The 72,089-nt window shown below is 31.5% G+C and overlaps 3 protein-coding genes across 9 annotated transcripts; 1 reads left to right on the top strand and 2 right to left on the bottom strand.

The window, feature by feature from the left end:
- Nucleotides 1-4,139: 4,139 nt before the first annotated feature.
- Nucleotides 4,140-32,358, top strand: LOC124532168 (pyrokinin-1 receptor-like). 2 transcript variants are annotated; one of them, XM_047106898.1, is made up of 5 exons: nucleotides 4,140-4,940; nucleotides 6,688-6,794; nucleotides 13,144-13,251; nucleotides 24,574-24,765; nucleotides 31,790-32,358. In XM_047106898.1, the coding sequence occupies exons 1-5, from the start codon at nucleotides 4,148-4,150 to the stop codon at nucleotides 31,997-31,999; spliced, it is 1,410 nt and encodes a 469-aa protein (XP_046962854.1). In that variant the 5' UTR covers nucleotides 4,140-4,147; the 3' UTR covers nucleotides 32,000-32,358. The 2 variants fall into 2 exon arrangements, with proteins under 2 accessions (XP_046962854.1, XP_046962855.1); XM_047106899.1 differs by having other exon boundaries at nucleotides 24,574-24,770; nucleotides 31,790-31,952.
- A 20,746-nt stretch (nucleotides 32,359-53,104) lies between these two features.
- LOC124531874 (neuromedin-U receptor 2-like) lies at nucleotides 53,105-57,770 on the bottom strand. The gene is made up of 4 exons (XM_047106437.1): nucleotides 56,434-57,770; nucleotides 56,046-56,143; nucleotides 54,705-54,812; nucleotides 53,105-54,033 (listed from the first exon to the last, which is right to left on the bottom strand). Exons 1-4 carry the CDS (start codon nucleotides 57,182-57,184, stop codon nucleotides 53,935-53,937), a joined length of 1,056 nt encoding a protein of 351 aa, XP_046962393.1. The 5' UTR covers nucleotides 57,185-57,770; the 3' UTR covers nucleotides 53,105-53,934.
- A 212-nt stretch (nucleotides 57,771-57,982) lies between these two features.
- Nucleotides 57,983-71,234, bottom strand: LOC124531875 (acyl-CoA Delta-9 desaturase-like). Of its 6 annotated transcripts, none has more exons than XM_047106439.1 (6): nucleotides 71,192-71,234; nucleotides 70,881-70,981; nucleotides 64,164-64,380; nucleotides 63,714-63,844; nucleotides 59,231-59,436; nucleotides 57,983-58,649 (listed from the first exon to the last, which is right to left on the bottom strand). In XM_047106439.1, exons 3-6 carry the CDS (start codon nucleotides 64,375-64,377, stop codon nucleotides 58,169-58,171), a joined length of 1,032 nt encoding a protein of 343 aa, XP_046962395.1. In that variant the 5' UTR covers nucleotides 64,378-64,380; nucleotides 70,881-70,981; nucleotides 71,192-71,234; the 3' UTR covers nucleotides 57,983-58,168. The 6 variants fall into 6 exon arrangements, with proteins under 6 accessions (XP_046962395.1, XP_046962394.1, XP_046962396.1 ...); XM_047106438.1 differs by having other exon boundaries at nucleotides 64,164-64,383; nucleotides 71,192-71,233; XM_047106440.1 differs by lacking the exon at nucleotides 71,192-71,234 and adding an exon at nucleotides 71,170-71,188 and having other exon boundaries at nucleotides 64,164-64,383.
- Nucleotides 71,235-72,089: the final 855 nt, after the last annotated feature.

The raw sequence follows: 72,089 nt of genomic DNA, 5'->3' as shown, positions 1-72,089 counted from the left end.
TTTGTTCATCAGAATAATAAGTAATTGTGAAATGTAGAATAACGTTTTTTTAATGTTTTGAAGCGGCAACAAACTCGTATAGCGCTTTATATATATTTTAATGTAACTTATTGTTAAGATATCGGTGTTAATAATTTAATTTCAGTTTTTTTTAATGGAAGTAAAATGCATAGATGCAAACATGGACGTTTGTTTGTGACAAAAAGTTCCTACTGCGCTTTCATTAGGCAGAACGCGATTGTAAAACTCTTTAAATTGAATCTAATTAGAGAGCTTTAATGAAATTTCGAGACTATAAGTATTTAGACAATTTTGCCTATAGAAAAACAGTAATTGTTTAAGTAACACATTTAATGTAATAATTTATAAAAAAAAATTAAGACAGTTATAACGTGTTTTGTTTTGTTTGACAAATTAACCTACATAAAAATACGTATTAATTCCGTATTATAAACATTTATATGCTAAAAGATTTGTATCTTGTTTTGTTATTTGTATATAATCAAATATTTATGTAGCACTATTGAAAAACGTTTGGTGCCGCCAATTTCTAATCTGTTATAGCATTTGGCACACAAAATGGTGTTCTAGTATATTCAGTATAAAATTGAATATAATCGCATAAAATACCATATGCTGTAGGAACAGGAAATAGCTAAAATTATTTCAATAATGTTCAAACGTTCATAACCAACAGCTGTTTTAAAAACGTTAAATAACAGTGTGCGTTATTTTAATAACAAACATATTTTAAACCATTTGTATATAGAATAACAAATAGAACTGCGAAAATGAAGTATAAATATATTTTTTATTATTAGGTTGCCGTTAAATTCTATAAGTATTTATATACCAATTTGATCATTTTAACAACTTTATTTTGTGCCAATCAACAACAATAATGACGAATACTAATATCTATGAATTTGTATTGTGTTGGAGAAAAGAACAATTGTTGTTTTTGCAATGAATAACTTCCATTGGTGTATTTATATCAATAGGTTACGTGACTACTATTTGCTGTCAGCCTATTGGAATGAAATAGAGAATATTTTACTCGAATTTCTAGAATCTAGAGCTAGCTGTAATACAACATTGTTTCAATATTTTTTTTTATTCACTCACGGTTACGCGTCACCTTTTCGCACAGATATATTGTTGATGAACAAACGTACATTTTTAGGTTTTATTTTTAGTAGGCGCAGAAGTTTCATCACAATTATAAGTAACATTAATTTTGTAGAAAAAATGCATAAAATCAACAATTATCTATCGACAGTTCGATCTGCGAAGAAAAAACGCAGACGTATAATTTAATCCAAAAATATATCTACATACAGTGGACTCTCGGTAATCCGGCCCTTGGCTAGTTCTGCACCCCCTGGAATCCGACATACCTCATCATAGAATTTTTACAATCTTCGCTAATGCTGGTAAAGCATGATTGTGTGCTCACAATAAATGTAAATACAATTTGTAACCTGCTGGTTACAAATTGTATTTACACACTGCATGCGAAAACGATGCGGCTATATTTAATTATGATTGGTACTTCAGAGTAAAATATAGATACTTATTATTGGATATGTAATCTCTCGGATTACAAGTTATTGTTTTGTAAAAATCCGGGAGTCCACTGTATTTTATAATGGCAATAGCCTGAAAGCGATGGAAATATACCAAAGTACGTTGTCGTCTAAATTTTTGTCGGTAGTGGTAAATTATTATCGACGATCAAGCCCTTTCCAACCAACGTTATTCATTATTTTTCGCAAAAATGTTGGATCAATCGCCATTTTCGTTTTTCGCTTTTTAATCCCGGTTGATATTAGACAACCGATACGACTTAGGAACTGTAAAAAAACCTACACATTCTTAAAGGCCGGTAACATACCTGCAAGCCCTCCGGTATTGCATAAGTCCATAGCGGTTACATTCACTGATTGAAAAGTTGATGGCGTCTTTTAGGGAATATTTAGTATTTTTTATAGTATACACTTTGTCTTAAAAATAATTAAACTAAATAATTCTGAGTACTTGCCCTGCTAGTATTGTTTAATATGTAATAGGATTTTAGCTTCACAATTATTATTATTTTTTATAAGTAATTTAGTTACTTTCATATAATGAGAGTATGAACGACACAGTTACGAAATAAGGATATCGTGTAATATGTATAATTTGCATTTATAAAACAGGAATAGATACGTAAATACAGTATACAATACAAGTGGCTAAGTGAACTAAAGAATTACCAAAAAAACGCGACTACATAATGCACTTATGTTTTAAAAGTAGTGTGAAGCTTCAAAATCGATCATTCACTGTCGTAGCACGTTTCAGTAAGCAACGAAACAGTATTCCTAAAGATATATTCTCAATTTATTTCCCATTGTTGAACGATTGACTGGTATGTGTAGCTTGTGTATTTTAAAGCTGTTGTATTTAAATATAGTTTACTAAAGAAAATATATACTTCCTTTTGTCTCGCAATAACATTAATGAAATAACTTACCATGGGCCTGCTTCGGGGAGTCGAAGGTACTCGTAATTAAGAAAAATAGGGTTGAATTATTTACAAGTTTTATTTAGAATTAGCGTAAAAACCGGGGGAGTGCTGTAGAATGTATTGGCGTAATTACGGGATAGGCTTTTTGTTTGTATTTTGTTTGATTGAGGTTACATTAATTATGTGCTAGAAACTGGATGATTTCCGACATAAGCTGTATAATGTATTTCTAGAAGAATAAAATTGGTCGTTGTAGTGAGTGATTCATAATAAGTTTACAAAAATATTTAAAAATGTATAGTGTTCTGCTGGATCTCTTATAACTCTTGTATTCTTAGAATACTAAATAAAAAAATACAATTTTTTAATCCAGAGATTTATGTTTTAATAATTCAAAAATCTAGAACGCAGTAGTTTTTGTAATACACTTAAATAATTCACAATCGTTTTTTTTGTATAATTCATGCAAAACTTAGAGCTCAATGAATATTACCGATTTACGTGGAACATTTCAAGGAATTAGGTAATGGCCTGAGTTTCATCACGGAATTAGAGCCGTTTGGAAGTTGTAATTATAATTCGTTCTAAAATAATAATGGCTGGGACGCCAAAGGCTCTTAAATTTATATTAATGAAATGATATCAGCCTTTAAATTTATCTATTGTTTATGATGTAACTTCAAATAAATTATCAGTTTTTTGGCATGTGACTTTGGCGAAATAATCTGTGCCCTCTTGTCACAAATAAAAGCCATAGAAAAGGTGTTTCTTAAGAGAAACTACAAGACTAAGAAACTACAAACTAAAAGAATAAGGTCTTTATTAATATTGCCTAGGTATCGTCTAACTAAAATTCTTTTTTCCTATCTATGGAATTAATGTATCTTACACTTTTAGTAGCCAATAAATAACGAGGGAAAATTTTAACACGCTGGGCGGATGGAGATGTGTAAAATTTACACAGTTAAAATTTATATGGAGGCCAAAAATAGAACCTAATAACCGGTATTATAAAGTACAGAGACTCCTAATGTCAACACTTGTCAAATTCAAATATAGAATTACATATTCACGCATGAGTTAGGGACTCTCATACTTACAAGAAGTGTGCAGGTATCTAAAAATACATATTATAATGTTTTATTTAAAAAATATATTAAGTTACCATCGAGGGGGGCGTATTTGTGAGCGGATAGATCTTTAACAATTAATAATAATATTTGTTTCTCGGGATTATTGTAATTTTTAACATTATCAAAATTGATGTGTTAGGTCTCCAAATATTGTTTATAAATATTAAATGTTATGAATAAATACTGACGGCGAAGACATTACTTGACGCTACGCTTGAAATAAAATATTTATTTATATCGCTTTGCGTATAAAAATATAATCTAGAGGTAAAAACGAAATGGTTTGTACGAAGTAAAAAATAATGCTGTTTTCTCATCTCTGAATGACAAGAGCTTTGGATGTATGTAATATTAAATTATAAAGAAAAAAATAAATGTAACATTGGTACTATATCAGTGACATATATTCCGTATATTTTCGCTAAATTTTCTATAATTTTTATACCTATTTTTAAACGTTGTTGTTTGATGTCTTTTTATTTTGTTTCAGGTAGATTTCAATTATATGAAAATGGAGTATGATGACGAAGAAATATATTTCCTGAACGGAACGAATGGAACTGACCAAACTTCCAGTTTCTCGGAGCCCGAATCTCTCAATGTGATCATTCCCCTCACAATTATTTACATCGTTATTTTTATTGCCGGCGTTTTAGGAAACATAAGCACTTGTGTTGTGATCGGCAGGAATCGATCCATGCATACAGCCACGAACTTCTACCTGTTCAGTTTAGCAATCTCCGATCTACTTCTTTTGCTGTGTGGTTTGCCTCTAGAAGTATACCGCTTATGGAGGCCACTCTCTTACCCTCTCGGCGAAGTGGTATGCATAACATTTGGACTCATATCCGAAACATCTGCGAACGCAACAGTATTAACAATAACCGCGTTTACGGTGGAGAGATACATTGCAATATGTCGTCCATTTATATCACACACGATGTCTAAATCATCCAGAGCAGTGCGTTACATAATACTCATTTGTATTTGTGCCCTTTGTGCGGCTGTGCCTCAAGCCATGCAATTCGGTGTAGTGACATATAGTGAGAAAGGACAAAATATTAGTGCGTGCACCGTCAAAGGTCATGGGGTGCACCAAGTGTTTGTTACGTCAAGTTTTGTGTTTTTCGTAGTACCGATGTCGTTGATCACAGTGCTGTACGCGCTGATTGGTGTCAAACTTCGTTCGTCACATATCCTTCATGTTGTAAAAAAACCATCGGATGAAAGTAAACGCTTTAATGGAGCGCCGCGGTTTAGAAACGGTGCCTCGCAGAGAAAGGTCATTAGAATGTTAGGTAAGTACTTTGTGTTTTTTTTAATATATTGTGTATAGTAATAGTATATACAAAGGTAACAAAAAACAACTTATATTTTATTGCAGGTTACTTGCTGTAATTTAACTTGGTGGTAGGGATCTGTGCAAGTAGGTCTGAGTAGATACAAACCACTCATCATACCGCCAAACAGCAACGCACTTAGTATTTCTCCGGTTTGATAGGTCCACTGTCACTACTGGCATAAGGACATAACATCTTGGCGCATGTTTTTATGAGGAATTATTAATATTTGTAAACAGTAAGAATATCTCTGACCACTTACCATCAGGTGGCCCAGTTATGAGTCCGCACTCTTAAGTGCCATAAAAAAGGTACGCCATTCTCTTTTTTTTTCTGATTATTTATTGAGGTATTTATATAATTCTTGTTTTCGTTAGTCCATCTAATTACCGAAATCTAACAAGGACACTTTATTTTATTCTCGTGAAAAAGAAGTCAATGTGATTTTGTAAATTTATCTTATATTTTATTAATTTATGTACCTTATATTTTATTTAATACGTACCGGTTTTTTTCGGCAAAGGTCGGATTCGAGTTGATTTCTTTTTCGTTTTTAATATAAATGAATATGTTTCGAATAGAATACTAAACTTATTTTACATATCCTCATATAGCTTTGACATTGACTAAATCAAAATCTTTTAATGGAATTAATAATATACCTTGATAGTATTTAAAATTTTATTTGAGTGTGTAAGGAGTAAACAGTCAAAAGTATGTATTATAAAAATGTTGCAAGATTTTTATTATCCCTTATTTTTGTCACAATTTTAACAGACTGCTGAACTTTTATGTTCACTAATAAACATTGTGTAGTGACTATAACTAGTCGATATGTATCGTAGAGTTAATCTGTAAGAACTAATTCAATTACGAACTCATCGCGTAACGATAGAGGAATGTTCGAAAGTATTATTGACATTAAACATAAAAATTACAACATTTAATACACACATCAAAATAATATTTCAGGATAGAGAAAATATAAGTGTGTTCTTATATAAACTGTTCATCTTTAGTTACATTCTAAACAAGCATACCTTGTTTTGAAACCATACAACAACAACAACAGCCTGTAAATTCCCACTGCTGGGCTAAAGGCCTCCTCTCCCTTAGAGGAGAAGGCTTGGAACATATTCCACCACGCTGTTCCAATGCGGGTTGGTGCAATACACATGTGGCAGAATTTCTAAGAAATTTGTCACATGCAGGTTTCCTCACGATGGTTTCCTTCACCGTCGAGTACGAGACGAATTATAAAGACAAATTAAGCACATGAATCAGCGGTGCTTGCCTGGGTTTGAACCCGCAATCATCGGTTAAGAGGCACGCGTTCTATCCACTGGGCCATCTCGACTCTTTAAAATCATAAGTTTGTTGATTTCTAAAGATACATTATTATCAGAACACCTCCATACCATCTATAGAGCACACATTTAAATTTCATCAGCCTCTTATGTATTTACGCCCTTAGAGGAGGAAATTCAAAAAAGAACCTACCTGCCAAATTTTATGTTCGTTGTTATAGTATCTAAGATTTTGAAGATGCATTTCGGTTTTATATACATATATAGATAAGAAGTTAATTACAATAGTTGACTCCTATTGTATTTTTACTGCTTTAGAAACTGCAAAACTTGATATTCAACAGTCATTTTAATGTAATGTTTTGTGTTCTCCCTAAAAAAATTATGTTTTCTTGCAGTTGCTGTGGCGCTGTCATTTTTTCTCTGCTGGGCACCTTTCCACGTGCAAAGGCTGATTGCGATTTATGGAAAAAATTTAGAGCATCCTACTGATACATTTTATAAGGTATGGATTGTATTTTCTTTATAAAACACAATATTATAAAAATGACTTATGTCAAACAATAACTTGATATTTATCCGATACGATATATTTTTCGTGTCTTGATGGTGTTTTCTTGCACAAATAATAACAACAATTGAACGATTTATTTAGGAATTCACATAAAACAAACCCTTTAATATTCACTTTGTAATTTATGTATTAAATTTCGCTTTTATTTTAATTATTTTTGTTGTTTTTGTTAAAGCTATTAATTTCGGGATATTTACCATGTTTTTTTATTTTTGTTCGGTGGAGCTCGATATTTCGACCTTATCTGCGAATGTCTTGTTCACGAGATTGACGTTTGCGGGTAGATGTTGATAATGTTAGAAGTGTTCAGAAGTGTTCCCTGACAAGGTAGTCCGACTACCTTGTCAGGGCGTCACGGTAGCATGCGTAAGCGATCCCGTGGCGTCCGCCGAATGACGGATAGGGTACCGCTGGGTTTTAGTGGGTAAACCGGGGTATAATGTCTTTTCGTACCATTCGGGGTATGTAGTGGCGTTCTGTCGAGAGTATCTGAGTATTATGAAACTCGACCCAACGGTTCGATCCGGCTTCCAGAAGATGTTTCGCGATTGCCGATTTCTTGGTATCATTGTTTTTTACCGCCTTGATGTGTTCGTTGATAGGGACAAGACACCGAACGCTTCGTCTGCCCAACATAGGATTTACCACAACTACAATCGATTTTAAAAACTCCGGGTTTTTCCAGGGGAAAAGCTATCTTTAGGCGAACGCAACATTTGCACTATCTTCTTGAAAGGAGTGAAGATAGTCTTCACCGCATATTTGCTCAGGGTTCTAGCTATCTTATCTATATGTCTAAACTTCAGTCTCGTGAACAAGACATTCGTAGATAATGACGAAATATCGAGCTGCACCGAACAAAAATAAAAAACATAAATATCCCTAACTTAATAACTTTAATAATAAAAATAACCATGTTAATTTAAAGTCTTATGTTGTTTTTGTTATTTCTTTATTATGCCGTTTACTGCTTCCTTTGTTTAGTGTAGCGACTAGACGTGGAGAAGCTAAGCCTGACAGTTCTTGTCTCAGCCAGGGGTTTAAAAGATACCCCAGCGTCTCCAAATTGTGTCGAGGAGGCCATCACAGAGGTTTAAGTGGCTGGGAATCACACAAAACTAATTTTCTCCTAGATCACGGTTATATGACAAATAAAGCAGTCAACGGCTTATAAGGCTGATGTTATTATATCGAGGTGATCTTGTATATGTATGTAGAGGAAACATCGTCCCAGGAAATAGGGATAAATATATTTCCTACATTTTTACATTCATTTGTATTATTACTCAAATTAGTCTTTATTGTATAATTAGTTTTATTTCGTATTATCGCTTACTTACTCACAAGTCACATTCCCTCATATTTGATAACGTTATTCAATTTTTGACACGGTTATTTCTGCCGGAGTAGTATTATCAAATGTTACATTAAATTTAAGCGTTTTCTCTACATATACAACCCGTTACTACATTTTACAATTTGTATCAGTGATTTCTGAGAAAAAACAAGTTATATAAATAAACATATAGGAATCTAAGGAGTCATATGGTATATAAATATATACATTACAGTAAGGTTTGGTATGCCACTTTTCCATTATTAACTATCAGCTCCGGCTTGGCTTGCGGGTCTAATTTATTAATAAAGAAAATAATATAATATTAACATAATTTAATAAATACAAATTTACTACAAATTCGGATGGTAATTAATTCTTACCTCAAAAGTAATATTGAATATATAGTGTTTTTCAAAGCGGTAATCGCCTTCAATTAAAGTATCGTTTGAACATAAATCTAATAGATACGTATTATAATGATGTTATATTTTTAATTTAAATAACAATATCTACAAAGTACTTAAAATACAATTTGAAAATTATTTTAATTGAATGTTCATTTGTAATTATCTACCTAACTAGTTATAAATGTAAAAACCAACGTCTGGAACGGCATTAAAACTCGTTTTCGGAAGACAATGAATAATTAAAGGCTGCTGCTGCACCAATAGTATTTCATATAATTATAAATATTATTGTAGATAAATTAATAAGCCGTGACAAGACATTGGCTAAACTTTAAACTTAACAATGAATACACAGTCCATCCCACTCTTTGCAGGTGACCTTGTCATACTAACACATCCAAATCCGAAACTATATTAGGTACAACCTATCGCCCCAGATTACTTCAATCATTAATATTTTATACGGCACAAATGTATAGGCAGTATGATCACTTACGTGGCTCTGCATGTCGTATGATGACATTAAGAAAAAGAAGAGTTCTGTACAAGACTGACGCAGAAAACCTATCAAAAGCCACCGTCTGAGTTGAGGCTCTTAATACGGGGACAAAGTGATATCTTGGTTGCTGAAGTAATACATTTCTATTTTTTCTTGCTTATTGGTAGAAAGATAAATTACACTTATATAATTATTATAATTCTCATAGTTTTTTGTCAATAATTTCGTTATTTACATGATTAAGGTAGACAAAACACCCCTTTAACAATATCTAAAAATGGTGGATAAACGAAAACTATATCAAATCAAATTTGGGTCTTGGATATGATATCGGTAAAACTCACCTGGTAAAATTAAATAAATATGTCATAAATATATTAAAGTCAAATCTTGTTATGGACTATAGAAATACATATATGGATACTTAGCAGACTTATTTAGTTATAGCATTCCAAATTATACTTGAAGTGTTAAATAGTAGACTGACAGAACGGTCAGACAGATTAATGAACTTTAAAAAAACAACGCTCCAACGTTAATTCTTAGAGCAAGCCCTAGTCAATCCAATGGATTGCAGGTGCAATACGATTGGGCTATTTTCATATGTCAAAGAATTTGGGACTATCGCCATTCTGACTGTTATTGTTTATTTCCATAAAAATAACGGATAGTACTTGTAGAGCTATACAGTAGGAAACAAATATACCTTAAGATCATACAGTAAAAGTAAATAAAGATTACGACTCTATTACAATCTAGCCAGCCAGCTACAACAGCAGCAGGTCACTAGGGCAATATGAGCAGCTTAGGGCTACATAGTTTAGGCTCTTTACACTCACCGATACCCGACTTATCAAGCCCGGGAACTGCTCGGCGTTTCTCTCTCTGTACTACGCAATAAACTCATCACCAGCACTTCTTAGCATTCCATAGATAGACATCTATGGAATGCTAAGAAATTCCTCTAATAATAAATAAATAAATAAATATGAGACAACATCACATACATTACTCTGATCCCAATGTAAGTAGCTGAAGCACTTGTGTTATGGAAATCAGAAGTAACGACGGTACCACAAACACCCAGACCCAAGACAACATAGAAAACTAATGGTAATCTACATCGACTCGGCCGGGAATCGAACCCGGGACCTCAGACTGGCGTACCCATGAAAACCGGTGTACACACCACTCGACCATGGAGGTCGTCGAATAATGATATTTATATTATCGAAACTACGTAACCTCTTACGGAATAATATTTTAAATTATATGAATAATTATACTTAATATTTACTTATTTTATTTAGAAATGTAGAGATAGTCCTACATACATGTATATAAATGAATAATACGGATTGCAACAGAGTAATTTTAAATTTCCTTTCTTATAAAGGAAAAGGAAGTTGCTTTTCTATCTCTCATGTATATTCTTAACACAATATTATTTACTAACGACCCACCCCGGCCTCGCACGGGCGCAATGCTGATACCAAATGTACTACAGAATGTCTTTATAGCTATAAAGCGTTCTCAGCCTTTCTAGTCAGTTGAGAGCCATATTGATCTTTGAAATGGATAAGAATTAATGCTGTATTTCTTAAAATATGCTATTATTTCTCGTAAAAAGAAAAGGATAAAACATGATTATTGTGAGTTATCAATAAAATATACAAATACCATACAGTTTTTTTAGACATGGTTAAGGGTTACCATACTGTTGTAAAATAAATATTTTAATCTAAGAGGAAAAAAACATTGTTTACAACATCGCAATTTATTTGCACTTTATTATGAATGTAGTATTATAAATATACGCTTGAATTACTCTATATTTATATAATAAAAACCGCATCAAAATCCGTCACGTAGTTTTAAAGATCTAAGCATGCAGACAGCGGATAGCGACATTCTTGTATACTTTGCAGTGATTTGAAGTATACATCAGTGTTTTTTAACTGATTTTAAACCGTGTTCCAGTGTCTCCCCCAGCTAATAGTCTAGGGCATAGTCATACTGCTCAACTTCATACAGGCACACGATTGTTTTTTAAATGCTTCACCGCGAGTGTGCAAGGCGCTTATGGCGATTCGCTTCTTTCATAGTCATGTCGCGTAACGTGACAAAGATGATATTTTAAGATAATATTTTTAAAAAACATTTAAAATCAACAATTAATATATATAAAGTTTAGGGTATATGTCCAAATTACGAAAAGGTACGAACGCCGAGGAAATATCAGCACTGTCAAAAATATGCTGTCAGAGCTGATGGATCGCCTCCTGGCATGGGCGGAGGAGACTGGCCTTCAGCTTACACATTACGGGTACTATTTTATTACACACAGACACATAATTTCATCATAACAAACCCATAGAACGTTTTCTGTAGTGATATGATTTTACATATTGAAGATTTTACCAAGATATATGACTCTTTTTAACTTAAATTGTTTTCTTACAGTATATCACATTAAATATTTAAATATAAGCAATGTAGCAATTAGGTTATTGTGATAAATACATTCTTTGACGCAACATTAAATACAGTTTTCTATTTTATTAAGTTATACGAGTTAAATGTATAAAATATAGGTCGTATAGTATTATAGATGTAGCAGAGTTATTATATGGCCGTGTTGAATGATATTACAAACTGAAATAACTAAAATTGTCCCTTTACATTAATTTAATACGAGACGATCGAGAAAATTCCCTACAATAGTAAAGTTATAAATGATAAAGTTCAACTTAAATTGGCCCATCTCAGTAGGTCTCACTCATCAGATGTTCTACCTCTCAACCAACAATATGTAGTGATCTAGACTTCCGATTTGAAGACTGAGTAATACAAGTAACTACAGGTTACTACAGGTTACTCGTAGTATAACCTACAAGATATGTAACATCTTAACGGCTCATTTTAGATTTTGGAAATGCAATTTTTTTTTTACAACGTCAATGTCTATCGATGTCTATGGTGGTGATGAATTAGCATTAGGTGATCCATTTACTTTCTAAAGAATACATCATATTTATCTTCTTTTAATCAATTAGAAGAATATCGTCCACTTGAATTTCATATTTATAAACATAACATTGTACGTAATTTTATTAAATTTATTGATTGCTGTTAGGATTGAACCTTATAGAACGAAGTTCATTCAATCGTTTCATTCATCAACGAGATGTGCTTAAAAGTCAATTGCGAAAAATACAATCTTGTTCACGACGTGTGCTATTGTAACGAAGAGAGAGCCATAGTTACAAAGACAATTGATATGACAAGACACGGACAGATAATAAACATTCTATTACATATTCATTCATGCACTACTTATAGAAGTTTTGGCATGGTAACAACCATTCAGTGAGAATGAAAGTGAGACAAAAGTATATTTAACAACCCCATGGTATGCCTCTATAAATATATTTGTATATAAGTGTATCGATATATCTTTTTCCAAGCTTAGTAAAACCTGAATGAGACAATTTATTATTTTTTTATGTGTAACTACAGGCACAAGGGAACATCTTAGTTCCCAAGGTTGGTGGCACATTGACTATGTAAGGAATAGTTAACATTTCTTACAGCGTCATTGTCTTTGGGGTGATGGTGACCACTTACCATCAGGTGGCCCATATGCTCGTCCGCCAACCTATACCATAAAAAAAACAACCAATCATTTGTTAACCGTTGATGATCTGAGATATATTCGATCTAAATATAAAATAAGCTATTTATCTCAAATTATTCTAGACGACAACATTCCTACGATAGCAATCGTAAAAAAATTGTACTACAGATACTTTAGAGTATTACCATTGCAGACATACAGTTCACATAATCGTACCAATAAAATAAAAATAAAAAACTTTAAATAATTAATATAAAAACAATCGCTAGATAATTAAAATGTATAAGCAATATATATTAAATAATGTAGTAAATTATCAAATTAAGGACCAGTTATCACACTTGAATATTTATTTCAGTAATTCATCCGTCTGTTATAAAACACGTTTTTGTTAACAGGTATACATTGTACTCACCTACCTGTCTGGAGTTCTCTATTTCCTCTCCACGGCGATTAACCCGTTCCTATACAACATCATGTCGAATAAGTTCAGGAACGCGTTCAAGGTAAGTTGATAAAATAAGTGCAGTATAATCAGTCAATGTTTATTTATTTATTTTCGAACGTTGTTTTAGCATTGCAAAAACCGAGATTACGATTTAATTTATTCGCTAGCTGTTACGTTTTTTGGATGGGTTTTAGTGTTTTTTTTATTATTCAATAGACACCGAGGGCGATCCAATTGAGGTATTAAGCAGTGAATCCAATATGAAGAGTAGAATGGGGGTTATAAAAACGACCTTTAAATTAGAATTACAGTAAGAAATTAAAAATACTGTAACATTTACCATTTTACGGGGTATATATGTATGTGCCATACAAACAAATATACATATCAACACTCTCTAGGGATATTTTGAATTTACTAAATTATTTCAAAATTTATTAAAGATAACATGCAACATGTTTATATTTTTATAAAGCCCATTTATCTGACTATACCTACTCCAAAAAAAAACCTTATTATTTTGCATCAACAATTTTATATTTAAATAAAGAAAAAACTAAAAATAAAGGTAAAACTAACAATTAATGTTTGTCTCATGCAAATGTTGAAAATATTGAAAAGTTCTTGTTTTTAACAGTTATATGACAAAACTATAAATTAGGTATATAGGTAGTGTGTAAAACCCTCTATGACATACATATATAACGGTCGTGCAAAAATGCAAACAGCCTTACAGTTTGGTCACTCACAAGCAACTGGTCCTCTGGCTGGAGCCTCTGAACCAATTGCAATGCCGTAACATTCGCTTCTCTTTTCGCGGCATCTTGCAAATATCGGTCATATCGTTGTGTGGTTATGCGCTTCCCACCTGGATGTCCTTCAGTCTCTTCACCAGTAGCACGGTAGCGTTACCATAACCTGGATATAACGTTTTGTCTTGTTCCAATCTCCTCAGCAATACTCCGTTGAGTATCTCCAGCTTGGAGCATGCCTACTGCCTCTAGCATTTCTGCATGATGCACACAATAGGTTTAACTTGAAAATAATCGATAACTTGTTATAAAACTTAAATTTTCCACAAAAAATGTCTTAGTATTACTGTAGGTAAACGAAACTTTCGGACTTCGCTACCTTTATGTCACGTAAATTTATTATTTTTTTTAATTCAAATTTAGAATCATCCAAAACGTTTTACAAAATAGTCTTTCATTAAAAGATTTTAAAACTGGCTAGGATTTTTTTAGTTTAAGAACTGTGTACAAAATATCGCTACACGGTGTTGATGTGTATATGTCTTGATTTATGATAATATAACAAAACGTGAAATAAGTTAAATGTTGTTGATATCGGAGGCGGAGAGACATACTCAAATAAATTACAAAGCTAAGCTGGTTAGTAATTATCACCAGTATAATTTTCTAGCAATAGGAAGCATTCAATTAGTTTTAAAGTATTAGTAGCTGAAATTCAATAATATTATATACTAGGCACCCTTGTTAAATAAAAAATAAAAACGTTTCTACGGACGTTGATGACTCATATCGATACATTTAGTAGAAATATATATTATGTATGTATAATAGTGTATGCAAAGTGCATTTAGGCAGAATAGAGAACTGGCTTTGATTTTTCTTGTGTTCAAGGCACCTTTTAAAACCATCAGCATTTAGCATCTCTACAGACTCTAAGATGGCGGGAAACGAACCACAAGGAAAAGCATTACCATTAAATTAATAGGCTTGGCGGCAGGCAGGCGACCTGTTATCCGCTTACTTTTTCCTGCAGTTTTATAGAATAAGGGAGACCAGTGAAAGATTAATTTTATTTAAAAAATCATCAACCATATTTTCTCCTATAATAAAATAAAACATCAATCCATCACGGCATTTTTAAGTTTCGGTAGGTATAATTTAATATCATTAAAGATATATCAAATTATCTTTTGTTACTGATTCTCAATGACACAGCCGCAATCTATCTTAATTTAATTGAGGACTATCAATCTGGCTTATTTTCGGGCTCCAAAACGATGACCACATATTTATCATATTGTCGCTCAAAATTCTAGTGAATTCTAGCTAGTGATTTCTCATTTATTTTTGCCAAAAACTGAGTAAGCTTTCGTGTTAAGAAATTCTCGACTGCAAATAAAGTAGCAGAGTTGGTAAACCATTGGCAATATTTAAACTCTCGTTTTACGGAAAGAATTTAAAGCTACTCATCGTAAATATAAACTCTCTGGTCGTGTAGTAAACTTAGCTGGAGTGACGTGTCCTAGTCTGTAGGATGTACTGATAAAATTTTAGTACACAAATTACCTGTTCAATTTTCATACGAGAACATTTTATAAAAAATCTATTAACGTGACGAAGATCACCTGAAATGTCTTCGTAAATCTCGGAACATAGATCAGAATATAGTTTAAAAAAAGTCGCTTAATATTGGTAGGTATATTTATGTTATTTTTAAGTCATATTTGCTATAACTATGTACCTACTTGTACATAAATATAATTGTAACATCGTCCGTAATTAACAATTTATCAAATTGAATTTAAGTAATAAGTTGTTAGAAAGAAATCGCTTGTAAGCGATCAAATTACTCGATGTACCAAACATGTAGGAATATCAATAAATTCGATTAATATAATATAAATGTCAATTAATATCTAAGAGATAAAATAATAATTTAATCACCTTCATTTTTTAGTACGTAGTATGTAAATATCCATGAATGTTTAAAAAACGTGAAAATACATAAAATTCTAGCAAAACATTATAATTATAACATCAGGAAGATACTATCTATAATTAATTATTAAAATAAATTATAATACAAAAAATATATACACGAACGAAGTCATCTTTAAATGAAGATAATAACGTGAGAATAAATAAACATTATATTTGTATAAAAATATACGTCAAATTTAAGTATTTCTCAAGAGAACAACGAACAAGGAACGAAGGTTATGAAAGCCTATTTGAGCCCTGCATCTGAACTCTTTTCCGTGCTATGGCATTATAAGAGTACCCGTTTGCTTGCGCATTTGTGCAATTATATGTCTTGCGTAGTTAGCTGGTCTTCCATGGGATTGGTTGTCCCCGAATTCGGTCTGGACAACAACAGCCTGTAAATTCCCACTGTTGGGTAAAGGCCTCTTCTCCCTTTGAGGAGAAGGTTTGGAACACCACGCTGTTCCAATGCGGGTTGGTGGAATACACATGTGGCAGAATTTCTATGAAATTTGTCACATGCAGGTTTCCTCACGATGTTTTCCTTCACCGCTGAGCACGAGACGAATTATAAAGACAAATTAAGAACATGAATCAGCGGTGCTTGCCTGGGTTGAACCACTGAGCCATCTCGACATTTACTTATTCAAGATACGATTATGACATTCTACCCTCTCAGAACTTACGAGGAATATCTAGGAGGAATATCTATTTTAAAGCGTTATTTAATCATTTTATGTAATTGTATCGAAAAGTCTTACTTATTAAGAGATTTATACAAATTCATTAGCATATTGTGAACAATAACCATTTTAGCTTATCTTAACTGCCGACCGACGGACTGACCTTCTCCACTCTTTACGACCGCCTTAGTAACACATAACATTAGAATAATCTCTACCAAGAATTAAAGATTATCGCCATGTATTAATATCAATGCTAAGACCAATCGTGTGGATTCATCTGCAATTAGATGTGTACGATGATTGGCCTGCTGGGAGGAGTTTAAAATACAATGCTTTGAAATGTTTTAAAATACAAGTTAGTCTGTAGTTAGGTTTATACAATATTAAGCAGTAATTCATCTACTTACATCGCTTATACTGGTCACAGGCATCGAGCCTGTTTTATGTTTATAAAATAATGTCTACCCATTTTTTATGTATATGTAATTAAATTTAATTCGGTGGCATTTTTTATGAGTAAATGTTAGTGGATGTTTATGTTAAGTTGTACCTAGATTGTTTGTAAAACAGAAAAATCTTTAAGGTGGGAAACTAGATTATTCTTGATTTGGTTCTATTAAACGTCGCCGTCTCCCGTATTCCTCCTGGCGACCCGCTCCAGTTTACATTCAAGCTACAATTTTTTGATAAAAAATGGAAGCGTGCGCTTATGAATTAAATATTTGGTAGATATATTTATTTTTGACATTTATTACCTTATAAAAGTATGTCATAAATAAAATTGTATGAATATTTTTTAAATTGCTTTGAGTCGAAATTTCAGTTTGGATCAATAAAATTCCACGCTGACTGAATTATAGGAGATATATCAAAACAATGTATTAGAAAAAGACATACAAGTCTGTAAAAAACCTTTAGGAAAGGTCAGAATAGTAGGTGTGTATGTCTAAGGTATAAAGATTTATAACTATTTTTATGTATAACACTTTAATAAAAAACAAATACATAATACATTACTTGCGAAGTCATTTTTTCTAATTAATTATTTGGTAATACTTATTCAAATAAATATGTTACTTATTTTGGGTATATGATATAGATTAAAATATTCTCATTCGCTTTATTTATATTTAAAATATTTTACCGATTCCAAATTAGGTAAGTTCAAACAAAAAAGGCTAAGAAACGGGTAACTGTTAAGGCTGTAACGATAAGGCTTTTTCCCCAAATTTTAATCCTTAAGCCGGGGACAAATTTTGATCTATGTTTCATGATAAAATTACGTCTCGAAACAATTTTTGTATTATTATATGTATGTATTAGTAAGTTGCACCCGAGCGAAAACGGGCGCAATGAGTAGTTCTTATTTATGTTTTCAATTAAAAACCTCTTTAGCTTAAAAAAGTATATTAATGAAAAACATTCGCCAATCAGAGTGTACTCAGTGCTAACAAGCTTTACTGCGCCTAACGATTATTTATTGGATTTATTCCGTAGAAATTTGGAGATATGATATAACATTTTACAAACATAGCACCTAGAATTAAATACAGACTACATATCTATTTCTGTACTACGTGTATATAATTATACATCAAAGTTTGAAACTTCCATTTTACTTGGATTCGCTCTGCGACACGCTGTTAGGAAAGTTAGACATTTAACGGACGTTGACATAATATGCGCGTTTAATATATTATGTATTGAAATAAAAAAAATACAATAATGTGTCTTGTAATAAAAAAAATTAATAAACAAAATATTGTATGTAAAACTATTAAAATGTTTAATGTTAAAACATTATGCGCTGTACTTCAATTTGTCCTTAGTAAATTATTACTCATTGTTCACTATATGTATTTATTGTTATTGTTTATAGAATAGCTCCTGTAATATATTCGTAATAGGTAATTTGCTAGAAGTACGCATTAAAGTAGTTGAACAATAAAAGCGCATTTTTTATCTGCTTATCTGAAATATACACACGGTTGGTGATTCGCAATTTTTTTTACACCAGTAATATATTTTTTTATGTATATATAATGTACATTGGTGTCTAATATCTATAATTATTAGTTATAAACGGGTTCTATTTTTTTATGTTATTTCGTGAAGGTCACAACTTGTGTAGTTTGAACGTTAATATAATTACTAATAAGTATCTTTCTGGATACCCGTCTCATTTTCTTATGGGTAGAATAAGGACATACATAGAAAAAACATTTCAAGGACAAAGATACAAAGAAAATGATATTTTTATTCAGGCTTACATTTCCCAGGCGCGTACAGAACGATTTTTCCGAGTTTTCATCACAATCGGATCAATGGTTTAGCAACATATACGAGACAAACATCCAAATATTTATATAGATTGTTTAGTTTTTCACGGTTTGGATATCACTAGTAATCTAAAATTGATTGGTAGTATCTCGTGTTTATTTGCACACGATATTTAGTGTGCAAATAAACTTTGGATGAAATTAGAAAAATGAAAAACTATTATTTCTATAAAAGTTTATAGCACTGATTTTCTGTAAAAGCCTACTATTAAATCAACAAGAATAAGCATCCAACGTAAACAAAAACAATTTAATAAATACAAAGCTTACTTCCGCTACGACATTTATTGCGTTTTATTGCATTTTGTGTTATTTAGTTACACGGAATGACAGAGAAGTTTTTAATGGAACAAAAATGTCTTTCTCGGCGTGTTATTTCGCTTAGTAATTATTATTAGTAAGTACGTTGTGAGGTTTATTCGGTAAATTAGTGATTGATGTATTTTTTAAAGGAGTTAAAGTGCGTATATTTATAAGACTAGTTTTCAGCCAGTCCTTCACTCGTTTGTAGGGGGTCGTTCTGGGAGATTGATTGCGATCGGTTAAATATTTAAAAAAGTAGTCTCGATTTTAAATAATATTTAACTTAACTAGTTTAATAAAAAATAAAATTTACTTGGTGGTAGGGCTTTGTGCAAGCCCGTCTGGGTAGGTACCACCCACTCATCAGTTATTCTACAAACTGCCAAATAACAGTACTCAGTATTGTTGTGTTCCGGTTTGAAGGGTGAGTGAGCCAGTGTAACTACAGCACAAAGGAACATAACATCTTAGTTCCCAAGGTTGGTGGCCCATTGACGATGTAAGGTAATATATCTTACAGTGTCATTGTCTATGGGTGATGGTGACCACTTTCCATCAGGTGGCCCATATGCTCGTCCGCCAACATATAACATAAAAAAAAAAAATGTACCTGTGAGTTCGACTATCCACCGGCTTCGACTTTAAATAATTGATTTGACACCATTCTAAATAAGTAATCCTAAAAAATTGCCACATCACTATCACTAATTTTTGCAACAAATATAATGGATCAGGTCCAGAAATCGATTGAGCAGTTAGCCACCACGTTAACAGCTCAAATCAATGAATTGCAGATGGAAGTTCGGGCATCCATTCCTGCAGCTAATCCGTCATCTAATATAAATATGCAATTTAGTACATTCAGAACTTTTGTGATGACGGCGCTGGAGAATCTGCAGATGCAGCTTCACAATACTCTTCAGGCAGCAGGAGGACATGGGGTTCGGTCCAGACGAAATATTTTGCTTCTACACGGTGTGCCCTATACGTGCACAATTATGTGTACAATATTGTCATTCCTTATTGTGATTCTGTTAAAAACCTGGGAGTTTTCCTTGATAACACTCTTAGTTGGACTCGCCATGTGAATGAAATCAGCAAAAGGTGTTCGTCGCGCTGATTTCTTTGCGTCGTCTTTGAAATTTTCTCTCTCTCTTTGACTCTTCTCTTTCCTATTTTGGATTATGCTGATACAAGCTTTGTGGACTTAACCGAAGACCAATTGAATAGAGTTGAGAGACTTCAAAATACCTTTATTCGGTTTATATTTGGATTACGCAAATTCGAACACGTATCACAATTTCGTTCTCGTCTCAATTGGCTTCCCATTAGACTTCTTTTACTCTTTTTTCTGTTTTGTATTTTTTATTTTCGTTATGTTTGAAAACATCGTATGTATTCTTAATCATTGTATTTAGATTTATATGCATATTTATTTATTTTATATGTATTGATAATATAATTTATTAATTGATATATTTATATTTATTTCATAGTTTTAATAATAGACTTATATTATTTTATTTATTAGTACAGCACCACCCATTTTATATTCTATGACCTATCCTACACCATTGGTTGCCTGGAAGAGATCGCTATGTAGCGATAAGGTCACCAAAATTGTACGCCTGGTCTATCAAGGTCAAATTTATGTTATATTTATTTTATTTCTCTGTGCGGTGTACAATAAAAGAATAAACTAAACTAAACTATTTAAGACTCTAAAGCATAAAAAACAAAAAGAAACACTCACTTGCATTTACAATATTAGACATAATTGAAAAGATAACAAAGACATACCAGAAATTATTTACAGTTCAATAATAATAACATAATATTATATGAACCTCCTTTTAACGTGTTACACTAAAAATTAAAACGAATGAATTCTATAAATAAAATGCTTAAGCTTATCTTGGACTTCGAATCCACTTCATGAATTAACAGACTAAATAAAATTCAATTTAAATATTGCACTTCGTAGTTCGGATTAATGAAAATTTAAAAGTGAACTAAAAATATCTCATTTAAATTATTCAGCTCGTATAAAAACTTATTTTTATTTTTGTTTCGAATACTTTACTAAAAATAATTAGTTTTATTGTAGACGTTGAATTTGGTAATATGTAATATATTAAATTAATAAAAAGTATACATATTTTGTTTTACGGTTGTATACTTGTAGAATGTAGATATATGGTACATGTAGATATAGGGAGGAATTTGTGCTGTGTTCCAGTTTGATGGGTGCCAGGCATGGGACCAATTCTACTAACAAATTGTCACTTTATGGCAATCAATTCAACTTAATAGTTGCCGTTCAGCTGTTTCTCTATTCAACTAACCCAAAGCTCCAGTTGTGGTTCAGTCGAAGCCGGATCGAAATAGAATCGCGAAAGTATCGTACATAACCGTTACAAATTAGTAGAATTGGCCTAGTGTAACGAGCTGAAAAATACAATAAAAGGTGGGACGATTTCAACTATGTTTTTCTTTTATCATGTGACAAATTTTAAGCCAGTTAATACGTACTTATACACAGGATACCACATACTTAAGAATAGCACATGTCCAGAAATAATTATTTTTATGATTGAAAATTGTTTGATTTTTTTAATATATGAGACAATTCACTAAATATTATTAATATTATTAATGTTTAGTGAATTCTGAGATGTTAAATTAGTCTGAAATATTTTAGCGTCCGTAGATAGGTGTTATATTGAGTTTATATATTTTTGTTATAAAAGGCCGAGTGCCCGCCGCTATCGATAGACTTGTTCGAGCCATCGGAGCGGTCGAACCTCCTCAGTTTGGAATAAATCAGAGAACAATATTTCCTGAGTTTAATTTAATACCTTCGAGGATTGGCATTCGCGACCTCAGCAATGCTGACGTCATGTTGTTTAAAAACAAGCTGGGAAAAGCTTCTCCTTAATGTGTTTGTGTAACTAAGGCACAAAAGGCAGAACAATTCAGTAAGCAAGGTTTGTGATGCATCGGTTATGATAGAAATCGTTAAAATTTCTGCCCCACTAATGTCTATGGGCAGGGGTGACAACTTCACAAGTAGCTCAAATCTACTAAATATATCACAAAATATGGTGTCAATTAATACAATACCATATCGTGATATACCAAGGGTGTATAGTACGAATAAATCGTTAACTTTGAGTTCCAAAAGAACTGTCCTTGTACGTGGCTTGTAAATCTTCGACTCTATTGTCTATTTCTTTCAATTTGCCACAGTTTGCTCAACTCGAAGTAAATCTTGCCAATTTATTCGTTTCTTGGATAAAATTGGTACTAGCATACATTGCTTAAAATCAATAATAAATAATTATAAAAATAATAAGTGTTCAATCTGATGCGTGATTGAAATAAATGGTAGATTATATCCCGATTTATAGTAAAAAGATAAAAGAGGTATACAAAATTATAATTTTACAAGAGTTTTATATTTTGTAGTAACGACTCCACTAAGTTACTATAAATACTAGACTGTCTGTCGATAATGTATGTATAATACGAAAAAAAATTAATTTATTGAATAATTTGAAAATAGATGCTATAGTTTATCTAGGTATAAATTTAGATTACAAATTCGGGAAGTGCTTAAATAGAAGTTTTTAAATTTAAATGTAAATATATTTAAATTTTAATTATACGAGGAAATGATTTATAGTTTTATTTTAGCTATTTGGATACATATAAATTAGACACCTGATAGTCAGTGTTTATTCGTCCAAGGACACAATCACTATCACCTAGTATCAAAATCAAAATTATCTTTATTTAAGTAGGTTTTATAAAAAATTTGAAACATTATTGTTGTTGACAGTGTAATTAATCTGTGGAAGAATTTATTATTATAATTTAGACATTTCTGGGCCAAGGCCACCTCTCTATGAGGAAGCATGGAGCTTATTCCTGCATGCTCCTTCAATGCGGGTTATTTATTGATATTAAACACATGCGGGATGTTTCCCTTAAACTCCAAGTACAAAATTAATTGAAACAAAAATGAAAAATCAGTTAAGTTAGTCTGGGTTTGAAACTGTATTCATCGGTTAAAATGCACGTGTTTTTATAATATATTTTCTTGATACAATTACGATTCCATATTAGGATATTTTAGTCTTATATAAAAATCGGATACCTGAAACGTTATTTAATTTTGTATGAGTATGATGAATCCAGTTAGACGATTATGTTATTACAAGCCGTGCCCAAGACCTTGTACGCGTTTTTTAACAAAAAAAATATTATTGTCGCCTAAGTTACTCCCCATTACATCAGTTATCAACCAGTGAAAGTCCCGTCATAATCAGTCCAGCCATTCCAGAGATTAGCCGGAATAAACAGACAGACGGGCAGAGTTCCGACAAAAATTATAAAAAATGTTATTTTGGTATATGTACCACACGGTACATATGCCAAAATAACTATGCACATATTAGTTATTTTAATTCAGTAAAAAAGGGCTATTTTAATGTTACAAATAGACACTCGAATTTTATTATATGTATAGATTATACTGTTAAGTTTCAGAGCCAAAAAATAAGCTTCCATATAGATTGCTGTTCAAGAAGAACGTTCTATGTAGACCCTTATTCCACTTACTTACTCACTTTACGTACAAAGCCGGAGTAGCTAGTATTTAATCTATTAAAAAAGAAGAAAAATATAAAAATATCTGACTTATATTTATTTGGTACTTTCTTTAAGTTGACAATAAGTTTAACGAATTTTATTTATAACATATCGACATCGTTTTGTGGCATGAGCGGAACCTCAATAGGTTTAGCGAAACTCATTCCCTTTAGCGAAGGTCACCTATAAATCTGAACTATTTTTAGTAGGAAGGTTCTGACTTTGGGTCGTTTAGGTGAACAACTTGTTATGGAGTCTATTCTTTTGCTCATGAATAATATAAGACACAGTTTCGTGTAGTAATATATATATTTTTTTTCATTTTGTTTGACTGACCTCGTACTTTTAATATTTGTATACAAGTAATACAGATTTATTGTTGTATAAAGTATCATCAAACATGATTTTTTCCTCATGTGGTTTCTTAACTAGAATTTAATTTTTTATATTAATTCTAATGAAATTAATGTTGCGAAACCTTTAAATGTAATATTTTTTTGTAAATATTTCTTTAAAAAAAATTTAATTGCTACGTCTAACAGGAAAAGTTTTAATTTAGTAAGTTTATATGAGTCAAAGAGATAAAAAATTATAAATGTAAACTATAAGCTTTTTATTGTATTTATTGGTTTTTCATAATATGTGCATATATTTTTTTATTTAGATGACATTGTCGAAGTGGTGTAGGCGAGGCGGCCCGAGGCTAGAAAGATCATACAGCGCTATTTTGGCTTCTCAAAGGCATCGTGCTGCGATAAGAGCTGCACAGCGTCAAAGGCAACCTTCCAACTCCCGATTGCTCCGGCGTCTGTCCACCGCCTCCTCGCAACTGTACGACGCGCCGCCCATAGCGCAGGTAAGGTCAGGCAAATAACATTCATTATAGCTTTGGGTTACAGCACAAAGCGCGTCAGATGGTGTTGGTTTGCAAAATAAAATTTAAATTCACTCTACAAAATAAGAAGCGAAATTTAAAAATAGTGTATGTTAACATTTGAGTCACCCGCCTCGTTTCTTTTAAAGATTATTATTTAATTTACGTCTCTGCTTGTTTTTGTCGCTACTGTGAATATTTTAAATTTGTTTGAGGATAGCGATATTTAAATGCTTTTTGCACTTTTATATAAATGGATGGATGGACGTTACATGCGCTGCCTGTCTGTCAGTAGGATTTATACTTTTATTTACGTGGAATTGGAGCCCTAAACTTTTTTGAGAGAAATATCTGTAATCCGCGATTATTCGCGTTGTGACTAAAACAATACGATCCTATATCGCATAAATTATTGCAACGCCTTTAGCACTATTAAAGTAAAACATTTTGCCGTCAAGATTTGCTTTTAAATCACCGCACAAAGAAACTATATATATACACATTTAGTTTATTTTTGGAGAAGGTTTTTAAGATCAACCATTATCCTGTAATACGTCTGTGGATGACGCAATTTGTTCAACGATTTGTATAAATATATATACCGGCAGGTTAACGTTAGCTGAACTTGCTAGATTATGAGGATGAGATTCTGTAGATAGTTTAACGAATAATACTTCCACTCCTTTTATATGAGATCTAATAATACCTTAAGAAAATATTTAATAATAAGTGCTAATAATTCTAGATATCTTATACACATAATACATAATATTATGGCATAAGCAAGAAGACGTTTAGCAACGACAAGGGAATATGCAGAGTATTGCATTACGGCGTTGAAATCACTGAATATATTATATATTTATATATTATAAATAAATAAATAATTATGAGACAACATCACATACATTACCCTGATCCCAATGTAAGTAGCTGAAGCACTTGTGTTATGGAAATCAGTAGTAACGACGGTACCACAAACACCCAGACCCAAGACAACATAGAAAACTAATGGTAATCTACATCCACTAGGCCGGAAATCGAACCCGGAACCACAGACTGGCGTACCCATGAAAACCGGTGTACATACCACTCGACCATGGAGGTCGTCAATTATCATTAAGAAGAAAGTATCTTTGTCTGTCTGTCTCTCTGTCGTTCTTTCAATGGATTGAATTTGATGAAATTTACTATGTAGCAAACTTGAACTCATGAGTATGACATGACATAGGCTACTTTTATTTCCTAACACAATAACCCCCTAAAACGATCGAGTGATGCCGCGGCCGACAACTAGTATTATCGAGTATTATATATATTTATGATATTACAAATAATTTGATTTTATAGTTACACAACGTTTGTGTTATTTTTGCGAATGTAGTCAACTTGTTGACGAAAGGAGAGAAATTTACTTAGTCTTAAGACTTTGTGCAAGCCCCTCCGTTTAGTTTATCTCCACTCATCTTATATTCCACCGCTCGAAAGTGATACTAAGTATTGTAGTGTTCGATATATTGATACATATAGTATTACACGAAATCTGCATAGTTTTTTGTTATTTACATTTATTTATAGTGGTTATAAAGATTGTTGAATACGTTAATAGTGAGTGCAATGTAATATAATAAATAAATAAATATAACATATTGTATCTAACAAGTATAAATACTTACTCGTCGTCATTTTAATGACGACGAGTAAGTATTTCGATTATATGGTATTATATGGTATTTTATTTAGAGTAAGTAATTCGGCTATCTCGGTGTACGTGATGTCTCCCAGATATAAACAGGCTACGTTGGTATGGGCACAAAAAGCATCCTGACTATGTGGGCAATGTTATTACCAATATAAACATCACGGTGACTAGACTCAAAGGGAGAATGAAGACGAGATAGACAGGCTAAGAGAGATCTTGTAGATCTAGAAGTTTCTGCATTGTCTTCGAAGAGGTCATATGCGAGGAGAAATACTAGAAAAGCATAATCAGATGGAAATAATCAATGCCACACAGGGAAAGGGAGAGAGATAAGAAATAGTTATAATAAGAACTGATATAATATTAGTTGAGTAACAAACTTACACTTTTTAAGGTATTTTCGTAAAATAAATTAATTGTATTTAATTGTTTCTAAAAAACTCTAAACTTTGTAAATTTTGTGCATACATATTTCACGTTATAAAGTTTTAAAATTTTGCCTTGTCTGATAGAATCACGATAATATTTTTGTCACTAGCAAATCACCATAAGCAAGTAAACTTGAAATACTTATAGCCAGTTCTGTTAACTCGAAATTACGGCTTTAGATCCTTTTATAGATATCGATTTAAACGAGCAAAACGAGCACTTACAAAAATTTATTCCTGAAGACGCTGGAGGAGAATTTGTGGAGGCTTCAAAACAATACGTCTTAGCTACCCTTTTTATAGCCTTTTTTTATCTTTGAGGCGTAAAGAATTGAAATTTAGGAGACAAAGTTGCGATAATTAGTGCACACGATAGACACAATAATTCGCTTTTAAATTGTGACAAAAACCCGCCATTATTTATTCACGGGAACGGCGAAAAGTTACATTATAATAAATATCTTTGACGCGAATTTGTCATTGATAGACGAACATTTGCTACCCCGAAAAAAGGTCGAGGTGCGGAAATGTCAATCCTTTAAACTAACTGCCGTTTCATGTTTAAGGGTCGCATTTTATGGGCACATTCATTATAACGTGATTTATATTACTAAGATAACCATTAACTGGTTTTAGTAACTTTAATATCCAATTGCAGGATATTGGTCGCGAAAATTCCTATATTTTAATTTAGAGCTAAAAGATCTCAGTGTGTAGAACAAAGTTCATCTTAACTGAAGATTGAAAGGACCGAACTCAGACCCTAATGTATTTCTTGCAGAATCGAATGAGTTTAATTTAGTCATCACAGAATGCAACATACTCGATAGTTAGTGAGTACTAAGTAGATCGGTCATATTTTGCGAATGAAAGTTTTTACAAATGATAGAAAAGGGCAGTTCGAGTCTATGACCTAGATTTTTCGTGAAAATCATAACATAAATCACTTTACATATTCAGAGCTACAATCGTCACGAGCCTACCTAACCCTACGGATTACCTAATTTTGCTAGAAGTTAGTCAGCATGGTCGAATTGCTATTGGTTGTTAGGCGCTTCCGTGTCTTTTAATGTCGGTATGATGATATATGTTAATATTGGTTAAATATCGAGTCTGTCACATTTTATAAGTATATCTTTCTTTTTCTCTAGCATTATACTTTGTTGATATAATAAACATTAGGTCCTTAACTATACAAAAATGACCATTAAAAATAGTTGCAGTATAAATCATGACATCGTAGGCAAAAACAGAACCAGCCCTCTTGTTACTGGTGGAGGCAATAAGGCGAACGTATAATCATGCATTATCGCGAATAAAAGTTTGCTTTATTTTAATTAAATTAAAACAGCAGTTTTAATACCATACATATTTCCGCCATTATGTATTTTTCATGCAGCATTTGTAATTGTATTAATGTACATAATATTAACAAAAAGAATATTTAAAAACCAAATGATATTAAGTAATTGTATAAGTTTTTATGGTATAATTTTTTATACATTTGAATGTTCACATATAAATTAATTTTGATTTTCCTTATACGTTGTTACTTAATGTTGGGTTAACATTGCAGTACCGAATTATACAAGGATTTATAAGTATGTCCTCACCAAATAAAAAACGGTCAATGATTTTATAATTGATATTGCAGATACTGTGTCTATTTGTTCCCTCTATTTGTTTTGTTTGCTATAGTGTTGATTAGGAGATGTTATGCCCTTGTTCCACTTAAAACACTGTAAAATTCTTGATACTGAGGATCATAATTAATTCAATGGAAAAATATCAATGGTAGTAAGGTGAATGGTGAATAAGCGTGTGCGTAAACACACACTAATACGATCTGTGGGAGGAGATCAACAGCTGAATGGCTTTACGTGCTTTGCTGATCCAAACGTTTTGCTACATTTTTATCAAAATAAAATAACTTTTATATCGAACTTCGTTATCTGCAATACTATTTCTATTTTCGTTTAACCATCTGACTACCGACATAAGTAAGTCACTCAGTCAAATAGCTAGCTAGGGCTTTTAACATTTATTGTATAATTTATTAGTGACATGTTTTTATTAAACTGTATTAATATGGAGATGTCATTGAATAAGCTTGCCTTGTAAATACTTATGTGGCTACGGTATGGCGTTGATAAGACAAAACAATGGACATTCCACATAGTAAAACTACTTTTATTTCAAATATTTCTTATAGTTTTGTATATTTCGCATTGTTGTGCCCATACATAATCATGTCAAGTAGGTCGTTCTATGCAAAGAAGTATGCGGACCTATTATGTACATATGTATGTGTAAAGAAGATATTTAGTTGCAGATGTCATTTTTTGTTCAAACGATTTAAAAAAAAACATATCTCATCGTTGAATTTAAATTTAATTCGAAATTTAATTCGATTTATTTCGTCGAATTGAAGTAAAAATATTTTTATATATAAGCATTTTTGGTCTAAGTGAGTTTCTAAGATAGTAGGCGTTTGAAAAAGATTATGGCAGGACTCCGACGTTAAGGTTCAAGATTGAATAAATTTTATTATGCGATAATATTCGAAGATTGCTCTACATCAATATATCAGGATGAGAACGATGTTGAAACTGTGAAAATATATCACGAGGAAAAGAAATTGTTATAATGTTTTATGGCGCAAAGTCTATGCAAATGGAAATCAAATGCTTATACATGTGAAAATAGTAGGGAATATTCTGAATGTGTGAAAAAGTGGGTTGAAGAAAAGGAAAGTAATTCTGAAAAAAACAACCAAGAAAAATGCGTGCGGAGTTTACTCATGATTTGGAGCCACTCCATTTTGTGATAGTCATTGAGATTACGTACGTCTTACAAATGAACAGAATATGCTCGATGACCAGTGTAAAGGACGCAGTGGAATATTGATTTGTAGTAAAAAAAAATGTACATGTAAAATTATCCATTGGCTTTATTATTCATTTTAAATGTCAAGTAACTTACACTTAATGTGCTATTTTAGCTTACACTAATGTGCTATTTTAACTTACAGTAATGTGTTATTTTAGCTTACACTAATGTGAAAAAGGCACATTTTTTAATTTTAAAAGCCATTTTAGTTCCCAATGTTTGTGGTGCATTGATGTGATGTAAGGTAAATGGTTAAAATTTCTTACATCGCCAAAGTCGGTTATTACGTTCCATCTGGTTGCCAGTAAGCTTGTTCGCCTACCTATTTACATTACGCAAATATATATCTGTTTAAAATAATCTCTCTATTTACGCCATATGTTGGTAGATGAGCGTATGGGTCACGTCACGGTCACTATAGTAAGTGGCCAACACCGCCCATTGACAATAGCGCTGTGAGAAATACTAACCATTCATAGATTTGTCCAAGAAGTGTTGTTGCGTGGGTAAATTTGGTTTCATTGTTGAAATATAATATAATCGGTTTAATTTGATAACCAAATTCGATATTACATATTTTGCAAGATTAAAGCTCACGGGGAAGGTCGATTTGTATTTCATGAAAAACTACTCGATCGTTATGAGAAATGGAGTTGGTAACGCATTAGGACAACACTGATTGATGATTTGAGTAAGATAAATGGTTGAAAGGATAGAAACAACATTGAAAAGATATTTAAATAGTATATTTTTGGTTTCCTTTGCTGATCTTTCCGGCAGTATCTCTTAAAATGACTAGGCCTGCTACTATTTATTATTATTATATATAATTTTTTTTGCTGTGCAATTGATAAACAATCTAAAATGCACCAATATACCTACAAACAGAAAAAAATAATAAGATTTTCTACTCATTGCGATTATAATCGATTTCTCGGCTAATATTTACAAAAGTGTTTTAAAACGATTCATTTTATCATTAATGGCTATGTCCAACATCCTAGATTAATGAAAATCTCATAGTTAAAACATATAATTACAAATACGTTCCTAGAGTTATTGATAAATAAAGTGGATTTCTACCGGGTAATAAAAATATGCAGACAGATACGTGTCAGTGGACGGAAAAACGCAAAAACTTTTTATTTTTAGCAGCTTTACAGCTGACAAGCTATAAGACTAGCTATTCAACCAAGGGGAAGTCAATTACATGAATACTAGTTCCACTACTAACTTGATACTTCATTTGTATTCAATGGAAGTAGGTATTCGTATTCCTAAGCTGAAAGGTGAAAGGTAGAGAAAATTATGACCGGAACAGTTTTACTAGAAATTTAATCTGTTAGACTTCGAGGGAAATATTCTTAAAATAATAAAAATAATATGTTTTTCTAAAAGTGTCATAACATTGAGCCGTTTGCTTAACGGAGCGTCATTTTAGGAGATTACTATACGGCCCTTTTTCCTAGGTTCGTTAAGTAAAAAAGCTGTCGTTTAATTTCTAAATCGCAGTAAAAAAAATAAAAAAAGAAAACAAAGTATTTTCCAAATCACGTTATCGCTAAGAAAATCGACCCAAGCGTGCGACTTTGTTCTATAACTTATCTTTCTGTTCTCTTTAGTTCCGATTTGTTGTTTTAAGGAACGCTAATCTTAGTTGGCTTTTACGTCGAGTTTGTTCTAAAAAGTAGAAAGCATTTGGTCATTTCCTTGCAAGAAGAAAATTATTTAATTTAATTCTAGCGATGAAATTTAATTATTGTAAAAGTGTAACTGCTGTATTTTTACCTGGTTCGATAGAATCTTAATTGCGAATTGTCGATGGCTTTAAATTAATTTTGTAAAATGATAGATAATCATTTTACATTTTGCTCGTAAGAGCCTACTTGAATTATGATATAAAAAGTCACTTTTGTAATCATTAAAGTGTAATACTGGAATGAAAACACTTTCAGGTAACTAATCTTTATTTTATTTTTATTTTCAGTCCTACCATCGGTCCGATCTCACCATCGTAAAGGAAGCTCCAGACGTCAGTTGGATTTGGAAGCAACATCTGCCTGAGAGATCAGATTCCTGCACATCGCCACGAAGCATTTCAAATTCCAGTCTTCATGAACTCGATCAGGAGTTAAGTAGAGAGGAGTTAGCAACCTTCATGTACCAAGTCAACTGCAATATTGGCGCAATTACCTGAGACACGTCAGTTTAGGGTGTTCGATAGAATCGATATCATCCTAAACTCAATTTTGAAGGAAAAACTGAAATGAAATCAGTAATAAGCTAATACCCGGCATGGGCCGCATTGCCGCTTCAAAATGTTTTGTAAACAATCATTCGATATAACTCGCGCGCAAATTATAGTATAACTGGTAAACCCGAAACAGGACAAAAACACATTCATTTTTATACGTATAAATAAATGAGATTCTGGTTTCGTGTACGGTAGGGTGTCTGTTATATGTACAACGCGGATTAATTTCAAAGAGTTTATGTTGGAAATTTTGTGTCGTTTAATGGTTTGAGATATAGCAAAGTTTTCGATAGTATTATTAATTAACTGGTTTTCTCTTGTTACTCCAATGCGCATCCTATTAGTACAGGCAAAATCAGAAGGATTTTAATTTCTTCACGATTTTTTGTAAATGTTTTAGTAATACAAAGATAAATGGCAAGACAATTTTTGACTCTGCTAACTCTGGAGCACGAAGATAGAAGCGGTAAATGTATTTATTTTTTCCACGACGTTGCTAGGTATTATTCCATAACGCCCGGTTACTATTTTCAGAGACAAGTTGTGTGGCTTACGGAAGTACATTTTTTTCAAGACGCTGCTGTTAAAATTGCAGTATATTCGTCGTCAATTAGATAAATTTACTACCTGTAAGCGTAACAAATATTATTTGATTAAAGTAACCGGGCATAAATGTGATGTACTTTAATATATAATATTAAGGTGTTTATGTAAGAAGTGTTAGTGCAATATAAGTAATTATATTTTTAAGAAAAATTGTGTATATATTTTATTTTATATATATTGATATTAATGTGTAAGTGTTACGTTTATGGTGCGTGAATTGTGATATAAAATGTAAGTTTAAAGAGGTACATTTTAATTAGCAGTATTGTTTGCGGACATTAAACATGAAAATACAAATTTTATATGAACGAAGAACGCTTTCATTTTCCGTGTTATATTTATAAACAAAAAAAATAATTATAATATATAATATATAATTATAATATGTTGACTCCATAATAGATATAGTTATTTTGTCAAGTGGTATAAAATACGTAACATTATTTTCACCATAAGGGGTACAGATCCATAGAGAAAATATACTCATAAAGTAAATGAAATTAAAAACATTTATTTACTTCATTTAACTTTAATGCTGTGATATGTTTTAGAAAGTTCTTTTTATGTGTATAAAAGTACACACTACACACTTTTATGTACCTGTTTGACATAAATATATAACTGATAAATAACAATATTTATTAATAGCTAAATCATTAAGTCGCTAAGTAAAGCTAAATCATTGAGCCGAGATGGTCCATTGTTAAGAAAGGTACAGTTCACGTAGAAAATGCAGGATATGACGGTGAGAAGGAAAATATCAGTAGAAAATATGCATGCATATGTCAGATGCAAGGTTGTCTTTTGTTTATCCAAACTGCATTGGATCAGCGTTGTGGTATAAACTCCAAACTTTCTACGCAAGCTGCGGGGTAGTTACAAACTGTTACTTTTCTTTTTAAGACGGTTTTATTTCACTACTTTAACAGATTGCAGAGGAACAGTAACCGAAGTGTACTTAAACTTTCTACGGAAGAATGTCTTTGAAATATGAAAAAATGAAGTAGTATGTGAATGTAATATGAAAATAAGCAGAGCTACAGGATCACTTACTAAAAATTAACTGCACCGTGAAGTATTATTATGTTTACAATCTTAAAACAAGTTTCTTAAGCTTCTGTTTAAAAGTTCTTATTTTTATATAAGCTAAGGACTGGATTTACATAGATTAGTAGTTAAGGAAGGTAGTTTTCTGGACACAAAGTGACAACAATCTTTTGGATGGCACGTATTTTCTTTAATAAAAATATGTTTTAGTTTATTCTTAATGATCATTGACAAGGTTATCCTTACGTCTCGTGCATATTATACAATGATTATCATTGACTATCAGAGTGGTCAATTTTACTGTAAATATACATAATATTGTTGTACATATATTGCGACGCAACAGTGAGTACTCCTACTTTATTAAAATCCCAACGGAGGAGTTAAGAGACTCTAGCTCCAATAGACGGGACTGCGCACTTTTGTAAAATAAAAATATGTAGATTCAATATCTGTTAAGAGCTGGTGCAGCTGCGGAAAAAGCTGAAGCAGAAAAAAAGAGAACTAAATTTTCGTGTATTTATGTATATCAAATTACTTTTTTGTTCCATTTGCTGTCGAAACGCTTGGCCCTTGGAGTAGTGGTGCAAAAAGCTTCATCAAAAGTATAACACCTCGCCTCATTGCCTCCACTAGTGACAGGACTGTTGGTTTGTTTTTTGCCCAGAGTATCGGAATTACGATTCAACGGAAATGCTGCCAGCATTCTTGCCACCATTCCGCGCGGTAAAGATTTATACAGGAATTAGTTTTAGATCATATTTGTATACATCCATAGTTACAGTATATTAAAAATATTTTATAATTTTATGATACATAAATAACCAATAATAAATAACCAAAAAGACTTGACGAGCGGTATCAATATCGGTTAGTTGTGTAACTTTTCTAAACACGTATGTCGTGGAAGCTTAGTCTTCCTGTCAGGGACGTTAAATAAGACAAAGCATGTGGTAGTGGAATAAGGGCTACTTTTATGATGCGGGAGAACGATGGAAAACACTCGTAATTTCTTATTTCCCAACATATGAAATAATATAAACAATAAATGTATTTCGTTAGTGTTATTATAAATATTTGCTGATTTATTTTATTGTTGTACTAAATACACAACAACGCGATTTCTTAGACATTTTCTGCCTCGCACAACCACTTTGCCGCTTTCGCCGGCGGTTTTTCCGAACCGATACGACATGGGAACCTTCAAGAAAAGAGCGTACTCCTTTCTTAAAGGCCGGCAACGCACCTGCAAGCCCCCTGGGGTTGCAGATGTCCATGGGCGGTGGTAGTCACTTTCCATTATTATTGAAATATTATTTTTTGTTTTGTTTACATTATGAGCAAATATATTCTCTATTCAAATCAGGCTCCATATAAAAGGAATGATCGTATTTTATCTACCTGCCTTTTTTAATATTAAATAGTTGACAGTTGTTGTTAATAGAGTATTAAAAGCCTTGCGCAAATGTCTAGGTTATCAATAACATAAACAGCAAAACAATACATAACAAAAGTTAGTCGCACTTTTTTTATAAAGGTAAGTCACTACAAATTATAAAATATAGTTCTACAGCTACTTTTGTGCTTCCGTCCATTACAAATTCAAAAACTACTGTATTAAAACTACTCACATAACATTAATTTATGTCATTATATTAATTTACCAATCGATACATATATTATTTATCCGCTTATTGTATATAATTATATCCTTTTTCCGCCCATCCACGAATCTAACTTTCTTCTGCCCTGCCCGTTCAAAATCCACCGCCTTTTGTTTTTCTCGTGCCAGGCAGTACCAGTCACCGCACCACGCCACGAGAGGAAGTGACGGGAGTCCCACAATACAGTGTCGATAGCCGAATCAATAATTATACTAATAAATGTTATTTCAAATAAAAACTTATTTAAAAATTTAAGCCGTACTAAATATTATTATTTCAATTCAAATTATATTTAAGTATATTTAAAAAATCATGACACTCGGATTTTTTTTAAAGGTTTTCGACAATGCGAGTACGTAGGTACTGACATATGAGATATGTAATTGAATATATTAATGTAATAAAAAATATATAATTTATTTTGGTTTTGTGTAAATTAAATGAGACGATGATGATGATTATTCTTAAAAATACTGGAAAGCAAACTTATTTATGTATTCTATGATATTATAGTATTGATGATATTATAGTATTGATCAGTTCGGGTCGAGCCCGTGGTCAGTATAGGTGCATACTGTGTTGTTCTATTTTAAAAATCTCATACGATCCTTTAGTCTCCAAGTTTTGCATTTTAATAATAAATTCATAGAAGAGGACCCCTTTGTGATAAATTATAACAGTAAATTTAGTGCGGATAGTGTAAAAATCTACGTTTTTTCTCATTTTTAAATGAGCAAAATTATGAACATTGAACTTATAACAGTCATCGCTTTGTGCATCGGTTAGTGATATATGTGTCTGTGCTAATGAGTTTCATATTAAAAAAACCAAGCAAGTTCATTGAACTTTAACTTATCTTTTACACGGCACATATAGTTCCTAATATTTACAATCGTCATTAAGATATCCGTGGCGCAGTGGTTTACGTCGAGCTTTACATGCGATCATCCTGAGTTCGAGACCGACAAGACATAGTCTTTTTTCTTTTCAAGTGACTTTTAATTGAATATTCTCGACCTAATATCTTAACCAATAATGGATTTCTCATGCTGCAAAAAAACTACATCTGAGCCGGGAGGTCCTTTGGTGTGCACATCATGTGACCGCGAATTTCATTCGTCGTGTGTCCTACCCGATTCTTGTATTCTCGATGAACACCTAAAACAATCCTGGCGTTGTTTATCGTGCTCTAATAACTCACCTAAAAACGATACAAATAGTGGGCCTTCCAATAATGTAACTAAACGACAGAGACAAAAAACCAATAAAAATGCTGCTTCATCCGACACGGTAATTACAAGCTCAAATAAGAAAACTATGAATCAAGTATCAGCATCTTCAGACGATATCCGGCAAATTATAAAAGTCGAGTTTAAGGAAGCTTTTTTGAATTTCCAACATATTCTGGAAGATCTAAAATCTGAAATTACTGTTCTGCAGAAATCCCTTCAGTTTATGAGCGAAAACTATGAAGCCGTAACAAAAAGAATAGATATCGTCGAAAATAAATTTAAGACTTGTGACTCGTTAAAATCTGATTTTAAAAACCTGTGCTCATCTATAGAACTAGTACAGTCTGATTTAAATAAGAAGGAACAATGGTCACGCCGATCAAATATCGAAATAATTGGTGTCCCGGAATCTAAAAATGAAAATTTAATGCAGCTATTCAAAAATCTATCCAACCTGGTCAATCACACAGCATGTTCTAACAATGATATCGATTTTATTACAAGAGTTACACCTAAATCTAACGACAGCAAAAAACCTAGGCCAATTATAATTCGTTTTCTTTCCCGTTATAAAAAAGATGATTTTTTATCTAAACTTCGGGAAAAAAAGCATTTAAAAGCTTCCGATATTGGTTATGCAGGCAACAGTGGTCGCATTTATTTTAATGACCACTTAACTACTTTCAACAAAATGCTGTTGCGTAAAACTAAGACCTTAGCTCGTGAAAGGAATTATAAATACGTTTGGGTCAAGAACTGCTCAATTTTAATTAGAAAAAATGATACTTCTCCTATTTACCATATTAATGCCGAAATTGATTTAAAAAAAATTTAATCTGTACTTACAATTTGTATTTCTCGATGCATATATTTGAATATTTGATTGTTAATCTGTTTTTAAGAATTGCATTGCTATATTTATATAAAATATATCGACCAAATTACATAAGTGGGATTTGGAGAAAGATGAAACTATGCCCATATTCTGGACAATATTTCCACATTATGTTTATATATATGAATTCGGGTTGCTTATGTTTAATAATCTTGGTATTATCAACTAGACGGTTACTTTCCTTAACCGTTAGTTGGTTAGCATATAGTTATATTAAGATCTTATGGCTACTAAGGTGAATTTATTTTATCAAAATGTTCGAGGTCTACGCACGAAACTTAACAATTTATACTCGAATGTTCTTCATTCAGATTATGACGTGATTTGTTTGACTGAAACCTGGCTGTTACCGAGCATTCATGATTCCGAATTATTTGATTGCCGTTATACAATTTATCGTTGTGATCGTGATTATTCTTCCAGAAACGATTCTATGGGCGGAGGTGTTCTTATTGCCGTACGTAAGGGAGTGTCTGTTGGCGACGTGGTTATTAAACCTTCTAATAATGTATATTCCTGTGACATATTAAGTTTGTGTGTTAAAATTAAAAATAACAATAACCAATCTAGATGTAGAATTTACTGCTGCTATTTCCCTCAATGTAGTACACAATGCGATGACCTGATAAATTTCTACGAAAATATCTCCGAAACGCTTATTGTGAACCCTAGGGATATCTTTCTGATACTAGGGGATTTCAATATTCCTTTTGCGGATTGGTCAAGATCTAGTGATTCTACGTCAGCTCAAGTACACGGATCTAGTTCTCATGCACTTGTCACATCTATGTCAGCTTTCATGAATTTTAATAATCTGAAACAATATAATTTAATTCCAAATTACCATAACCGTCACCTTGATTTGATATTTAGTAACTCTTTATGCTTAGTTAGCCATTGTTTATCACCATTGGTTAAGGAGGATTTACATCATCCGGCTCTAGACATAGTCCTGAAGGATATTCACTTTAGTACCCTTAGAAATGCTCCCCGTACTATTCGTCTATTTAATAAAGGGAATTATGACATAATTAACAGTGAACTCTCTCGAGTGAATTGGTATGACCGCTTTCATGGACTGGATATAGAACAAGCAACTAACTTGTTCTACTTAATAGTAAACAAAATAATAGATACGCATATCCCTTCGAAATCGCTAATTGGTTCTAATAAATATCCAGTATGGTTTACACCTGCTCTAATAAAGGTTTCCAAAGAAAAGTTGAAATACCACAAAAAATGGAAAATCTATGAGAACTATAGCGATTATAGAACTTTCAGTTTTTTACGCGCTAAATACAAGCGCTTAGAGACTGAAAGTTATATAAAATACATAGAGTACGCGGAGATGATTCTAGTAAGAAATTCACGTTACTTTTGGACTTTTGTAAAATCCAAAAGGCAGTCGACTGAATTACCTGACGTGATGTTTTTGGACAGTATCTCAGCCGACAATGGCCATGATATTAGTGACTTATTTAATGGTTACTTTTATTCTTCCTTCGTTCAATCCAATTTTGACACAGTCCGTGGTGTCGATGAAATAAATAGCCTGGATTCTTATAATAATCACGCTCTTAACTTGGCTTCTGTTGACATTTCATTGTTTAGTGTCCAAAAATATTTAAAACAGCTTAAAATCAATAAAGGATCTGGGCCTGATGGAATCCCACCTCTTTTCTTAAATAAATGTTTTAAAACTTTATCTTTACCTTTATATTTACTATTTTCTCTATCTTTAAGCTCATGTACTATGCCTTCTATTTGGAAAAAGTCCTTTGTCGTACCCATCTTCAAAAATGGTAATAGACATGACATAAGAAATTATCGGCCCATTTCAAAATTAAGTTGTATACCTAAATTGTTTGAGTTAATTATTTATGATATGATTTCTCCTTTAATACGTCCTTTAATCTTAAGAGAGCAGCACGGATTTGTCAACAGAAGGTCAACTGAAACGAACCTTTGTGAATTTACGGACATTGTTCTCGAGGCTATGGACGGAGGACATCAGGTAGATGTCGTGTACACTGATTATTCCAAAGCATTTGATAAGATTTCTCATAACATTCTTATTACTAAGTTACGGTCTATCGGTGTGCATGGCGATCTACTTCGCTGGATAGAGTCATATCTTAAAAATCGTAGTCAAGCTGTTACTATAAAAGGGTACTGCTCTTCATTTATTCCGGTACCATCCGGAGTCCCCCAAGGATCCCATTTGGGGCCCTTATTGTTTAATATTTACATAAATGATATCGATAAAGTATTTAAAAATTCTAACTTTTTATTATTTGCTGATGACAACAAAATTTTCAAAATTATACGTAATAATGAAGACTGTAAGCATCTACAGTGTGACATAAACTCTTTATATAATTACTGTAAAATTAATTCTCTTTTCTTAAATATTAAAAAGTGCAACGTTATTACATTTAGTCGTAAAAAAAACATTATAAAATACGACTACTATTTAAATGGTGAGATACTAAATAGAACTACATTGGTAAAGGACTTGGGTGTTTACCTGGATTCTAAATTACTCTTTGCTGAACACATTGATAAAATTACATCCAAAGCGTACAAAATGCTTGGTTTCATATTGAGGATTTCCAAGGAGTTTAAGCATGTTTCAACGTTTGTATTTCTATACCAATCACTCGTAAGACCTCTTTTAGAATATGCTTCTACTGTTTGGAGTCCTCAGTATACAGTTCATATAGATAAAATAGAAAGGATACAACAAAAATTCATAAAACATTGCAAATTTAGGTCGTGCAGTAACCCGCAAACTTTAGAGCAGTATCAATCGTGTTATAATAGACGAATCGAACGCGATCAGGTCATGTTGTACAAAATTCTTCACAATTTGGTAGACTCGAACTATCTTCTTGGTGATCTTAATTTTAATTGTCCTAGAATCAACTCAAGACACAAACCAACATTTAGCTTACCAATAACTAGAACAAAATTTGCAAGTAACCGTTTTGTCTATAGAAGCTGTAAGCAATTCAACAATTTGTTCAATGAATTTGACATATTTTATCTTTCTCTCCCCAAATATAGGAAGTCGATTGAGGCTGTATTAAGCGATAACATTGTGTAATCTTATATCTCTTAGTGTATTGTTTTAAATATTATCTATTAATGTAAATTATTGTGTGAATTTATTATTTTAATTTACTATATTATTTACTGCCTTACTTAATTTTTAATTAGTCAATGTCAATATAATATGTCTATCTATTTTTAAAGTTCGATTTAATTTAATTTAAATTAGCTTTGAAGATTGTTAAATTTAAAATTTTTATTAAATTGTAATAATAATTATTTGCATCTATACTGTAATTGTAAAAATTGTATGAATTATTTAACATAGGAAACAATTTAGGTTTCAGTAATAGTTTATATGTTAAAATTTTTATGTATTCAATAGTTACTGTATGTTTCCAAAATAAATAAATAAATAAATAAATAAATAGATACCTCACTCTACCTAGTAGCTTTGCTTAACATTAATTAATAAAATGCTAACATACCCGCTATTTTGACAGTCTATATTTCATAGCAGTTTGTTATTCATGTCCACTTCTTTTCATTTTCTTCCTATGGAGTATAATTAAGATAAAAAAATTGGAGTTCCCATAACACCGGATCAACAGCTTGTATGAATCAGGATTTTCTTCGAAAAACATTCTATCGTCTTATTTATTTCAATAATTTTCTATAACATTATTTCAAATATGTCAGTAAATAAACACTTATCGCTAAGTATTATTTGAATTAAGTATACAAATTCAAAGACCGCCATTTTTGTTGCTGTCAATGTATCGTTTTTTTAAAAACCCGCCAAACGTATAAATCCTTTTTGGACAGGATAATAAAATCGTAATTTCGGTCACAAGTCGATTATTATCACGAACATTCGATTTTAATAGTTATTAATAAAATTAGTTCTCGCAATATAAAGTAAATAATAATTATTATTTCTTAAATAAAATAATACAGATCAATACAATAACATCAGCTTAATTATTATTTGCTAAATTAAGAGTGGGAGTTTGGGAATTATTTGCCAGTGGACAGATTCCAAAACACCGTAATGTTCGTTGAATGCTTACGTACTCGGAAGATTAAAGCGGTTAGCATAAATTTCCTTACTTGGCTCCTACGGCACCCACAGATTTACTAGGTATACAGGTAGAACACACACGACTCTAGCGAAGTTATGCTGCATGATACGTGTATGTTTGTCAAAGTGATTTTTATTTAATGTCCGCAGGGGTGGATTTTTCCCAGAATTCGATAGGTAAGATGGCCTCTTAATTAGAATGGGTGCTTCTTAACTGATCATAGTGGGCTGTCACTCAGGCAAGCAGTGTTGATTTTTATGTGTTCCATCCTTGTTTATAATTAATCTCATCCTTGAAGGTGACGGAAGACATTGTGAGTTGGCTTGAATGTGTCTAATTTCAATGAAATTCTGCCACATGTGTAATTACCAATTTTATTTTAATATACTATATTTTATATTATCCGGGTAACCTACCTGATTCCATTCCAACTGACGACAAGTTGTACTGTAAAAGAGAAGACTGCCAGTACAGTTTAGGAAAATGAATTGCACTATACCCTGTACAAGATATCTTGAACTTTTTGAGACATGTGAATTTTTGTGATCGACATAACTTTGCAATGACGAAGATATTTAATGATTACTTTAATTGTTTTAAAAATTGTAAAAAAATGATCACAAAATTCCTTAAAGACTCAAGCGTTATCCAAAAATTTCAAGACTTTTTTATTGCTTCTAAGTAAAATTTAAATAGGAACACTAAAAATAATAGACACTTGTACAATATTCCATCATCGGACGGTAGTTACTGCTTATTGGCAGTAACTGATAAAGATATCGATTTCAAAAAAAAATTATTAACGGTCATTGTTAAATTATTCTTATAATAAAAACTTTTTATTATATTATATCCATAAAAGAATCGCCCCTCTCTGATTACTGACTAAAGAAGACTGATTGGAACTTCGATCCCTTGATCGATTTCGTATGAAAGGTCTGATACTTTTTTTTAAATTTTCGACCCGTGTTTCTTTGGAAAAGTTTATGAGTTCTTGAAAAAGAGGTCCAAAAATGAACTGCCGTCGTTTCTCTATCCAATGTTTTGTTATTATATTTATTATTTAACAAATAATTAATTTTGGAGATCGGAAAAAGTTACTGGCCGGGTAGAGAGCGGCGTTATGGTTGCACGAAAAAAAAAAACAATGTAAACGTGCGAACAGACGTTACTTTGAAATGAAATTAAATAAAAACAAAACGGTCATAGGTTTGGAAATTTGTAAAAGTCCGTTGAAAAAACGAAAAGTTTCTCGTGCGGCCCACTAGTTCGTTTGAATACCGTTATTTTTTATATACATATTTTGATAAAGTTCCATAACAATTTTATATCATTCACATAATTATAAAAATAAAAACCTATTACCTATATTAAAATAAAAATACTTATAATAAAATTAAAAAAAATGCTTTTTACTAAATGTACGTTACATATGTTAGTATACTAAAATAACGTTTTTTTACAATTGTTGCCAGACTCTCAGCTTGTCTGTCAGTTTGTTTAGCTTAATCTCTGGAACGGCTAGACCGCTTTAACGGAACTTTCACTGGCAAATAGCTGATGTAAGAGTAGCTTAGGCTATTTTTATTTCAGATTTATCCAAATATTGTTCAGTGCCGCAGTCCTCGCGCATACCACCACTCCGCCTTCATCTCGGCTGCATGATGCATCCAACCAACTAAGTCATTACCACAAAAGCTGCCTATCACAGAAGTTACAATACAGCACGAATATCTTACTATAACTTAATAAGTTATATTAACAGTGAAACAATAGCTTGTTTGTTTAATTCAAGGGCGCACAAAGTTGGGGACACGAGTAGTTGATATATATTTAAATAAATAATAAGTAATGAAAATAACAAATTAGCTTATACTTTCATACATAATCAATCATTTCGCAGAGTTCACTTTAAATAAAGAAAGTAAACTGCTTATAAAAAATGGAAGTCTGATAATATAAATAAACATAAGAAAGTTAATTTTCTCTTGCGATATCTCAGCGGATATTTAGTAAAAGAACATTGTTATTGTAATAAGTTAAAGTAAAACATTATTAATAACAATAATAGTTGCCTTCGCGTCATTGGACAATGTAGCGTTCTCATATAATAATAACAGAAAGTTCTGATTGCGAGTTGTTTGCGATAGTAGGGGAATGCTAGTTCGAAACAAACAACAACGAATGTAATTATGATTGTTATCTCTTTCGACTTAGCATTACCTTAGCTTACGTCTAACTGAACCAGATCTTGCTTAGATCAACGTTTTGACTCTTAATTTTTTTGAGACAACATCACATACATTACTCTGATCCCAATGTAAGTAGCTAAAGCACTTGTGCTATGGAAAATCAGAAGTAACGACGATACCACAAACACCCAGACCCAAGACAACATAGAAAAGTAATGATAAGATTATCATAGATGCATAGATATGTCGACTCAGCCGGGAATCGAACCCAGGACCTCGGAGTTGCGTACCCATGAAAACCGGTGTACACACCACTCGACCACAGAGGTCTTCAAAAACTGATATTATTGATACATCATAAACATTATTTACACAAGAATTACTAACATGAAATCCTTAATAAGCTGCAAAAAATTTTATAAATAAAATAAAACCGCCTTCAAAAATGAACTAAAAAGAAAAAAATAATCAGTTACATCCATATCCAATTTACGATTTTTTAATCACCTCTCAAAGTCGGTGCCAACATTGCTAATATAGGTACATAATACATAATACACACATACAAAAATTAAATCTATATATTGTATAGATGACACCATTAGACAAACCTTACTATCGATACAAATTAAATTATTTTGAATTTATCATCATCAAATGAATTTATTTACTTTGTTGGCACCGACTTCAAAAGGTGATTAAAAAATCGTAAATTGGATATGGATGTAACTGATTATTTTTTTCTTTTTAGTTCATTTTTGAAGGCGGTTTTTTTTTATTTATAAAAATTTATTTAATGCTTTTCAGTGTTGTTTTGTTATTTATAATTACAATTGGTAGTGTTTGTCATTCACTTTATTATACTCAGTACATTTCGGCTTTCGACTCTAAACATAACTCAACGCCGTTTCAATACGATGTGGACTGCAACTCAAATTAAGCGTTACCTAAGTTACAATAGCCTAATATTAACTGCTCATCGCCAATTAGACAATACCATTTTTCCCGATGCAATGCCGTTAATCATTGAGGAATTCTCCTGGTAATCCACCATCAGCTAGACTTCATCATAGGCACGTTTACTAACATCAATTGCTTGACGACTATCTTAAAGAAATAGAACTAAACCCGTAAAATAGTTACTTACTAATAGGTTCTGATTACCAGTTGTGGTCTTCATCATCAGTTTCACTTCATCAAATGTCACTTTTTGTGAGCATATGACCAAGGCACTTTGAATAAAACCGAAATCACTATAGGTGTGCCTATAAAATTTGAGGAGTTCCCTCGATTTCTCCAGTATCCCATCATCAGATCCTGATCTCCTAACAATGGGACCACCTGTAAAACATGCCCTTTCAAACAAAAAAGAATTGTCAAAATCGGCCCAGCCATCTTCGAGTAATTCGGTAACATACATAAAAAAAAAAAGGCTCCGACGAATTGAGAACCTCCTCCTTTTTTTGAAGTCGGTTAAAAATATTTTTAAAAATTGTTCTAAAATATGATCTCGTGTAAAGGTGGCACGAATACTAGCAGCATTTCCACGTTGAATCGCAGCAAATGAATCGGGCGTCATGTCATTAGTGGAAGCAATAGCTTGAGTTGTTATACTTTTAATGGACGTTATAATAAAATTAATACACTTTGTTGCATCGAGTCTAAACACTTAAGTAAAAACAATAAAATAAAATAGGTAATAAGCTGACCTTATTGCTAAAGAGATTTGTCTTTCAGGTAACCTAAGAACAATAGTCTATTAGCCATTCGATGACACATATACCTATGTAATACATAATGATTTGTGATTTGTCAATTTCCTTTTATTTTCATCGCTGTCGTAATAGTATCAAATTACTCGTCGAAATCAATAGTCATATACATTGCTCAATTATATTTAAACTGCTGTAGATTGTTACCTGCAGATTTATTTAAATTCTATTGTACAATGGTAACTTTAATCGACACGGTTAGTAACAGGTTCAGTTTACTATGTGACCAGCGAAAGTTTCTGTCTAAATATTAGATGGCCCGTACGTTGCGCTCTTCGTCTGGATGCGTCTGAGATTGATCTAGTCAACTTATGCCTGTATTAGAGCTAACAAAGTAAATAACTATGAAGATATATTACACAATTATTAGTATAATTATATTAACAATTCGAAGTCTAGAAGCGTACATACAAGCATAGATAAGTACTAACTTATCCAGACGTATACTTTCCTTCAAGTACTTTTATTTTTATAGTACGAAAAGATTTTATGATCTAAATTTGTGGATTTTTATTTTAAATTTATTTAATGGTCTGGCCCGGTGAAACTTGATAATATGTTTTCTACTATAGATACATTCATTATAACTATGGATCTAAACGATGGCAGTTGTGAGCGGAACATCAGCGCTGAAAAAGTGTTTTTATTATATTTATTTTATTTTTATTTAATAATTTACATTATACGTTTTTAAACGTTAATCTATATCCTGGAAAGCACGAATATTTAATGACGTACAAGAATTATAAATGGTTACTGATGCTTACTGAGTTTAGTAACACTTGGCATTGTAAGGAATGATTAATGTGTCCTACAGTGCTAATATCTAGTGCTAATGCTGTGATAACCATTTACCATTAAGTGCCATTAGCCAGATTGTCTGTCTATTTGAAATGAAAATAAAATAAAATATAACTGGCTAATGCCCGACATTCGTTTTTCAGCGCTAGTTGCAATATGTCATAAATTGTAAGCAATTATCCGGTACGCCTAGCGCGACTATTATTGTATGTACGCTGTATAGCGTTACCAGGCCCGGGACTATCGCGTTAGTGTCAACAAAAACTGTACAAACTCAATCGGTTGAATGTTATACGAACGCATGCAGGACAAACAAAGAAACTTTTATTTTCATACATTGTTATAAATGTCAATGTTCATCTGAATGAATATTTGTTACAAGCTTAACGAACTACACTCCTATTCTGTGCGAACAAACTCATAATTCACCACTAAGATCGTGAAATGTGAGAAAGTGATATGAGATTCTGACTGTAATAATAATTGTAGTAATTAAACGAGACGTCTACCGATATAACGTTTGGTCATAAACCAACGTATAGCGTACGTACAAAATCATATAATATAAGTTGTTTTTTTAAATTGCCTATGTAGAGTGAGAAGATAAGAACTTTTTATAAAATAACAATGCTAGCGAATTCGAGTGTTGAATTTAAATTTAGAATAGAATTAGTTGCTTAGTAACCGAAGATAGTATGTCTTATCGTTTTTTTTTATTTAAAACGTTTGTCTTTAAAACGTAATATAATGTTTGTATGGCTGACTTTCTTATTCGCCTCTCCTTTTATATATCTTTGATTATTTCTTGATATCTATCAAAAAGCGATTTTACAATTTTTCTTTATGGTGGAAGGGTTTTGTGCTAGTCTGAATAAGCTCGCACCACCACGCACCCATAAATAACTCCAACACCAACAGTATGCAAACTTCCTATTACTGTTTATAGTTTGAAGGTCAAGTGAGGCAGTAATGAATTACTTGCAAGTAATTACAGGTACAAAGCATAGCTCGCATGATTAAAGGCGCATTGATGGAGAAAGGAATAGTTAACAATACCAATGGAAGTTAACTTACAATGACGTCACACAATGGTTTGAAATATTGTAAAATAAGTATATAATATTTTTGAATAAATGAAAATATAAACTATTTTCGTTCTTTATTAAAACGAATTCCAATTTGGTTTTTGTAGTTATGGTATTTAAAAAAAATGTATTTTTATCATGTGAACTATACAACAAAGCAATTTTCAATCGTCAATATTTCAACTCTCCCGCTATACTTACTATTAGATATGTATATTTGTAGTATTAGTTTAGCATCTGGGGGGCTATTTACTGTATTCGCTTGTTATACTATCAAACTGCACCGCTATCTCAATTATCTCTCGGCTATAAAGACTTACAAGTGTCATATTTGTAATGCTTTGTGTGACTTTGTAACTCTACATTATTTTAACTTCAGTTAGTTGATTGCGTGGAAACACGTTGCGGGAGGGATGTCAAATGAGGAGTCGTCAGGTTTTATATCACAAGGGTCGTAATAATAACCTTTTGGTTCGACATAAATGCGATTCCGAGATGACGCAAATGAAAAAACTATTGATAATCCCTCACGTATCTGTCATTATGGAGATAGTCGTAGTGCGCAATGTTATAATATTAAACTATGACGCAAATAAGGAAATATAAATATGTAATTTTCCATTTGCGATACTTTAAACTTTGACCCCTTGGTTCCAGTAATTTTGCGAGTCATATGCCATTGTACTAACGAAATGGCAACTTTTTTCATTCACTTTAAAAAAAATCACTTTTATATATAACACGAAATTTAATTTAATTAAATGTTTATAATTACGTAAAGTGTCAAATAATGTATAAGTTATAATAAAATTTTAGTTGGTTCGTGAACATAATAGATATTTAAATTTCAAATTTATACGGAACAAAATAATTAATCATACAATGAAAAACGGTGGAAAAAAGTAAAAAATTCTAAAAACAAATGCCGTCCGAAAAACTGCCCTGTGGCATTGTAACGAGGGCGCTGTCGCTTTTTTGAACTGTCATAGGCTCAATATTTCAGGTAAGCAAGTTCGCCTCAGATGGCGAACTTGCCGCCAGCCCAAATCTGTTTGGGGTCGGAAATATGGAAAAGTTTTGTAGATAATAAAAACCAAAGGAACAGCCTGTATTCTAACTGCTGGGCTAAGGCCTCCTTTTAAGGTGAAGGTTTGCACTAATTCCACCACGATTCTGCAATGTTGAAATAAGATATATCAAGGTTTCGTTAACATAAAATGAAGAGGCAATTTCGCAAGACGGGTTTAACCGCGTCACTTATTTACTGGACTAAATCGTTTGCTCTTTTATATGACAGTGCATTAAAATTGTAATCAAAACAAAGTTGCTAAACCGTCTCCTTAAATTTGTCGTTCTTTACGACTGATGATTAAATTTACCATAAGACATGAGATCATATGGACTTCCTGTTTTATTATGCTGAGTGCGTATTTTCACGGAACATATATAAATATTAAATAGCTCAAAAAGGCAATGGGACTGACGTACCTGTGTAGGACAAAGGTCCCATAGATTATTCCAAGATATCCCATATTTCTTAATATCCATATTCATTACCTAAAAGATTTGTATTAATTTATAATACGAATATTTTGTATATTTACTCTGTGGATAATGTGTGTTTTTGTTAATAATACCTAAATAGTAGATAAACTAACTAAATAACAATGCATTGTATACAGTAACGTAGTATAAAATATATAAAAAAACATTATATGTTGTTTAATTAAACTGAAAGTTTCGAAAAATAACGATTATTGTTAAATAGAACGTAGTATGATTTTGTATCTATCTTATATATGACAGTATGTATTCAATAACATATTATATAAGAGGTCGGATTGACATACATTGCTGTTTTAAGATATATTAAAAAAATGCTTTAATTATCTATCTAGTATGTTATAACTTATAATACACTATTGGTTTTAAATGATTCAGGAAATATTCAGTATGTGTACTATGTAGGTCTAATTCACCACTTTTTTAAACAATATTTAAATCTAAAGTCTAAAAATCAATATTTTATTTTAGACGCTTACGGGCCGGCTTGTGATAACCAAACGTAACGTCAGTAAAATTTTTTAAGCGACTTCAACACGTATTATTGAAGTCGGACGATTTTGAGTGAAAAACAAAATGTAGAAATATTTACATACGATCGGCCGATTTCAATAATACGTGTTTAAATCAAATTATTTAATTGCTTTTTAGTGATCACTTTGAAGTCGGTGTTATTTTTTAGAAAAAATATTTTTAATGTTTTTAAGTTATGATCATTTTTCATTACATTTAATAGACTTACTATAATATGGTTTAATGTGAAAATGCTAGCATAAGAATAGTTATATTAGAACGAAGGTACAGACTTCTCAGAGTCGGTAGGGCGTGGTGTTTTAAGATTATCATTATTTCCAATGTTTATACAATGTATCTGTTTTTATTGAAATAATCAATATTATTGTGACATATAATGTGCTCGTAAATATATGGTGACGCAACCATGACAATACACGCTTTGATTAAAACATATGGATACTTGTATAATGTACTTTATTTGAATATGACGGCTTTAATGAAATAACGAAATAAGGCGATATTCTTGGGCTACGTTAGCGCTCTATGTCTCAATAGCCATCAACGGCAGATTAAAAATGTTTAATACCTAATTTGTAGAGGGTAAATGAGGCAACAAAAAATTATCTTACCATAATTCACGTATTACGGCGCCCAGAAGAGGTATCACAAAAAACTAACCTCAACGTTTTTTTTCAAGATGGCGGCAAACGCACATGCGTAATTGAGGTTGACAACTTAAGCTTATTCAAGTTAAGCTCTTTTAAGTCATGCCTATAACACATCCAAAAATCTGCGTTCTTGGCTCTTTTGCATTTCCAAATGTCTATAATGAATGAGGCCTAGTCTATTTTGTCAAAAAACTTTCCACCAGAAAATCGCATTATTAAAACACAGCTACATATTTAAATAAATAAAAATTTTAACAAAAAGAAAAACCTACTTCAAACAAAACACTATTTTAAAAAAAAATGCACTAAAAGGTAATAAAAATAATTGCGTATTCAACATATTTTTAGAGTCCTCTTAAGTAAAATGAAATGAAAAATATTAGACGACTTAAAAGTCGATTCACGATTATATAACGTAGTTATAGTTATTGTTATATTTGGAGCAGGTGTCAGAGTCGAGGAAAGATGAAAGTGTGTCGGTGAAAGAGCTTTAATCGACCTCAGTAAAAAAACTTTGCAAAAGAGCTAATATATGTCGTACATCATATGACATCATATCAAATACACAAAATTTGATTAAAGACAGTAAGAAATTTTGCCCCATATCGCACTCTAGTATAAAACAAAGTCGCTTTCTCTGTCCCTATATCTTTAAAACTACGCAACGAATTTTGATGCGGTTTTTTTAATAGATAGTGTGATTCAAGGGGAAGGTTAGTGTATATAATAGATGAACAATATAGTAAAGAAACACTGATAATTTTAGAAGTTTGCAATGTGATGTCGTAAATAAACAAATTCTGTAGTATACTTAGTATCAGTATTGCACCCGTGCGAAGCCGCTAGTTGATTATAATATTCGACTATGACAATTACATGAAAGTGGTTAATGTTACGGAAGGCGACTCAAATATCCAAATAACCTATAAATAAAAGACTCGGCCGAGTATCGCTAACGTGCTCCTCAGAATTGTTCCGTTCCCTTCCGTTTCGTTATTTGTCATGGATCCTATACTCAGAACCTTAACAAACTTTCACAAAATTACTCTTGAACTATTTACTTCTATATAATAAAAAAAGAATCACCAAAATTGGTTGGCGCAATTTTGAGTTATTCACCTATTTATCGCGGACATACATGCAATGCAAATTTAAGTTTCGATCTCAATCGTTTTTGACTATTATCGAGTCGAGATGGCCCAGTGGTTAGAACGCGTGCATCTTAACCGATGATTGCGGGTTCAATCCCAGGCAAGCACCGCTGATTCAAGTGCTTAATTTGTCTTTATAATTCATCTCGTGCTCAGCGGTGAAGGAAATTATCGTGAGGAAACCTGCATGTGACAAATTTCATAGAAATTCTGCCACATGTGTATTTCACCAACCCGCATTGGAACAGCGTGGTGGAATATGTTCCAAGCCATCTCCTCAAAGGAAGAGGAGGCCTTTAGACCAGCAGTGGGAATTTACAGGCTGTTGTTGTTGTTGTTGTTGTTGTTTGTTGTTTGTATCGTTTTCATATGGATACCATTATCAGAACTGGACTTAATTAAAATGGGAGCACATGCGAAGCACTAGCTTTCAAACAAATAAAAAATATATCAAAATCGGTCCACGCAGTAAAAAGTTATGAGGTAACAAACATAAAAGAAAATACAGACGAATTGATAAACTCCTCCGTTTTGAAGTCGGTTGAAAATATATAGGCTGGCCGTTTGGTAAACTAATGATCTATTGGATGTTAAGTGGTCATTATTGATGTAGTAAAAAATATGTATAACCACCTTTACATGCCCCACCTTATGGCTATCAATAATAATACGTTTATATTTGAAATAGTAAAAGATCATAGATATGATATTCAAGTTTCCAGTTTTAATAAATTTGTTAACATGTGAGATTTTTCGGTTATTTGTCATTTACAATTATTATTAGTTTTAAGTATTTTTATATTCATGTACTACGTAGTAAAGTAAGATTTCCTTGAGATATATAGTAAAAATAAAGAAAGTTAAGGAAAGCAGTGGGGCCTTTGCAGGATTAGGACGATATATTAAAAATTAAACTTTGTCTAAAGTTATATTTCCATAGCATAGTCTACGAAATGATAAAAGAAAAATAGTGAGAAGTCTATAAGTGTAAAATTAAGAAAAATATTTCATTTTCCAAAATTTCCTGTATTAATATTATTAATAAATCGCTCAGGGACCGACGCCGTGCCAGTATCGTGATCAATCGATTCCAGGCAGCTGCATAATGACTAGTAAATAAATATTGTGGTAGATATGACAGTCAATAAGCAAGTGTCATACTTGTACGTCTAACAAATATTTAATCTTAATTTGAATATAGTGGTTTGTTGGAATAATAATTTGATGATGATGATGCATATTCAATTTACTATTAGAGTTTAATCGAAGTATATACGACAATTTGTTTAATGAAAAGCTTATTTTAGAGATTATAAATATTTATATTAAAGGTTTTTAAAATAAAAGTAGTATTTAAAAGACAAAAAAAATGATAGTAGATAAAATACTTATATGTATAATAAAGATTTAAATAAATTATATACAACTTACCCATAAAGAAAAATAGAACTGACTATTTTTAAATAAAATATTTACTATCATAATGGTACTAACTTACATATTTTGTACTTATATACTTAATTAAACGCAGAACTTAAAAAAAATACAATTCTTGTTGTTACTTTTTATGTTCATCAATTATTTATTATTAACGATTACCACTTTTTACTAATATTATTATTACTTATATGACGTTTTATATTATTAGTATGCATATTATTTTTAAAGAAAAAAAGCAGCTTCTGATAATAAAAGAAAAAGTACATTATTGAAATAAAGGCAGTAAATGCTAATCACGACCTTTTGATTAATAACAGTCAATTCGATTTTACAAGGCTTTTCTTTAAACCTAAGCATTCTGAGTATAGATCTGTTGTTTTACGAAGGCGTGTCCCTCGGCGATCTACCTCAAATTATAATGAGTCACGAGGGAATGGCGCGAGATATTTCAGCCTGTGTGAGACGTTTAAGAGTAAAGGCATCAATAATATACTTTTTTTTTCAGATTATTTTATTAAAAAATATTTAATTTAACTTGGCGCCTTCATGAAACAAATAAATTTTCAATTAGAGTGGGTGTATTTAAAACAGTGTAAAATAAAACAATATAAAAAATAATTATTTTGCACATTTTTGCGTAGGACTTTATTTTTTCTATTTTTAAATACCAGCAATTAAAATAATCAAACCATAATTCACAATTAAAACCATGTAGTTTTCTTAAAACAATTTTTAGAATAAATCTCCCAAATTGGTTTTACATTTTCATAAATCTATGTTTGTAATAAATTAATGTCTCCGCCTCACTTGTCTAGTTTCGTATTAATCGTAGGCGCTACTACGGGAATTCACATTCCATTTTCACAAACTGATGGACACAAGAGGTAGATTTAGAGGTATATTTCATTCGTATTGTTCTGATATCTTTTGTGAGAATGATGGAACTTATTACCTACTTAAGTCTAAATAAAGAACTATTTGGAAAAACTTCGTTGGAGTTTAAGAAATTAGTAATGCTAGGTTAATAGAACCAATCAAGTAGTGGCATATCAGCATTCAGTTCAATTTATTATATCTTTTTAGAGACTATTAACAGTTTTGTGTGGTGAAAAATCATATAGATGTCGTGTTTATTTTCGAACCACTTCGCTGAGATTTAAGGTGTCCATTTGCTCCAGTTTGCTTTGATTTCTCTCTTCCCTTCAGTAAATCCTAAAACAAAAGAGACAAAACATCAAAAAATTTAATACGACGACGTATAAGCAATAATGTTAGATATATGCATTCATCTCGAATACGTCGTTTCGTATTTTAGTATCAAAACCCTATGTTTTATTTATTTTAATTAAATTAACAGCTTCTAAATGTTTTGGAATATATCCAGATTAGCATTTTATATCATATATAGAACACATATTATGTTTATACGGACACATTACATAGCAAATGTAATAAAAATAGTTTTAATTTAAATAAGAAAATACGAAATAACGTGAAACGAAAAACTAAATATTTATGACATATTTCCTAGAGTAGTCAGTTTCCATTAATTATAAAATAAAAATTAGAATAATCCCATATCACTTATACGCTTTTTTGTGTCGATTTAAACACACTTTTTGTTTTTTAATTATTTAGTGTTGCTAATAATATACTTATTTAGAAACTTTAAATAAAGTTGTCTTTTGAATTTTAACAATGTACTTATGTTAGGTGTTTTTATATTTCATTTCGTGTTATTCAGACCGTTTTATATTTTTAATTTATGTCAGATACAACGCGTGTAACGTATATTTTAAATATAAAATACAATTATTATCGTAGGTACGATTTTAAAGTACCTATTTACTCACAATCATTTGTCTTTAAAAAAGAGCACTCACCTTAAAAGCCTGTCCAAATTTTTGTGACATAAGTGTATACAGTATAGGATTGACTGCTGTTGACAGGTAACTGTTCATAGAACTCAGGTATATCAGTACTCGCCATAGCTGAAATCATTTTTAATTTATTTAATAAATATACATAATGATATACACTAAATTTAAAAAGAGGTGAATCCCTCCCTGAATGAAGGCTCCTGGCCTTGTGTACAGTCATATTTACAAACAGCAATACTAATTATCGTTGGAGGGTGCGTTAGCCAGCCTAATGACGTGAAAGTACGTCACGCTCAAGTAGGATTAAAAATAAATAAAGTAGTTACAGGGCGTGACTCGTAACTCGTAATAGATAATTTTTTTAGGTAATAACTAGGCGGTCGTGCAAATGGGCCACCGGTGGTAAGTGGGCACCACCGCCACAGACCTTGAAGCTTTAAGAAATAATAACCATTTCAACTTCAAACAGGAACACAACAATACTAAGAACTTGCTGTTTGACGGCAATATATGAGTGAGTGGTACCACTAAAATAATCCAAAACGAAAACACGGAGGAGGAAAAAAAGAAGGAGTAAGAATACATTTTTGCTCAAAAGGTTTTGCTCAGCAGTGACATTGACGGGAAATTCTTAACAGTTAGCCATGTAAGCTATGTATTTTTTGTGTCAGCTTGAACACTGAAACATACTCTGCAAGTTTTGATCTTATGTGACTTTGGTAGTTTTTATTAATTTTTTTGGACACACGTGTATAATTTATCAAAGCTTAAAATCTATTAGTATCTTTATCAATTCAAGCGCATTTCTTATATTTAGAGATAACGGGTATTTATCTTTTGTTTTTGTGCTATACGGGGCCTAATTACATTTAATATGATGATGATAATGATGATTAAGATGGATCATTATCATCATCATCATTCTATAGTATAAAACAATATCGCTTACCGCTGTTTGTCCATATATATACATACTTAGACTTTTAAAAATATACAACGAATTTCGATGCGGTATTTTTTAATAGATAAATTGGAGTCAAGAAGAAAGTTCATATGTATACATGCATAATATATGCATGCATAGTTTCCTTAGTGATATCGTAAGACATAGCGAATGCATAGTATAGAGAAACAAATAATTTTAGTTTCTAAAGTGATGTCGTAAGATCTAGGTACGTACGTACGACTTGTATTGACTAATGACTGAAAAACTGTGAACGTTTTAAGATATTCTGTAGTATATTTAGTATCAGCATGCTCCCATGCGAAGCCGAGGCGGTTCGCTTTTAAGGTATAATATAAGAAAAAGCTTTATTTACTTTTGTATGAATATAAAATACTTACGGTATGATGATTCTCATATTTCATATTCGGTATTACTGTCATGAGACGTAAAATTGAATATGGCGACCAACAAATAAAAAACGAAGCAGCCACTGCAGCTGTAAATCAGAAACTTGGTTAAAAATCCTTCGTAGAGAATTTTTAATAATATATTGTATATATATATTCCATTTCTATTTTTATTTAAATTTATTTATCAGTTATTTGTAACTCCGTCTGTATCGAATATAATTTTGATATTTTTGGATACCTTTGCATAAAGCACATGTCATATTTTACAATCGGTTTAGTGCTTGTACATAAGGTACTTTGATAATATTAAAATTATTATAAATTTATATTTTTTATGAATATTTTATTTTTTTAAAGTAATAATTTAAGGACTAACCCAACATTTTGACCGCTTTGTCTCTATTCTTCTTTCCGGAAACTGGGTTAGGTCTGGACTTCGATTGAGTAGACTTCAGCTTTAGAGCCATCATCAGGTAGAGAACAGATATCACCGTCATTGGTAGTACGTAGAAAAAAAGCCATTCCGCAATCACTAGATAAGCTTTATCCTTATCGGAGACGGTGAAAAAACAGTAAGCATTTTGTTTTCTTTCGACAAAATAAACAAAGAGTACACTCGGGAAAGCGAAAGAACACGAAACCATCCAGATAACAGTGACAATCCTCAAGACGCGCGAGTTTAAAACGAGTCTTTGTCGCAGGAACGGCTTCGAGATGACGAGATAACGCTCGATCGTTATCGCCGTTATTGTCAGGACGCTGCAATTACTTCCCATGGCCCATAGCAGGAAATGTATGCGACATCCTTCCTTTCCTAATGGATAGAAATCTGGTACCCAAATTATGTATATTTCAACGGGAACGAAGACGGTTATCGTGAGATCTGTAATCGCGAGGTTGAGGAGGTAGAAGTTGGTCGGAGTTCTCATACTCTTATCGCGAGCGATCACCGCACATGTGCAGACATTTCCTACCAAACTAATTACCATAGCGGTCGCGAGGAAAACGCTGAGTAAAATTTTAATTAAATCTTTTTCTTCATACGTAATTTTTTCGTCATAGAACGACAGGCCAATTCCGTACGACGAATAAGTATTGTTTGCTTCTGTACTGTTATTGGGTAACATTTTTTGTTTTATGTTTTTTTTTTTTTTATTTCTGAACAGACGTCCAGCAAACTGAACAGCGCGAGGGTGATACTATTTACGCTTACTAGCTTTTCGTGAAAACAGTTAACTCTACAGGATGGTCAAAATAACATTTCCCTGTAACTTCATACATTCATAATTAAAATAATATTTGTTACAAATAAGATCTTGTAAATTTAATGAAATATATTACGTCTAAGCCTTCGGTTTAGATGTTAAAAAAAGTAGTGAGTACCTCGTTGGATTTAGAGCTTAATTTATACTATGGGTCCGGGATTCCAATCTCGGCCTAATAATAATTATTAGCTTCTACTATCAATAATTTAGTAACAGTCTAAAGTAGTAGGAGCACTTGATATACATATCTGTTTTACTAATATGCTTATGTCCTGTAATAGTTCTTGTGCAGTTGGTAACGCTCTTGAGATTGGCTGCTATGGCCTAATTTTATTAGAATAGTTTTATCAGAAAAAACTACTGAAAATTTAATGTCTCGTTTTTCATATTAATTTGAATTGAATAAAGTTTCTGAAAAATATTATGAGAACACCATGGATAAACGTAATTGGTTGTACCCAAACAAGCACTTAATTTGAAAGCAGCCATAGCGAGGCCGCAGCGCCTAATTGAAATTGCAATGTAGGGTACGGTTCTCAGTATTGTATGAGGCCACGAGGACGACGAAGCGAAGAAAAAAAATTAACAAGGGGGATTAGGATAAAGGAAATATATTTTACTCCTAATATTTTATTTTCTAACAAACTAATAGTCTTCTAACTCCATATAAACATTTAATAAATACGAAATGAAAACGTTTATCTTACAATAAATATTTATCACAAATCATTCACTGTTGGTCTAATTCAAAGCGCGTTCGCTATGAGATAAAGAACTAAGGAAGTGAAAAAGATTACTATATGAGCCATCCCTAATATTTGGTATTTTTCAACTAATTCTTTAAATTTAATCTTGACTAACTTTGGTTTGTGACGAGTCGTTAAGTTCTTCGTAGCCCCACTCCTTGTGGGAGCCGTCGCCTGTTCTTTTGACTCTCTTCATGATGACGTCACTCGACACGGTTTTTAGGTCGTATGCCCAGCCGATTACAGACATTGCGTCAATGAATAATTTCGATAAGTTTAACGAATATTCACCAAGTTCAGCGGTTTTGTAGTCCCATGGGAATGTGTGGTGGTAGTTGTGGAAACCTTCTCCTAGTACTACTAATGACACAGATTTCGTTTCGACAGGGTTGATGTTCTTGTCGTAAGGCTTGCTTCCCCACTTGTGAGCCGCGGAGTTGACCAACCAAGTTACATTCAAAACGTAAACGTATCGGAAGATAGCACACACGAAGTATCCATTCCATAACGATTCTCCCCAGAGCGTGGGAATGATTGATGGTAAAATGAAGCACGCCAACGGCATCAGGATCAGATAGTATCTAGAATGAAAAAAATATGTTTTAATTACAAGCATACTGAAATATTAAAAACGTAATTTTAATATAAGATTTTTATAACCTTTATTTCTTGTCATAAAAATACGCAGAATTGAAAAAATTCAAAAGCAATACACAACTTTTATTGCGTTTTTGGAACTATCACTGTGAGGGAACCTACTTTTAGATTACATTTTACATTTAAATTATTCAATTTTATTTTTCAAATAATTGAAATATCGATTTTTTTTATTTATAAAGGACAATCTAAGTCTTCCCACTGAATTATGTCGATAAAATCTTAATGAGTTATTGATTTTGTAATAAATTTTAAACTCTGATCAAAAGATGTCGAGGCGATGTCTACTCAAGCTTCTTTCTATATCCTTTCTCAAATCCCTCCATAAATTAATATCTTATAAAAACATTGTATACAATTCGCTGTAACGATCATAAACCACTAAGGCATTTAGGTTTGATTTATCTTGAGCCCATATAAAACGGATAATAAGGAAAAACAGCGGGATAGGCCCATATTTCTTTCGTAGTATAGTTCAGTATCGCAATCAGTATGAATGACTAACTTTTTCTGGAATCGTAGAACAGGATCAGCTCTCAGGTCGCTCATGTCGATGGTGTGGCCTTTCTCTTTGATTTCCCTATGTTTCCTGACAAGCAGCCATCCGACATGCGAGAAGAAGAAACCACGGGTGGCGTTGTGTGGGTCTGCATCTGTTTCGGAGTATTTGTGGTGCATTCTGTGGTCTCTGGCCCAGTCCAGTACAGAGTCCTGGTAAAATAAAAATATAATTATTTTAAATGTAATATAACCGAATTAAGTAACCAGATTTCCTACAAACTTGGTGCAAAATTCCTATCAATCACCCAAAAAGGAAAATAAAAAATGTTTTCGTCGTTTCGGCGTTTACAGGTATATCGATACTAAAACTGAAATGATCTGTATTTTAAATATTGCCAAATACCTATTCGTTTTGTTTAGCTTTTAATTTTATTGATATCTGTAAATAATTAATAACTACGGTCGTGATTTTATGTAATATTATAAACGTGAAAATGTATTTCTTGATAGAGAAAGTAATAGATTTTGGGCCTGAGAGTGAACATGGACGGCTGAGCTTACACACTTAGCTTGGAATCATTCTAGCCACTGTTTGTTAGCAAAAGCATGATTATACAATTTCCTGATTTCCAAGCTTAAGGGGTAATACTAGTCTCTTAAGTAATTAAGTATTAATTTGTCATTCGTCGCGGTCACTCGCCTTATCGAAAGCGAGTTGTGGAAACCATTTAGTCGTGTCATACCGTAGCGTCGAAGAGACTAGAGGGCTTCTCTGTACTCTTCACGTGGAAATCGACTTAATTCGTTTTTCCAGGGAGATTAAAAATTAAGATCCGTTCTATCAAGGATAATGAAATATTTATCATAAGTTTAATGGTATATCTTTTTATCTAATTTGAATTCAAAACAAATATCATAAGTAGGTACATAATGTAATGCGCATAAAATACGCAAAGTAATCGATATCCGACAGTATCATAATCTTTGATTATTATTTGTTGGGTTAATTTAAGTTGTCAACAACTATATTTATGACACGTTAGAGTCAAAGAGTATCATAATATTATTAAAATTAATGATTTATAAACAAATACAACAATTTCTAGATAAAACTTGACATTGAAATTGACATTGGCCGGAAACATTCGGAGAATTGTGACACGACATGTATCACGCGTAGATTAATCACGACCGACGTGCTTTACACGAGATTGCATAAATGAGCAGAAATCAAACAGCTTATCTTATTCCTTATTGAATGTCTCTTAGTCCTGCAAAGGTGAATGAACTATAAATTTTTTTCTTTTATTTCGAAGTCAGACGAGGAAGTTATGTTAATCATCATATAATATAGCTACATAAATATTGATGACGCTAAAGTCGTTAATGGGTTGCAATCCATGGGAATTAAGTATCTTTCGTCAATTTTTAATTGACACTATTTACTCTGCAACAAAGCAATACGTTACAGTATGGCTCTTTAGTATTGCAGTAATTGATGATAATGTGTTACCCACACTGTCATTCACAAATCAGACTGCCACCGTAAATAAAAGGTAGCTTTCAGTTTTAATTAATATACGAACTCAAACTCAAACAAAAATTCAAACAACTACTAATGTTTTTTAATTTTCATTTTAAGTAAAATTGTGTTACGATTATTGTATGATATCAAAATTAATGAATGATGTATTATATCAAAATTAAGTTAAAATAACCAAAGTTAAGTAGAATGATGAAATTGTACCCTAAATAGAGTTATGATTCACGAATTATCATCATTAACAAAAGTTACCTCGCAAAACTTAAACAAATTTCGATTAATTGCTCCTTTTAATAAATTAAAGATTTTATTAGTATATTTATATTAAAAAAAATTGAAAGTTATAATGAAAAAGTGTTTTAATAAAGTGAGAAAAATGAACGTTATCCCGGCCATACTGACATTTAGTGTCACTTCAAATAATCCATCCCAATATGGTTTGTAATATTAACAATCATTTAAGATTTTTTTTGTTATTATTAATTGTTTTACTTTAATTTCTAAGTCGATCTTAGTAATATTAACAAAGAAAATCTAGTATTCTTTTTCTGTTTCAAAGATTAATAATTTTTGTAATCTTGACCTCAATTATCAATTTCCTTCGTACCTTCTGCGTGACACGTGACATTGGCATAATATGCTTTGATATACATGTATCCAATATGCTAAATATTCAATTGAATTACATATTAACATGATAACCTATTAACATATTTTTTATCGTTTTGTATATTTTCTACATAACAGTCTTTTGTGTTTTACTTACTGAATGATCTTTATTACTTTTATATTGCATTACAGTCATCAATAAATGTGGGACATTTAATTTTAGTCTATTCCAACCGCAAGGGAACAGAAGTCATAAACAATATTTTATCCGAGACGAACTTTATTTGAGAACTTGAATAATTTTCGAGACTCGGTATGGATTTTCGATAAAAATCTATCTTGAACGACGTCGAAGCTGTTATCGGAACTTTGAAAATATAATAAGAATGAATATAACTCGTTGAATGGAGTAATGCTTGTGAAGCAAGATCTATTAATCAAAAACGGGTAGTGATGCGGAATACAACTGTGTCATTATCAAATCACATGGATTACGTAAATCTAACGGTTTGTTTATCTTCATTCCCCCTTCTATCGGAATAGCCTATATGTGTTATTTCTTCACAGCTTACTGTTATGGTAAAATGCAAATGCAATTTTCTTTTATGATTATTGAATACTAGCTTCTTATCCTGGCTACGCGCGAGTACAATAAGGTTCTAAATAGAGTGTTTATATTGAAAGAAAAATGAGAAGAATTCTTGTTTCATTTTGGCTAAGTCCCTTCACAGAGACCCATCAATGTGACAAATGTGAACTTTTTTTTAAGGTATATATAAGATAGATTATTTCAAACTACTGAATTAAAATAATTATAAGAGTCAATTATCATAACCTAATTAAATTAATACCGATATTGTTATTTGTAATTACACCTAACGAAAAAGTACCAGGTAATTCGTAATTTTTAATGTAAATTTCATTTAACATTGTTCATACCATAATATCCATATAATTCTGTTTGAAAAAATGTCTACAATTAATTTACAATATGATTCCACGGAATTATTTATTTCGACTCTAGATTTGAGAGTTAACTCGTTATTGAGCTATGGAAACTGATACAAAAATATTTAAAGTGTTTTATTTATGGCGTACAATTTTATTATCTATACAATTATAAATGAAACAATTTCAATTTAAACTTCACAGATTGCGTTATTTTTAAATCGATAATTATATTATACAGAATTCATTTTATATTTGGTTTAAACAATAATACTAAAATAATTTTCGCGTGTGAAGATACGAATTGCAAAACTTCATTGTTAGTAATTACGTAATAAGCTTTGAGTCTGACTTTAATTAGCTTGATATATATCAACGTAGTATAAAATTCAATGCCCTCTGTAAATCTATAATATTATAATAGTCTAAGATCTAAGATCTGAAGCGAAGGATTTTAATGTGGTTTACATCAACAGCAAAATAAGAGTCGAGGTCGCCCAGTGGTTATAACGCGTGCATCTTAACCGATCATTGCGGGTTCAAACCCAGGCAAGCAAAGCTGATTCATGTGCTTAATTTGACTTTATAATTCATCTCGAGCTCAGCGGTGGAGGAAAACATCGCGAGGAAACCTGCAATTCCACCAACCCGCATTGGAACAGCGTGGTGGAATATGTTCCAAACCTTCTCCTCAAAGGGAGAGGAGGCCTTTAGGAGAATAGGGAATTTACAGGCTGTTGTTGTTACGTCAATAGAGTGATTCAAGAGAAAGTTTATATTTACAATACATTTATATTACAGTAGAAAAAATCCGGGAATTCCAATGTTTCTTAAAGCCGGAAAACGTTGAATTTAACTTTTATGTTTAAACATCAATCTAATTTTTTTATAAAGACCCTTATTAAATCATGTAAAGCTGGAAAAAGTAACTACAACAGCAAATAATTAACCGTACCCAAGGTAGAAAAGACGATTTTCCTTTCTAAGATGAATTAGAAAACTTAAAAACAGAAGCACGAGAAATAACTTGGCAGTATACCAAATCAAAAAAAAAAAATTACAGTATCTAATTATACTGCAACTATTAATTTAATATACTCTAATACAAATGCATCGTTTCTTTTTCTGTGATGGCTAAAATTCTGACGCATTTTTTCATTGTAAATAGCTTTTTGCATCCGTGCGCTACCCTCCACAGGTACGAATATCATACCCAAGCAATAAATACGGTTAGGTATAACTCTGCGATATTTTCTATTTTTTGCTTTAATTTAATTAGCACACTAGTACCTACTATGTATGCAGTATGGCTTTCCAATTTAATAATGTTTCAATAATTTAAATGTTAATGATGGAGGCTTAAATTTTATAGTGTAATGTAACTCACCTGGAAAGCTATTGTGTTGAAAATAGTCAGTAGTATACGCAAGGGAAGTTTAGCTTTGTATGACTTGTGGGCCCATAGTCTGTGCGCGCCCGCTGTGATACCGAGGCCGGAGCACAGGTAAAGTACCACCGCTGCAAGGAAGTCGCATAATTAGTAAATTAATTTAAAATAACCGGTTCTTTCGAATTATATAACAGGTATTCATTGTAAATTCGGTTTAATGCTAATATATTTAAAGCTAATATATTATGGTATCTACGACATTACTTTTTTTTTTGTTTTTGAATTGTTTAACAATTTTTTTGCGTGTTAATGTAAATATATCAATAGAATTTGCGCAGTTCAAGTATATTTAATCAAATATAATGTAATAATAATATCAATGACACGCTTAAACTTTTAAAATGCAAAAAAGAAAATCGATATAATAATGGTAGTTAATAGACATACCAAACAGACGAGTTGTCCACATTGCTTTCGTTAGAAACAGATAGGCGCCGTATACTCCTCCGATATGGAGCAAGACGAAAAGTATCACATTTCTCCAAACAATCTCCCATTTCCTTTTCTCAGCCGAAGGTGGGACGATCGGCGTGGTGGCGTCTTTGTTCAAATCCGACTCGAATAGAACCCATGATCCCGTCTGCTGCCCTTGGGGAGGCATTTTCTGCTAAAATAAAACAGTAACTGTTTATAAAAATCAAAATTAGTGTTTAATTTAAACTCTCTAAGCGGGTTTTTTAATATTTGCGTAAATATAAATATAAATTAAACTGGCTGATGTATTTATGTCAGCTTAAAGATAAGTTTTTCAATCAAATGCAATTATTACAAAATCAAAAATATATAATTTTATTATATGGAAATATTAATTAATAAATTAATCACGACACTGCAATTATTATTCAAACGATTTAGCTTAAGTTTTATGATAATTTAATTTCTATAAAATACACAAGTAAATAGTACTCCGTGTTTTTCGTTTTTAAACTAAGTATTTTAAAATTAACCATATTTGGGTTTTAAGAAGAATTTTATTAATTTTTATGACGCATGGGTGTAAGTAATATAGAGTAATTACTTTTTATTATAATAAACTTCAAAAATATAATCGAATTTGTATTTCGTTGTATTTCGTTGCTGTATTAACGTTGTCGTATTTTTCGTAGTCGTTTTACATACTCATGCATCTTTTAAGTACGTGCGTCACACACACGAAAGCGTTACGATAGTGGATTTATCTGGAGGGGCGCGCCTTTGTGAGTGAATCGATCTGATTAAAGTTCCACATAGTTCATTTTTTTACATCATTGCGAATATTATTCAACATTTGTATTTGTTGTTTTGTTATCAGAAACAGGTATTTAATATAAATCTTTATCTTGTATTCGTATCCTCTTTGGCTAATTTGTTATCATCGGAATATTTGTTTAATCGCAATTTTTTGTTTACATGTGTAATAATAAATAACATGGGAAAGAGTTCTTATTACTTGTTTTTAATTTTTTTTGGATTATAGCAGAGAAATCGATTTAAATAACTTGGCGAAATTCTGCGTGTGGCTGGCTATCCATCAACTCGAAGTGTTGGTATAAGCTAAAAGCCCTTTCCGAACCATAGCTGACTTTTGCAAACCTAAACGACCGACCTTATGTCTGTCTTTAACAAATGGTATTGAAAAATTAACCTTAAATTACAAACATTCGTGTGTTGTTGTTTCAGGACCGTCAAAGTCATACACATAACATATAAATATAGTAACGTTACTGAAACGAAATTGTAAATCTGTAACCATGTATAAATATGACAAAAATATGTAAACCAAATTTTAATATTGAATACTGCGCAATATAGATCTATATTTTTTCAATATTATTGTTTAACGATTTCTTTATATATGAAGTCATTGATAAAGAATTGCTGGTATTATACCTGTATACTACGGAGCAAAAGCCAAGAGGACTTAGATATCCAAATAGTAATCAATTATAAACTTCTACGATTCATTTATTTTACTATATTAAGAATATATTGTAGCCACATAGTAATTGTATTGTCAATTCTGTTCAGATTGTTTACATTTAGAAGTCGGAAGTTTTCTGTCCGGCGTCTATCCAAGTGAACGCTAAGCCCGCGGATTTCGGAGTTTACTCCGCCTCTCCGCCTTGATAATTTTTATTTTGTATATTTTTTATGAACGTTTGGTGTTTAAATGTTGATGAGAACACATGCAACGGAAAATCATCTGACTCACGCTGGTTTCCTCATGACGTTTTTCATTACGAACGATGTTGTACGAAGTGAACTACTATAATGCAAAAGTTAGAGCCCTTTAAGAGTGATATTTTTGAGTATTACAATCCGCGATCTTTTAGGCAAAATCGATGTATTCTTTCTACTATATATCAGTTGTTATGGTTATTAGGTACGTTAAAATAGTGTTATCAATTACACGCAATATGTCAATGTGATATATCTATGCAACGCGGAAGTTCCTATCTTCAGATTGCGATTTAAAATTACTGTTAACTATTGACATTATTCTTTCAAGAATTGCAGTCAATTTATGAAATTGTACGTAATTTATAACGTTTATTTCTGTAATGCAGTCGTTCGATTTTTGAATTTAAGTAAATTGTTCGTAAGTGACGTCAAAACGCAGACGTACTCGTATAAATAATTAAAATGAAACTTATATTATGCATTTTTGATGGTATGAAATATTCTAACTTAAATTATGTTATGTAGCAAACGGTTTGACAATTTGATTTGTGTTTTATTTTGTGTTATATGAAAAAGATCGTTTTCAGAGCCTTTCCAATATTATGTTTTATCAAAAATTATTTGATTTTGAAACAAAATTATAAATGAGAAAAATACATGAATTCCGAAATTTTATTTCCAAGTCGTTAATTTAAGTATCGATTTTTGACAATACAGACGCGTCTTATACAAGCAGAATAAAAGTTTTTTTTACAATATAGGTTATTATTAAGATTTTACGTTTTAATTTTTACCGGTTAATTCTTACGTACGTTTCTTATACAAATTTAATTTTAGCTTGATGGAAATTGTTGCTATTTTTCATTTACGAACTTTAAAAAAATTTAAAAAACCCCGCTATGTATCCCATCCTTTAGATTATAAAGTTTGTCCAGGGCTTTTATAATAGCATTTGGGTGGTTTTAACTGGCGAGGTCAAAATGTCATTGTTATAGCCAGTTATCCGAGCGCCGTTTCGCAGCGGAGATTTTTTTTCATTGTACGTAATTTGTAGTCAGTGATATCTTTTAAAGTATTCATTCGAATGATATAGTGTGGAAAACAATTTTATTCTTTATGAAATATCTAAGGAAATGAACATATTGATCTAAATAAAATAGATTTACATATATCTAATTACTTTAATGTATTGCTGTTAATTTAGTTATATTAGAACTTTTCATTTATATTATTATCCGATAAAATTAAATAATGAAAAAAAAAACAAACTGAATAATAATTTTCTAGTTTCTGAATTCTTAATGACATTATATTTGACTATCTAAAGAAGATTGGTGCTACCATTTAGAAGATGTGAAAGTTATATTTATGAAATACAGTAGCTTATGCTTATAGCTTATGCGTATGCTTATAGCTTAGATTAACTTATTTTATAGATTATATTCGAGTCCTTTTTATTACTCTCCGGAAGGAATTCGGTGTTGATCTTTATAAGTCCCAATGAACTTAACATTAATTTAAGTTAACATTGTCTGTATTATCGTATCGTATTAAACGTCACCTGTGGTGGCGCAAGATCGAATCTTAAGTTTTGCATGATGCAGTTTGCGAGGCCGTTGTTTTTTTTTACAGTACTCTGATCCCAATGTTATGTTGTACTTTATTAAATTTCGAGAGATTAAAGTGCGAGGCCCCTTGCACCGCGAGGCCCACACCGCCTACGCCTTACGCCACCACTGAATGTCACCCTGTTGTAATCACTTCCCGATGCTAACGATTGGGACCCTATCTAAAGCCATCAATATAAAATTGAGAATTCAATAGTCAGATGCAGTTTATTCGAGGAAATTTCAAGAAATAATTTGGGATTGTTAACTACGATCGAAATAAATGACGAAATTGAATCAATTGCTATGAGAATTACTTGTTTTTGAATAATAATTAACGTAAGAAATCTGTTTTTTTATTTTATACTCGTTAAATGAACTAACAGTTAAAACAATCGCTAAATAATTGAATATACATATTTCGATTTATAACATTGTGATTTAGAAGTAAATCTTTAGTTATAAACATGTTTTTTTTTCGAAACGTGTCGTTTGTTTTATTTTTAGATATAAATATGTATGTAGTGAACAGTAATATAAAACTTTGATCAGACCGATTAGTATATGGTGTATGTAAAAAAAGGGTGACGCAAAACTTTATTTTGTTCTCTTACGTTGTGGCGATGATAATATATAATTGAAAATATATTAATTTATATAACATATTTCAATATATCGACAAACATGTTTAAATCCCGCATAGGGGCCTTAGTGGTTTAGTGGCGGTAGACTAACTATAAAGCTTATCTGCATGCTTAATAATATTTGAACCATTTTACGCATTGTTTATGTGATTGAGCCAAAACTTTATACATTAGAGCTGTACTGTACGAACAAACTCGAAATTTATCGCAGAGTACGATCATGAAATTCCAGGAATTTATATGTTACCATTGCGCGCTATTTAAAGGACATTCGCGACATTGGGGAAAATCGTATAAGAAAAATAGGACAAATTCCCTATCCAGTCTAATTTTACTATTTGGTTTGTTACTTGACTTTAGGTCCATATCCGGCATATTACGGGTTGTAAGATAAATTTAGCTTATTTGTGTTGAATCCACATACTATGTTATAGTATGTATAGTATGTATGTATAGACAGTTAATAAGTCCGATTTACTACCTTGATCTTAAAGTAACATTTATAATATTGAATGTCACTTGCAAGTATGTTTTTTCTTGGTTTTATAATCAGGTTTAATGTCTTCTGTGGGGAATGGTCGACGTTTCTACGCTACGCTAAATAGCCGTAAATGATTCACATCAATACAAATAATTAAGCAAATCCAAAAAGGGGATTTATATTAACTATTGAAAGCACGTAACCGACAAATATTTCGTTAGAAAGCCTTAAAAAAACTGTTTAATAGGTAATAGGTACATGAAATTTTGATGTAAGATTTGTACATCTACACAAATGTCTACAGAAAAAAGATCAAAGCCTTATATACATAATTTCTAGAACACATTATTAAAACATAAAATATTGTGCTATAACATTAACCCAATGTACTTGTCCCGCGTATTAATTCTTATCAAAATAAATAAGTTAAGGCAGTGTTCCATGTATAACAATTGCTTATTATACTTTGAAATTATAAGCTGACGTTAAAGAGATAGATAATATTTGAATAAACATGTGAAAAATAACGGAAGGCATGCGATATGGTGTGTTTGCGTTCGGTAGAGGCGCGTACATCACTGGCGCTGTGCTTATTGTATTTAAATAATGTTTGTTTTTGTCTCATTAATTCATAAAAGATCACCGACTAAAACCGTAATGTTAGGCTTGAATGTTGACATATACAAGTTTGAGATTTTGCTGAATTTCTTTTCTTGTTTGTCTGACGAGATTGTTTTTGTGTTGCGATTGGGTTAGCTTGAAAGATATGGATGTAAGGTTTACCGCGCTTCGTTAGAGGTCTATATCCCGCAGTGGATCACGTAAATAGAACCAAACTTACGAACACTATATATACACTATGTATGTATATTTAGTTAAAGAAACAAAGTTGTTAACTTTAAATTTATATAAGTCAAAGTCCGATATTTTAATTTTGTAACACAAGTTACATAATTTTTGGGAATTAAGACTCATTTCAAAATAATTTCTAGCTGCAGCAATATAATGTTGTGTTAATAAACTAAATAATTGTTAAAGTTTTTATAACAAATAACCTTGAGTATAATTACATGCACATTTGCACGTTAAAACAAAACTATATTTTCAGTGGTCGGTTTCCCGTAGGTAACTTTTTTAAGGTTGTCATGTTTTAGAATTTTGTTAAGAGGTACAACAATAAACTGTCGCGATCTTCGTAATACATTATAATTTAAGAACGTTAACAATGATCATATGAAAAAAAAAATAGTATTTTTTACTCATTTAATGATGATAAATAATTATTTATTAAATTGAGGAGGTACGCGTATTTATTAAGTTAAGAAAAGAAAGTTACTAATAACTATCACTTGTCAAATAGTTAACAATATATTGCACATTCTACTACAATTCCATGTTTCTGTGACTCACGACCACGGTGGCGTGATCACGATGTGGACAATCAACAGCAATCATCTCAAATTGATAAATTATATGACAGTTCGCAAGTTCACAACTAGTTTTGATACTTGAATTTTTATTTTATTATTTATTTTTCATGTTTATAATTGAATGCCAAATATTCGCACGCAAACATACATTTGCTTTTATGAATTTGATATTTAAAATAAAGATCAAGAGTGAACAGCTTGTATAATTATGCTCCTTTAAATAAATAACCCAAGTTATGTTATTATTTGACAAATAATTATTTATGATTTAAGTTTTTTATAACTTTGCTGAGTGTAATATCGTAAATCTCATTTACTAACAAATTTAATAAATTACTTGCGTATTTATAAATTACCTAAACAGTATTGAAATGTTTATAAAATATGAAAATATTTGCAGTGAGTTATTTCCGTATAAACTTCCGCCTTTTGCTTTAATCCTTCATGTATCTTTCATGCGATGTTTACAGATACATACAATATTTTTATATCACGTAAAACAATTGCTTTTCCCTAAAAAGATTGACCGCTATTTACATTTACAACTATAATTTATTAAGTTGAAGTTTCGTAGCACTTTAATTAATCTTATTAATTATGAAAAAACTAATATTATAACTACTTAATACGAATAATGAGTTTATTTTCGTGTCAAAAAATATTTTAAACTTTTTAATTTAAAATACTTAAAAGTCATATGTAAAAAAATAATAGTTTAAATTAATTACCAAAAAAAATAAATCAAATAAATAATTTGAAATAAAACAAAACACGATACTCACTATAATTGACTCGAAGGAATAGCACTGTAACTTATTTCACCAATATGGTTTATTCAGTTAGCACTTAGCGGGTTGCGGTCGGATTTAGACGTCTCGTAAGACTGCAAAGAGAATTTTGTTAACAGCGACTATATATCTACAGTCATTAGGATACACTTTGACATGTCACGTTGTCGCACGTAGCGTCTAACTTGGCCCTACGATTTACTACAAAATAATCTATAGACACAACACGCTAAAGAACCTTATCTATAAAAAAGGTTACATGAAAATGAGGTTATATATTTACTCGATTAAATATGCGCACGTACGAATTGTTTGTACGTCGTATTAAAAACTGTACGATCTATACGTCGTGAAAACAACATAACGATTGACATTCAGTAATTGTTATCAATAAGTTTTATAGATGTAGATTGTTTATTAATTAGGTAATCGAATAACGAATTCTGTGAAATATGTAAAGTGAATGCTTTTGTTCATCGTTTAATGTTAGACCTATTTATAATTAAATATAATTTAAATATTTAATTTTAAGAAATTTTAAATTAATTAATTTAACCAGAGTAAGTTCTGTGGGATTGTATATCTTTTACTTAAATACGGTTACTGTTAGTAAAAATTGCGTAGCGATATTTTATAAATTTTGTCTTTATTGTTCGTTTTTTAGCATTGCTAGTCGCAGTGATTGTGTTGCTATTATTGGTGCTATTATATTGTATACAGCAGGTTATTTTATGACATAGACAATATTTTTACTGTTGTTGTAGATATTCTTTATACTGGATCGCCATTTTTATTTATTATTATAAACATAAATTGTTATCTTTCAAAGAGGAAACTTATCTGATCCAATGTATCATTGTTTCGTCAATGAGGGTTATGTTTGCGTCAGAAGTGTTGTATATTTGTACCATATATTAAAAGTAATCTTACTTAATATGCTTGGAGATTAAGACATCCACTTTATAAAAAACAGTGTAATCATAATGGAATCTAGAAAATACGACAAGTCAGTTTCTTCGTTTAAAAAAAGTAGGTAGTATAAATAAAAAAATAGATAGAATACTCACATTAAGAAAAACTACAGTAGTTAACTATCCATGATTTAAACTATATAAATTGATCTCTATTGATCTGATACAAATTTCTAATTAACCACAAAAGTATAAGTACACATTTAAATAATTAATTCTAAGAAATTTTCCG

This window comes from Vanessa cardui, chromosome 8 (assembly GCF_905220365.1).
Source record: "Vanessa cardui chromosome 8, ilVanCard2.1, whole genome shotgun sequence".
Lineage (NCBI taxonomy): Eukaryota > Metazoa > Arthropoda > Insecta > Lepidoptera > Nymphalidae > Vanessa > Vanessa cardui.
This window is presented reverse-complemented; position numbering and strand designations above follow the sequence as displayed.

Coding starts and splice junctions, on each gene's coding strand:
- LOC124531875 (XM_047106439.1), bottom strand. CDS start 64,377: ATGCCTCCCCAAGGGCAGCAGACGGGATCATGGGTTCTATTCGAGTCG. Junction 63,845..64,163: donor GTGGACAACTCGTCTGTTTG/GTATGTCTATTA, acceptor ACTTCCTTGCAG/CGGTGGTACTTTACCTGTGC. Junction 58,650..59,230: donor GTTCTACGATTCCAGAAAAA/GTTAGTCATTCA, acceptor TTTTCATTCTAG/ATACTATCTGATCCTGATGC.
- LOC124531874 (XM_047106437.1), bottom strand. CDS start 57,184: ATGTTACCCAATAACAGTACAGAAGCAAACAATACTTATTCGTCGTAC. Junction 54,813..56,045: donor AATATGAGAATCATCATACC/GTAAGTATTTTA, acceptor AAATGATTTCAG/CTATGGCGAGTACTGATATA. Junction 54,034..54,704: donor AATTTGGACAGGCTTTTAAG/GTGAGTGCTCTT, acceptor CTTTTGTTTTAG/GATTTACTGAAGGGAAGAGA.
- LOC124532168 (XM_047106898.1), top strand. CDS start 4,148: ATGAAAATGGAGTATGATGACGAAGAAATATATTTCCTGAACGGAACG. Junction 13,252..24,573: donor AGTTCAGGAACGCGTTCAAG/GTAAGTTGATAA, acceptor TTTTTTATTTAG/ATGACATTGTCGAAGTGGTG. Junction 24,766..31,789: donor ACGCGCCGCCCATAGCGCAG/GTAAGGTCAGGC, acceptor TTTTATTTTCAG/TCCTACCATCGGTCCGATCT.